The 72,089-nt window shown below is 34.3% G+C and overlaps 2 protein-coding genes across 4 annotated transcripts; one reads left to right on the top strand and one right to left on the bottom strand.

Annotated features, from left to right (window-relative positions):
• Positions 1-41,631: 41,631 nt before the first annotated feature.
• Positions 41,632-71,200, bottom strand: LOC141461655 (uncharacterized). 3 transcript variants are annotated; one of them, XM_074142861.1, is made up of 4 exons: positions 71,140-71,200; positions 57,037-57,129; positions 52,937-53,483; positions 41,632-42,600 (listed from the first exon to the last, which is right to left on the bottom strand). In XM_074142861.1, coding segments are annotated over exons 2-3 (549 nt in total). In that variant the 5' UTR covers positions 57,039-57,129; positions 71,140-71,200; the 3' UTR covers positions 41,632-42,600. The 3 variants fall into 3 exon arrangements, with proteins under 3 accessions (XP_073998962.1, XP_073998963.1, XP_073998961.1); XM_074142862.1 differs by lacking the exon at positions 71,140-71,200 and adding an exon at positions 67,109-67,127; XM_074142860.1 differs by lacking the exon at positions 71,140-71,200 and adding an exon at positions 61,955-62,028.
• Positions 67,549-68,382, top strand: LOC141461964 (uncharacterized). Its single transcript, XM_074143465.1, has one exon. It carries the CDS (start codon positions 67,549-67,551, stop codon positions 68,380-68,382), a length of 834 nt encoding a protein of 277 aa, XP_073999566.1.
• Positions 71,201-72,089: the final 889 nt, after the last annotated feature.

Here is a 72,089-nt window from a genome sequence, read left to right as displayed (position 1 = left end):
ATTATTGAAATAATTATTAAATATTAACCATTAAATAAAATCCTAGGCCTGAAGACTGGGAATCGAACCCAGTACCACAATACATATTAGATACACAGATCTCGCCCTGTAACCACTCGGCTACCGTGGCGCCCCTCAACTTTACATTATGCCTCCGAAATTTGGGCTCCGCTCTATGGCTCGAAATTAGAAATGGTTTCGCTCAGATATTTTAAATTTCTTTATCATAGGGCACGCAGTACACCAAACAATTTGGTTCGTCTAATTGGGTACAATTCATATCCAAATAGAAATCGTTAAACGCATGTTTTTATGGTTGAATAAAAGTTGAAAGTGATGCCGGATTTTACAGAATGCGGACACTGGATAAATGGCCAGGTAATAAAGTGTATTTTAATTGGTTTACCCAGTTAAAAGAAAAACTAGCGGTAATAGGAATGCAAGTATTTATTGGCATAAATAATAATTGTTTAGCAAAGAGGGTACTGGGAAATCTTATATGGGCAGCCATAATCTCAAGATTAAACACTTTCTTAAAGAATATAAGTACCCTAGTTTTTGGGTGAACAATATATTGAAATTCCAAACAGTTTAAAGTAAACGATGGATAATCAGCCAACTTCAAAGTATGCAATGAATATTTAGATGGCATTGTAAGAGTAATTTACATATATATATTTTTGGAAAAGTAAATTGTAAATTACGTAACTTGCAGCAAACCAGAAAACTTTGTAGAGTTTTTGCTTAATTGTCCTATATACAGTGGTTCACATAAAAAGTTATTTAAACAGTGCATATATGTTATAGTACCCCTCAAAAGTACGAGTATTTTCCCGCAATATTTATTGTTCACTTACAATTACTGTTTTTGTATAGTTCATTAAATCGATAGTATACTACGATATAATAATTGCCGACATTTAAATAGAAATTATTATTGTTATTTGAAACAATTTTTAATAACGGTTAAGGTTTGCATTTAGAGGTGCATCTATAGTTTTCATTTTAAGAACATTGACAGTAGATTGAATCGTATTTATTTTTTTTTAATTTTGAGAAACAAAAGAATTAAATAAAAATTCCGTTTCAGTATTTCGATTATCTAACACGTTTTGGTGTTTACTATAATTTGTTTGCTTAAAATGGTTAAAACAAAGGAAATCTCTTTGGAAATACCGTGTCAAATTATAAGGATTTTTCAAAAAACAAAGTAATCGGGAACTTTCAAATGAATTCAGCATTTCAAGAAGAACTGTTGATTATAACGAAAACAAATTTGTAGCCAATGGGTGTGTCTTGAAACAAACCAGGACGGTCCACGAAAGATATCTCTAGAAGTGGAACTAAGGTTTGGAAGTGATAAGCAAAAGAAATAGATTACTAAATAGCTCCTGAAATCAGAGCCATAGTTAATAGAACTCGATCTGAAGATATTATTCTTTAGACCATACTGAGGAGCGCCATCAATCTATATGAACCTTTATGGCAGCGTCGCTACCAGAAAACCATTTTTAACCATAAATGATTACTCTGGGCTAAAGAATATAAATACTGTGAAAAGATAATAAAAATTTCTAATTTTTGGATCACACAGACGCTCAATTGTTAAAAGATCTACCTGGAGAAAGGTACAAAGAAATCCTACAGTAAAATTTGAGAGGGGGCTCAGTGATAGGTTAGAGTTATTTTGGGGAAGTGAGGGTCATTTGTATTAAACCAATAACATAAAAAGGTTAATAATCAACAAAAATTGAATAATAATCAGAATAAATTAATCTTTAAAAAATGTTTTGTTCTCTAAAAATGTGACTGTTTTGGGCATTTTTTGAAAAAAATTAAAATAATAATGAATTACTATTGTACTTCCTTTTACCAAACTTCCATTAAGTAGGAGTCAAACTGGCCAGTGACGGTCTTTCTTGGCCAGATGTCTTTTTATGGAACATCATATTCCCTCAGTAGCATTTGTGTTCACTCACTTTCGGGGTCTTTAAAATTTAGGGAATGGTTTACTTTCAAATGTTGAAATCCTTCGTCTTCTAGACAGTCATATGATTTCCTCCAACACACCGAGTAGGTAGTGAATTCTGAAAATTATTATGCTTATAGTCTTAATGATATCTAAGTTGAGGTACTTTTATCCCTAGTTTCAACGACCATGAAGAAGCATTTATTCGGCCCCCTCTCCACACTTACACACATCTACCATCCACACTTTAGCCTCTACTATATACTTCCTTTTCCCAAACTTGCTCTCATCAATTTGCAAAATCTTACCGACACCACCAAGCATACTACTTTCACCAATAACAATGTCCATGCACACCCACCCCCTCTATGAAAACTCCACCAATCAGACACCGTCGCCATCGCTCCGCGGAGCCATAGTTCCGCATTGGCTGTTTTACAAAACACTTCGATTCCTTAGTAACACATCTATATTACGAACTAGTTTGCTCCTTTTAAACAACGAACACTTCGCGAATTAATTTTATTTGCTTTTTTAGTACATTTTTTGAAAAAAATAATAATAATAATGAATTACTGTTATGATAGTACTTTTATATTATTACTGTAATAACGATAATAACGTTTACTCTAGAGATAATTATTTTTCTCTAATTATTTTCAGTATTGCAAATTTAGTAAATATCAACTCCTTGCCAACAAAAAATGTACTAAAAAGCAAACAAAATTAATTTGCGAAGAAGGGGGAGGTGTGTGCATGGACATTGTTATTGGTGAAAGTAGTATGCTTGGTGGTGTCGGTAAGATTTTGCAAATTGATGAGAGCAAGTTTGGGAAAAGGAAGTATAGTAGAGGCTAAAGTGTGGATGGTAGATGGGTGTAAGTGTGGAGAGGGGGCCGAATAAATGCTTCTTCATGGTCGTTGAAACTAGGGATAAAGGTACCTCAAGTTAAATATCATTAAGACTTTAAGCTTAATTTCCAGAATTCACTAATTACTCGGTGTATTAGAAGTCACATAACTGTCTAGAAGACAAAGGATTTCAACATTTGAAAGTAAACCATTCCCTACATTTTGAAGACCCCGAAAGTGAGTGAACACAAATGCTACTGAGGGAACATGAAGTTCCATAAAAAGACATCTGGCCAAGAAGGACCGGTCACTGGCCAGTTTGACTCCTATTTAATGCAAGTTTGGTAAAAGGTAAAATCACCAGATCGTCCCATCTCCACCTGAGTAGATCCCCCATGTCCTTTGGTGTCCCGGATGAGACTATATTACTATTTAATGGCCATTCTCCCTTGTGTCATCACGCAGTCAATGTCTAATGTGTCGGCCAGTGTTTTAGTTTGCACAAAATAATGAACAGTATCAGTCTAAGGCTATATCTAAAGGCATTAACATGCAATTGTATCAGTATTTAAAGTAATGTAATTGCCTATTTTTGTAGGCAGGCTTTACGTCACGGACGGAGGCGACTAGCAAACATACTTTATTACAAAGTTCTAATATTAAACATTAAACAAAATCCAAGGCCTAGAGAACAGGAATCGAACCCAGTACCACAATAAATCTTAGCTTTACAGGTCTTGCCTCTAGAACAACTTTTTTGTATTATTTAATTGTATTACTTTTCTGTTATTATTTTGTATATATTTTGTGGGGTTCAGTTTAGAGTGTAGTAGGGTGAACATCGTGTCTATGTTTCTGTCGTTTTTTTCCAGGACGGTCCACGAAAGATATCTCTAGAAGTGGAACGAAGGTTTGGAAGTGATAAGCAAAAGAAATAGATTACTAAATAGCTCCTGAAATCAGAGCCATAGTTAATAGAACTCGATCTGAAGATATTATTCTTTAGACCATACTGAGGAGCGCCATCAATCTATATGAACCTTTATGGCAGCGTCGCTACCAGAAAACCATTTTTAACCATAAATGATTACTCTGGGCTAAAGAATATAAATACTGTGAAAAGATGAATAAAAATTTCTAATTTTTGGATCACACAGACGCTCAATTGTTAAAAGATCTACCTGGAGAAAGGTACAAAGAAATCATTACTCCTACAGTAAAATTTGAGAGGGGGCTCAGTGATTGGTTAGGGCTATTTTGGGGAAGTGAGGGCCATTTGTATTAAACCAATAACATAAAAAGGTTAATAATCAACAAAAATTGAATAATAATAAGAATAAATTAATCTTTAAAAAATGTTTGAGTCAAACTGGCCAGTGACGGTCTTTCTTGGCCAGATGTCATTTTATGGAACATCATGTACCCTCAGTAGCATTTGTGTTCACTCACTTTCGGGGTCTTTAAAATGTACGGAATGGTTTACTTTCAAATGTTGAAATCCTTCGTCTTCTAGATAGTCATATAAAACTTCCAACACACCGAGTAGGTAGTGAATTATGAAAATTATTAAGCTTATAGTCTTAATGATATCTAAGTTGAGGTACCTTTATCCCTAGTTTCAACGACCATGAAGAAGCATTTATTCGGCCCCCTCTCCACACTTACACCCATCTACCATCCACACTTTAGCCTCTACTATATACTTCCTTTTCCCAAACTTGCTCTCATCCATTTGCTAAATCTTACCGTCACCACCAAGCATACTACTTTCACCAATAACAATGTCCATGCACACCCACCCCCTCTATGAAAACTCCACCAATCACACACCGTCGCCATCGCTTCGCGGAGCCATAGTTCCGCATTGGCTGTTTTACAAAACACTTCGATTCCTTAGTAACACATCTATATTACGAACTAGTTTGCTCCTTTTAAACAACGAACACTTCGCGAATTAATTTTATTTGCTTTTTTAGTACATTTTTTGAAAAAAATAATAATAATAATGAATTACTGTTATGATAGTACTTTTATATTATTACTGTAATAACGATAATAACGTTTACTCTAGAGATAATTATTTTGCTCTAATTATTTCCAGTATTGCAAATTTAGTAAATAACAACTCCTTGCCAACAAAAAATGTACTAAAAAAGCAAATAAAATTAATTCGCGAAGAGGGGGGTGGGTGTGCATGGACATTGTTATTGGTGAAAGTAGTATGCTTGGTGGTGTCGGTAAGATTTTGCAAATTGATGAGAGCAAGTTTGGGAAAAGGAAGTATAGTAGAAGGTAAAGTGTGGATGGTAGATGGGTGTAAGTGTGGAGAGGGGGCCGAATAAATGCTTCTTCATGGTCGTTGAAACTAGGGATAAAGGTACCTCAACTTAAATATCAATAAGACTTTAAGCTTAATTTCCAGAATTCACTGCTTACTCGGTGTATTAGAAGTCACATGACAGTCTAGAAGACAAAGGATTTTAACATTTGAAAGTAAACCATTCCCTACATTTTAAAGACAACGATAGTGAGTGAACACAAATGTTACTGAGGGAACATGAAGTTCCATAAAAAGACATCTGGCTAAGAAGGACCGGTCACTGGCCAGTTTGACTCCTATTTAATGCAAGTTTGGTAAAAGGTAAAATCACCAGGTCGTCCCATCAACACCTGAGTAGAACCCCCATGTCCTGTGGTGTCCCGGATGAGACGATATTACTATTTAATGGCCATTCTCCCTTGTGTCATCACGCAGTCAATGTCTAATGTGTCGGCCAGTGTTTTAGTTTGCACAAAGTAATGAACAGTGTCAGTCTAAGGCTATGTCTAAAGGCATTAACATGCATTTCTCTCAGTATTTAAAGTAAAGTAATTGCCTATTTTTGTAGGCAGGCTATACGTCACGGACGGAGGCGACTAGCAAACATACTTTATTACAAAGTTCTAATATTAAACATTAAACAAAATCCAAGGCCTAGAGAACAGGAATCGAACCCAGTACCACAATACATCTTAGCTTTACAGTTCTTGCCTCAGGAACAACTTTTTTGTATTATTTAATTGTATTACTTTTCTGTTATTATTTTGTATATATTTTGTGGGGTTCAGTTTAGAGTGTAGTAGGGTGAACATCGTGTCTATGTTTCTGTCGTTTTTTTCACTGGTCGAAGTGAGTGGAAAAAAAATTGGACTAATTATGATTTAAGAAGAACATTATAAGTTTGGAAAATTTCAAGAAAATTTATGCAAAGATTACAGAGATATTTGTAATTATTGAAATAATTATTTTTAATTCTTATAAAACTCCCAATACCAATATTCATTGTGGTGGGGAGAACAGTGCCTTTATGTGTGCTATTGTGATGTATTTGTGTTTGCCGGAGTTTTACTAACAACAGTGGACTAATCACTAGAAGATATAAGAGAAGCTAAGATGGATTTATCAGTAAGAAAAATGTCTGTACAAAACTTAATGGAACTTTTCGGCAACTTATTAGATTCTAAAAATTTAGCCACAAAATCAATTTGGAAATAATTACTAAAAAAAATGAATGCACTAGAAATAGAAAACAGAAATCTAAATTTACACATTCAGAATTCGGGGAAAAAAAAGAACAATTACTGTCAAAGAAAATGGAGCAAGTAGAAAATTTAAATCGAAGAAATAATTTGATATTTAAAGCTATAAAGATCGATGAGGAACTTAGCTTGGAAGAGCAGTTAAATACTGGTTAAATAAAGTATCATATTCTCTGATAAGTCCTGCAAGAACTAATAACTTTTTTAGCTGTTTACAAATATAATAATGATTTAATTGTTGGTGATGTCCGATGTATCTCGTTTATATCTAGCCACAGCTTCCTGGTAGGTTTAAGTCTAATGGGCTGGAAGAATATCAAGTACTCCATCCGAACTCGTTATTTTAGTTGTGTTAGAATGTAGCTGTGGTTAGAATGAAGGGATGCAAGTATATTTGGTATGAGTTTAAGTTGATATGAATGTATTTAAATCGTAGGAATGCATGATTGACAGAAAGTTTGCTAGTGAGTATTTGGCATAAACATAAAGATATAAATTATGAAAAACCAATAAAGGTGCTGTGGCTCGGTTATGTTGGATATTTAGCAATGGATTATCCATATTTATGGAATAATAAAGTGGCTATGGCTTAACAGCTAATGCCAAAAAAAAAAAGTTCCCGCCAGTGTCCCGTGCGTAACTTTAGGTGCCTTTTATATTTTGAAACTTCATTAAACTTGAGTGTTCTCAATTTACAGTTTTTTTTATAATTTAAAACATTAATGTAGCAGAGTGAGGATGGAGAGATGAATGTTTTAAAATTTTGTATGGATGTTGGTTTGATTAGTAGTACATATGTATGTCCGAATTGTGGAAGTGAATTGAAATTAAAGAAGCAAAATGGTGCCTCAGATGAGTATCAATGGAGGTGCCGAGTATATTCATATTATATACATCCTTACGAGATGTGCGTAAGGGTTCATGGTTTGAAAGAAGCAAAATTGATTTGATTCAAGTGTTACTCATAACAGAGTTTTTTTTTTGTTCAAGAGCGATGTGTGTTTTGAACTGAGAATAATTTGCTTGATAGTGTCGCAAAGATTGTGGAAATCGATGAGGGCATGTCTGGGAAGAAGAAGTATAATAGAGGCTGAAGTGTGAATGGTAGATGGGTGTTTGGTGGTGTGGAGAGGGGGTAGACTAAATGCTTCTTCAGGGTCGTTGAAACTAGGGATAAAGAGGTACCTTAACTAGGTATCATTAAGACTTTCATACTGCCGGGTACCACAGTTCACTCGAACTGTTGGAAATCTGGCAGATGAAGGATTTCAACATTAGAAAATCAACCATTCCCTAAAATTCGAATAACCCTAAAACTGGTGTGCTCGCAAATGCTACTGAAGGCACATGGAGTTCCATAAAAAGGCAGCTCCCAAGAAGGACCGTCAATGGCCAGTTTGACTCCTACTTAATGCAAGTTTGGTAAAAGGAAGTACAACAGAGGAAAGCATGTGGATGGTAGATGGGTGTTCGGTGGTGTGGAGAGGGGGTAGACTAAATGCTTCTTCAGGGTCGTTGAAACTAGGGATAAAGAGGTACCTTAACTAGATATCATTAAGACTTTCATACTGCCGGGTACCACAGTTCACTCGAAATGTTGGAAATCTGGAAGATGAAGGATTTCAACATTAGAAAATCAACCATTCCCTAAAATTCGAATAACCCTAAAACTGGTGTGCTCGCAAATGCTACTGAAGGCACATGGAGTTCCATAAAAAGGCAGCTCCCAAGAAGGACCGTCAATGGCCAGTTTCACTCCTACTTAATGCAAGTTTGGTAAAAGGAAGTACAACAGAGGAAAGCATGTGGATGGTAGATGGGTGTTCGGTGGTGTGGAGAGGGGGTAGACTAAATGCTTCTTCAGGGTCGTTGAAACTAGGGATAAAGGTACCTCAACTTAGATATCATTAAGACTTTAAGCTTAATAATTTTCAAAAATCACTACCTACTCGGTGTGCTGGATGTCATATGACTGTCTAGAAGACGAAGGATTTCAACATTAGAAAATCGACCATTCCCTATAATTTGAAAAACCCTAAAACTGGTGTGCTCGTAAATGCTACTGAAGGCACACATGGTGTTCCATAAAAAGGCACCCTGCTACGTTGGACGGTCACTGGCCAGTTTGACTCCTACTTAGCGGAATATATGTAGCACAGGAGTCACTCTTCAAGAGCCAACCTTATGAGAACATTCCCGGAAGGAGTTATTTTTGTTTCTCTACCTCATAATAATTGTAATGGATCATGTATCTCAATCATGTAATAAAATTTAAGGTATCTTATCGAGATAATAGGGGAGTGAGTGATGGGGGCGAAGCCCCTCTATAAGAAATAAAATGCGCGGTACAGTAAACACTTTTTAAAAAACATTCACTAGTTCCCGCCAGAGTTACTTCATTTATTTTCACTTTTGTTCCTGTTGCAAATTCCCGCCACAGTAACAATTTTCGGCTAATGCAAAGAATAGGTACCCGGAGGTGTGGCCTGTTTATTATTGGCGCATGCTCAGTACAGCACACTTACCGTTGACTTTTTGAACTACTTCCGGCCAATGTTCAGTATATTTTTTTAAAATTTCTGTACTTCCCGCTCATGTGTTTGTTTATACTTTTTCGATTTTTTTTAACTATTCATGTTCCGCGCGCATGCGCAGTACACTTACTACACAGTTACTGCTTCCTTTTCAATGTATTATCAGTTCCCGCCTGGGTCTCATGTGTGACTTTAGGTGCCTTTTTTATTTTGAAACTTCATAAAACATGAGCGTTTTGAATTAACAGTATTTCTACTATTTAAAACATGAATGTAGCAGAGTGAGGATGGAGAGATGAATGTTTTAAAATTTTGTATGGATGTTGGTTTGATTAGTAGTACATATGTATGTCCGAATTGTGGAAGTGATAAGAAATTAATAAAAGAAAATGGTGCCTCAGAGAAGTATGAGGTGCCGAGTATATTCGAACCCATCTCATGATGCGGGAAGTTGCGTAAGGGTTCATGGTTTGAAAGAAGCAAAATTGATTTGATTCAAGTGTTACTCATAACAGAGTTTTTTTTTGTTCAAGAGCGATGTGTGTTTTGAATTGAGAATAATTTGCTTGATGGTGTCGGAAAGATGGTGGAAATCGATGAGAGAATGTCTGGGAAGAAGAAGTATAATAGAGGCTAAAGTGTGAATGGTAGATGGGTGTTTGGTGGTGTGGAGAGGGGGTAGACTAAATGCTTCTTCAGGGTCGTTGAAACTAGGGATAAAGAGGTACCTTAACTAGATATCATTAAGACTTTCATACTGCCGGGTACCACAGTTCACTCGAACTGTTGGAAATCTGGCAGATGAAGGATTTCAACATTAGAAAATCAACCATTCCCTAAAATTTGAATAACCCTAAAACTGGTGTGCTCGCAAATGCTACTGAAGGCACATGGAGTTCCATAAAAAAGGCAGCTCCCAAGAAGGACCGTCAATGGCCAGTTTGACTCCTAATTAATGCAAGTTTGGCAAAAGGAAGTACAACAGAGGAAAGCATGTGGATGGTAGATGGGTGTTCGGTGGTGTGGAGAGGGGGTAGACTAAATGCTTCTTCAGGGTCGTTGAAACTAGGGATAAAGAGGTACCTTAACTAGATATCATTAAGACTTTCATACTGCCGGGTACCACAGTTCACTCGAACTGTTGGAAATCTGGCAGATGAAGGATTTCAACATTAGAAAATCAACCATTCCCTAAAATTTGAATAACCCTAAAACTGGTGTGCTCGCAAATGCTACTGAAGGCACATGGAGTTCCATAAAAAAGGCAGCTCCCAAGAAGGACCGTCAATGGCCAGTTTGACTCCTACTTAATGCAAGTTTGGTAAAAGGAAGTACAACAGAGGAAAGCATGTGGATGGTAGATGGGTGTTCGGTGGTGTGGAGAGGGGGTAGACTAAATGCTTCTTCAGGGTCGTTGAAACGAGGGACAAAGGTACCTCAACTTAGATATCATTAAGACTTTATGCTTAATAATTTTCAAAAATCACTACCTACTCGGTGTGTTGGAAGTCATATGACTGTCTAGAAGACGAAGGATTTCAACATTAGAAAATCAACCATTCCCTAAAATTTGAATAACCCTAAAACTGGTGTGCTCGCAAATGCTACTGAAGGCACATGGAGTTCCATAAAAAGGCAGCTCCCAAGAAGGACCGTCAATGACCAGTTTCACTCCTACTTAATGCAAGTTTGGTAAAAGGAAGTACAACAGAGGAAAGCATGTGGATGGTAGATGGGTGTTCGGTGGTGTGGAGAGGGGGTAGACTAAATGCTTCTTCAGGGTCGTTGAAACTAGGGATAAAGGTACCTCAACTTAGATATCATTAAGACTTTAAGCTTAATAATTTTCAAAAATCACTACCTACTCGGTGTGTTGGAAGTCATATGACTGTCTAGAAGACGAAGGATTTCAACATTAGAAAATCAACCATTCCCTAAAATGTGAATAACCCTAAAACTGGTGTGCTCGCAAATGCTACTGAAGGCACATGGAGTTCCATAAAAAAGGCAGCTCCCAAGAAGGACCGTCAATGGCCAGTTTGACTCCTACTTAATGCAAGTTTGGTAAAAGGAAGTACAACAGAGGAAAGCATGTGGATGGTAGATGGGTGTTCGGTGGTGTGGAGAGGGGGTAGACTAAATGCTTCTTCAGGGTCGTTGAAACTAGGGATAAAGAGGTACCTTAACTAGATATCATTAAGACTTTCATACTGCCGGGTACCACAGTTCACTCGAACTGTTGGAAATCTGGCAGATGAAGGATTTCAACATTAGAAAATCAACCATTCCCTAAAATTTGAATAACCCTAAAACTGGTGTGCTCGCAAATGCTACTGAAGGCACATGGAGTTCCATAAAAAAGGCAGCTGCCACGTTGGACAATCACTAGCCAGTTAGACTCCTACTTAGCGGAGAATATGTGGCACAGGAGTCACTCTTTCAGAGGCTACCTTTTGAGAACATTTCTGGAAGGAGCTGTAAAAGGTTATACGAAGAAATAACAATAACAGCCCGATACAAATTATCTCGGTGTCATTTTCTTAAAGCTCAGATAAATTTGACATAAATACTGAAGCAGTTTTAATGAAAGGTTCGATGAATTCTGCAAATGCTAGTTGAATATTAAATAAGGCTAAAAGTAATGTATTGGCAACGGAATTAACTTTACTTTCGAGTGTTATTGGGGATTCAACGTTACATTTACAAAAAAAAAAAAAGTAAAGTAATTGCCTATTTTTTCAGGCGGGCTTTATGTCCAACTACCACAATTAGGTGTCATGGACGGAGGCGACTAGCAAACGTACTTTACTGTAAATTTCTTTTATTAACCATTAAATAAAATCCAAGGCCTACAGACCGGGAATCGAACCCAGTACCACAATACATATTAGCTTCACAGATCTCGCCCACTAACCGCTCAGCTACCGTGGCGCCCCTCAACTTTACATTATGCCTCCGAAATTTGGGCTCCGCTCTATGGCTCGAAATTAGAAATGGTTTCGCTCAGAAATTTAAAATTTCTTTATCACAGGGCACGCAGTACACCAAACCATTTGGTTCGTCTAATTGGGTACAATTCATATCGTAATAGAAATCGTTAAACGTATGTTTTTATGGTTGATTAAAAGTTGAAAGTGATGCCGTATTTTACAGATTGCGCACACTGGGTAAATGGTCGGGTAATAAAGTGTATTTTAATTGGTTTACCCACTTAAAAGAAAAACTAGCGGTAATAGGAATGCAAGTATTTATTGGCATAAATAATAATTGTTTAGCAAAGAGGGTACTGGGAAATCTTATATGGGCAGCCATAATCTCAAGATTAAACACTTTCTTAAAGAATATAAGTACCCTAGGTTTTGAATGAACAACATCTTGAAATTCCAAACAGTTTAAACGATGGATAATCAGCCAACTTAAAAGTATGCAATGAATATTTAGATGGCATTGTAATGGTAATTTACGTATATACTTTTGGAAAAGTAAATTTTAAATTACGTAACTTGCTGCAAACCAGAAAACTTTATAGAGTTTTTGCATAATTGTGCTATATACAGTGGTTCACGTAAAAAGTTTTTTAAACAGTGCATGTATGTTATAGTACCCCTCAAAAGTTCGAGTATTTTAAAGACATTTTAAAGATTTTAAAGACCCCAAAAGTAAGTGCACACAAATACTATTGAGAGACCATGGAGGTCCATAAAAAGACATCTGGGCCGAGAAGTTCGGTCACTGGCCAGTTAGACTCCTACTTAGCGGAGTATATGTGGCAGAGGAGTCATTCTTCCAGTGGCGACCTAATGAGAGAATCTGGAGGGAGTTGTAAAAGTATACAAGCCGGATTAAAGGGATTACACTGTTTAAGGTGTTCTTTGTTTCTCTTATTTATTATAATTGTTATGAATCATTTAGCTCAACTGCTTTAAAAATAAGGGATCTTATCTAGATTATTGGGGGTGCGGAGGGCGAAGCCCCTACAAAGACTAAAATATATTCTGGGGGTGTGTGATAAAAGAAATATTTTTATATTTATATTTGAATATGGCGGCTTATATGGTAACAGCGAATCAGAATCACTTGGAATTAGGCCACACCTCCGGGCACCTATTCTTTACATTTACCTCAGTATAACCACAGTGTGAAAGAGAAATGAAATTGATTAAACAAAACCGTGCGATAGACAAATATGAATGGCTGAGAATAAATTCTCAGTTCGAATTAGGCCACACCTCCGGGCACCTATTCTTTACATTTACCCTAGTAGGACCACAGTGTGAAAGTGAAATGAAATTGATTAAACAAAACCGTGCGATAGACAAATATGAATGGCTGAGAATAAATTCTCAGTTCGAATTAGGCCACACCTCCGGGCACCTATTCTTTACATTTACCCTAGTAGGACCACAGTGTGAAAGTGAAATGAAATTGATTAAACAAAACCGTGCGATAGACAAATATGAATGGCTGAGAATAAATTCTCAGTTCGAATTAGGCCACACCTCCGGGCACCTATTCTTTACATTTACCCTAGTAGGACCACAGTGTGAAAGTGAAATGAAATTGATTAAACAAAACCGTGCGATAGACAAATATGAATGGCTGAGAATAAATTCTCAGTTCGAATTAGGCCACACCTCCGGGCACCTATTCTTTACATTTACCTCAGTATAACCACAGTGTGAAAGAGAAATGAAATTGATTAAACAAAACCGTGCGATAGACAAATATGAATGGCTGAAAATAAATTCTCAGTTCGAATTAGGCCACACCTCCGGGCACCTATTCTTTACATTTACCCTAGTAGGACCACAGTGTGAAAGTGAAATGAAATTGATTAAACAAAACCGTGCGATAGACAAATATGAATGGCTGAGAATAAATTCTCAGTTCGAATTAGGCCACACCTCCGGGCACCTATTCTTTACATTTACCTCAGTATAACCACAGTGTGAAAGAGAAATGAAATTGGTTAACCCATTCGAGGCCGATTGCACACACAGTGTGTGCAATTGATTTCCGAGGCTATAAGACGGCAACAACAGTACTGTGCAATTATCAGTTAGTAAACTAGTCGTCGAAATAAGATTTTTCTTGAACTAATGAAACCTGTAAAGTACAGAAAAACAAAGTTTTGCATTGATTTTACGGTGTACGAAAAAATCTAAAAATTATCTGAAGCCTTTCTTACATGTAAAATACTATGAATACGCATGCAGCACAGGCTTAAACCCTTCACTCCAGAGGAAAAATTTGTAGCCCGTCACCTCTAGTTTCAGAATATGTGACATGCAATGGTAGCAGAATATGTGAGGGTTTGCAGGTGACCCCCATTTTCACATACACAGTTTTAAAGAGTATAAAAAGTTATGAAAGAAACCGGAAACCGCAATTCGATATCTTTAAAATTAAAGGTACTAGGCCATTTCAAAATCTGGTATTTATTAATCATATTTCAATTTTTGAACTTGTTATCAAAGAGAAAGAAGAGCACGCGATAGGTCATTTTTATGTATTTTTTCATCCCCTTTCTAATAAAAATATTACCAAGTCAGTAAAGCTAGTATTTTTCTTAATATCGGGAAATAATTCGTTTTCCGAGTGATTTTTCTAAGAAAAATCAAATGTTAAGAGCTTTAGATGTTCTCAAGCATACACAAAATGGCTAAAAATTAATTTTACATCTGTTACAAACAAGAAGGTTTAATAATTATTTGATAATTTTGGGAGAGTTTTAATTGAAAAATCAATTAATTTCTTTTTTAACTGAGTACATCTCTCTTTAAGAACTTAGCTAGGTGTATAAGGTTACGCTAGTAATTTATCCAAATTCTTAAATGAAATGTCATTTTCACCAACCCCTATTCTGAAGCAACATGTGACGATAAAAAATAAAATGGGAGGACTGATAGAAAAAACACTGTCACTCTACCAGTGCATTCTGTGGGACAACCTTTGACCTACATAAACAAAAACGTCCTATTCTAAAGGATAAGTACATCAAGTAACCGCTAGGGTGCAGTAGTTAAGAAAAATTTTCCTAGGAGCGTGTTGCACAACCGGTATGCAATGATCTTATTTGTGTGAATTCACTTATTGACTTCACGAATTGGGTGATTCCATAGTAAACATGATTTTTTTTTTATTAAAAATGAACTATATAAAGACAAAAATATTTCGCTCCTGGGGACCGTGTTCGAAAAAATGGTCGTCTCGAATGGGTTTTAAACGAAACCGTGCGATAAGTAAGAATGGCTGAGAATAAATTCTGAAATGATGACCGTGTTGAATAAAAAAAACCTTGAAGATACTAAAAAACCAAATTCTTGTTTTAATACTTAAATTGGTCAATTTGGTTAAGAAAAAAAATTATTCAAGATCAATTATAATAATAATTAAATTCAAAAAGACATGCAAAATTAGTTATAAAAAAATCTTAGCTGGTGATCGGTATTTGATGTTGTAGCTGCCATTTTAGATGTATGTAATGGTGGCCAAATTAACGCCGAATTTTTTGGAATGAATATTGTAAAAACGTTCACTTTTAGTTAACACAAATTATTATTTAAAGTAACTAATAGTAAACCGTAAAAAGTATAAATGAATCTACCAAGAATTTAAACAATAAACTTTTCATAAAATAGAAAAAATAAAGCTAGACCAGCACGCGTGTTCTCACTTACTTATCAGCCATAGTACAAATGTACAAATCGGTTCGTGCGGACCCGGTCCATTGAAACGAATCTAATGGAACTAGTTGATTCAAATGCCTATCGTTCCCTAATATATTTTTATCGGTTAATTTTATATTTATTCGAGTAATTACAAATTAGGAATTTCAGTTTCTGTGAATTAAAGAAATATAGTTTTATTATTAAGAAGAAAACAAAATTTTTGGTGAAACATTTTAATAAATTTCCGACAGTTCTGTACGAATGAAATAGGGTAAGAAAACTGGAATCAGTGAACGAGTTGATAGAATCGAATCCAACCCTAGAACTGATTCAAATCCCAAAGAATCCAAAGGCGGACTGGTACTGCCCGTCACTAGTACTGGCAGAGTCAAATTCAGGAAGGAAGTATTAAAACTCACCGTACCGCCAATTTTGTTTACTGCACTCTAACCAATAGCATTATTTCCTTTTTCAAAATTCAAAAAACGAAGTACTCCCACCCTAAGAGTGGGGATGACTGGTGCCTATGAATATGACTAACGTTGTACTTATAATTAAATTTTTTAAGAACTTACTTATTCTATTAAAAAAAAAAAGAAAATAATTTGGACAAAGTATTCCAAGTATTTTTTAATCACGCAATTTTCAGGAAATGACAAAATTATTACCATTTATAACGTCATTATTTTTAATTAAGTAACTCTTTTGTAGAAAAGCAAGATTTTTCAGGGTAATTTAATTCTGCTCGGCAACAGAAGTTTTGTGTAGGTAAACATTTTTATAAAAACGAAGGCATAAATAAAACTATATATTCAAACTCCATTTTTTTGTTTTGGTTAAGCACCGATTCAAGTAAACAAACCTAAGAATTATGTATAATTGCAAAAACTGTTAAGTTTTAGAAGTAAAAAAAGGATTTAGATTTGGAGTAAATCCATTCTTACTTATAGCTGCGGCTATAACTGCGTCTTTATATAAAGCATTTTGAGAGGGGTTACTTAGAGGTTATCACTTAAACAAAAGTTTATATGGCAATGTTTTATAAAGAGAAAAACAAATAAATCTGCTTAAATTTTAGAAGCATAAATTAAACTCAAAAAGTAATGCGTTACACTAAATAACGTAATCCATGGAATTTTAAAAATAATTATTTCAGAAGAGAGAAAAAAGGCAGTTAATTAATATTATTCCAAACCTCAAGTAGAAATTGACCCTAAAAATGTACTATACGTTTTGGCGGTCAAAAAAGGTCTAGAATATTCTATAATGGAGGAGAGAGTATTTGTTTACTTTTTATAAATTGGAAGGTTTTTTTTTTTATTCTAAAAGGTTTTTTATTCTTATTTTTTTATTATAATTTAAAATATTGTTCCTTTTATTAATTATTCATAAAATGTATTTTAGAAAATAAATAAAATAAAACCCGATTCGCTATCTCACTATTCATTGTCTTATTAAGATGTTTGTATTAAGATTAAATAAAGATTCAAGAATAATTTTAGGAATTTGAGTAGAAAAGAACTTTGATAAACTATTGGGTTGTCCTGAAAATAATGCAGGATTATAGTTTTAAAAGAAAAAAAGAAAAATTAATGATTTATAACAATAACAATAAGCAAACCCTGAATGTAGAAAAGACCAAAGCTATTGTTATTGGCTCCAACCCACTCCTTAAATCATTGGCTCCTCTTCCTAATCTTTTCCTTTACAATACCCCAATAAAATATTGTTCCTCTGTAAAGAACCTTGGTATCACTTTTTGACCAAAACCTATCCTGGAAAAACCATGTTTCCCAAATCTCTCGTCATTCCATCCATATCCTTAAGCAGTTTAATAGTTCCCGTCACCTTTTTCCAATTAAGACCCGGCAACTCCTAGTTTCCTCTCTTATATTCCCCCATTTCGACTATGGTTGCCTTAGTGTATGGCCGGTCTTTCTGGTGATATTGAAGCTAAGCTCAAGCGCCTCATGAACTGCTTCATAAGATTTATTTTCAGCATTTCCAGAGACTCTCGCATTTCGCACTGCTACGATGAGTTGTAGTGGCTTTTTCCTGTCTATCGCCGCCAGTATTTTTTGGCTTCTTTCCTTTTTCAAGTCATCCAGTCTCAAAGGCCTTCCTATATTTTTCAACTCCTTAAGTTTAAATCCTCCATCTATTACCGTAATACTAGATCTCACTCATCCGATCTCTATATTCCTTCTCACCGTACCTCATCCTTTGACGAGTACTTCCTAATACGTGCTACCTACCTCTCTCTGGAACTCCTTACCAACATCTGTCCGCCATGCTCCTACGCTATCCATCTTAAATCCCGTCTATTCAGTTATCTCCTTTCTATTCAGCTTCCTCCGAAATTCTAATTGTTTTAATTTATTTCCTTAATTTCTGCTGTTATTTTTATTCTCACTTTTTGTAAATACTTATTTATTTATTTATTTTCTGTATAATCACAGGCCAAGCTATTAAGGCCTCTATTTGTACCTGTATTTATTCTTAGGGGACAATTGTCCCAGAATAATAAATTTCTTTTCTATTTCTATTACTGTTTTTATTAATCAAAATAGTCTCCATTACTTTCTATACATTTCTGCCAACGTGTGGGTAACTTTTCCATACCCTCTGAATAGAATGTGGAATCCTTAGAATTTATAAATTTTAGCAAACGCATTTTCTAATGTTCTTTGGTCAAAAAATTTTTTATTTTGTAAATAGCGGTCCAGGTGTCTAGAAAAAAAATGGTAATCAGTAGGCGAGAGGTCCGGTGAGTAGGGTGGGTGTGGCAGAGTCCCATAGCCGAGCTCCAACAATTCACGGAAAGTCAAAATCGTGAGATATGTGGCCGAGCGTTGTCAAGCAACAGAATGGGCCCCCTTTCGATTGACTAAAGATGGCTTCATTATTGCCAATTTCTGATGCATTACGTCAATTTGGCTACAATACGATTCGGCATTGATGGTTTCTGCCAAGATTCAAGAAGCTGTAATGAATCAGACCAAATGAAGCCCACCAAACAGTAACCATCCATTTTGATGATTTGGGGGCTTTGGTAAATGTCGTGCTGCTTCTCCTTTGTCAAGCCACTATCCAGAGCGTCTGCTATTGTCGTATAGGATCCACTTTTCATCGCAAGTCACAGTTCTGGACAGAAAAAGGATCGCTGTTGTTTCGGGCAAAGAAGTGCAGCACAAATTTCATACAGCTCATCTTTTTTGGCGGTCGTTTAATGGGTGAGGAAACCCAACTTTCAAGCTATTTCACCTTCCCCAATCGCCTTGAGATGGTCATCGACAGTTGATTTGCTGACTTCGAGTTTTCTTGCCAGTTCTCGGAACAGTTTGTTCTGGGATTTTCTTCCACCAAAGCTCGTAGAACAACAGTCATCAAGAACAGACGGCCTTCTTTGTCTTCAAGGCTCAAGCCTCCCTCTCAAAAATCTCTGGAACCACCGTTGAACAGCGCGCTCAATTATACTGCCTTCGCCCCAGACATCGTTGATATTTCTTGGCCCGTTTGGACCCCGTTGCGGCCAAGTTTGAACTCGTAAAACCAAAAATTATGCGAAAATCACGCTTTGACATCTTAGTAAAGACTGAATTATTTCCAAGTAGCAAAATGTTACAGAGGTAAACAAAACATTTTTGTTTGAAAGAGGATTAATAAGTGTTTACATTTATAAAAGTCAAAAGTCCAACAAACATAAACAGTTTACTATTTAGACGGATATTTTAAAGAAAACATAAAATCCTGCATTATTTTCCGGACAACCCATACTTTATCTGCTACTCAAACATGAGGTTCCTTCAAGAAAACCACGAGCTCAAAGGGTTCCTAAAAGTGTAAAAGGTTGAAGACCCCTGGACCAAGTTATTTACAGTGACTCCCATTAATATTGGGACACCTATTACAAAATGATTTAAAAGGAAAATGAAAACAACATACAAAAGTTTGGGATTTTTTTTTTTTAAATAACATTAGCAACATCTGTAGAAATTATATATAAGTATAAATCGATGAAATTCCAAACTGTTGGGTAGCACTTTTTGAAAAAGTGTGAGATAAGGCTCTCAAAAATATTGGGACACCAGAAGTGCTAAAGTTTAAATGTTCAATATTTAAAATCTCCTACTATTTAATATTTGGTTGGTAATAATTTAATAATTGCTTTTTGACTTAAAACAGCCCTCAAACGATCAGGCATGGATGAAACAAGTTTTTGGTTAATTCAGGTGGTGTTTTTTTCCCATTCTTCCAGGAAACATCGTTTTAATTCATTTTTGTTAGATATTACTCGTTTACTTAAAGCACTAGCTAAATATTGCCATAAATGTTCAATGGGATTAAGACCTGGAGACTGCGGAGAGGTTTGGAATACTTTTGGGCAATTATATAACAGTCACTGGCGTATCACCCAAGCCGTAGGTTTGGGGTCGTTCTCTTGGTAGAAAAGACCCTAAAATACCCAATTTTTGGGCATTTTTTTCAAATTATTTTTTAATATATTACTATAAACCATTTTGTCCATCACTCCATCAATAAACATTAATTCTCCAAATTCTGATGCGGACATCTAGCCCCAAACCAGAACTGACCCACCTCCACCCGGTGGTGCAGCTTTAAAACCCTTTAAAGTTGGCTGTAAATTCTTCTTTTCGAGTTCAGCATTCGCTTTCCTCCAGACCATATCCCTTCCATCTGGCTAAAAAATATTAAATTTTGATTCATCGCTAGAGTATATCATTCCAAAAGTCACTATTTACATTGGAATATTTTTCGGCAAATTTCACTCTCTTAGCACGATTTATCTTACTGACAAAAGGATTCTTCCAGGCTACTCTACCATGATAGTCGAGTTTTCTTAGCACTCTCCGAACTGTTTCTGCTCCTTTTTTGCTCTCTGAACATGTCAAAAATTTCACATTGAAGTTTTGGAGCACTAAGTCGGTGATCTTTTTTAATTCTTTTATTATATAACGCTGCTCTCTCTCAGAGAGCAGTTGAGGACGGCCTTTTTGTGGGATTGAAACAATTCTTTTTCTTTTTGGTAACGCTGAATGATGTTCCACGCAGTAGATGTTTTAGGTCCGATCAGTTTTTCTGTCTCTCTAACACTTTTTATTGTCTTTGTGCAAAGAAATTACAATTTTTCTTTGTTCAATCGTTGTATTTGTATTTTTGCAATATTCGGGCAAAACCTTGGACAAACTATAAATTATAATAGTGTCCCAATATTTATGAGAGGTAGAATTTGCACTTATTATTATATATATTTTTTTTAATCTACCAAAACATTTTTATGTACTTATTTAAATAGTTTTTATTTAATTAATAGTAATTATAAAATGAAATGAATTTATAAAAATTTGAATAAATGGGTGCCACTTTTAATTTTCGTCAATTTTGAACTTCTGTATGTACTGTCCCAATATTAATGGGAGTCACTGTATATTCCTCGAAATCATTTATAATCCTAAATTATGATGTTTTTTTAAAATAAATTTTTAATAAGTAACTTAGATTAGGCAGTATAATAACATAAATTAGACAAATAAAGAAATAGAAAATTAATATTTTTTTAAAAAAATCAAGTTTAAAGAGGGCGGAAAAAAACAGCCAAAACGTAAACAATGTTCAATTTTTGACTAAAAAAAAAGAATATTGGAGTCTGTAACTTGCTTTTTCTGTATTTAAAATAGATTAAACTTTTTAATGGCTAATTTCTCTCATTAAATTATTAAGAGGAATAAAAATAGTCTACCATAACAGGGAAAGGAGTAATTGTACAAGCAGTATGGCGCCCCCAAGGAAATAGTGTAAATACTTGCAGTCACTTTCTAGAGCAGTGCTTTCCAACCTATGCGCCGCGGCTACGGTAGAAGTGTGTCGTGGCAAATAATTATAATGGCATTGCATTAAAATTAATTATAAGTTAAAATATTGGATCGGAAACACATTTCATATCCAAGTTGATATCTTCTGGCCTACAATTAATAGAAAAGGAACAGCTTATTGACGTTATAGCTGACAAAATAAAAATAAATGATTTATAACTGTTTTTAATAATCAAAATAGTCTCCATAACTTTCTACACATTTCTGCCAAAGTGTGGGTAACTTTTCCATACACTCTGTATAGAATTTGGAATCCTTAGAATGATTTACAAATTCAGAAAACGCATTTTCTAATGTTCTTTGGTCAAAAAATTTTTTATTTTGTAAATAGCGGTCCAGGTGTCTGAAAAAAAAAAAGTAATCAGTAGGCGAGAGGTCCGGTGAGTAGGGCGGGTGTGGCAGAGTCTCATAGCCAAGTTCCAACAATTTTCGGGAAGTCAAAAACGTGAGATATGTGGCCGAGCGTTATCATGTAAACAGAATGGGGCCCCTTTCGATTGACTAAAGATGGCTTCACTATTGCCAATTTCTGATGCATTATGTCAATTTGGTTACAATACGATTCGGCATTGATGGTTTCGCCTGGATTCAAGTAACTGTGAAGAATGAATCAGACCATATGAAGCCCACCAAACAGTAACCATCACCTTTTTTTGATGATTTGGGGGCTTTGGAAAATGCGATTGAAGTTTCTGGAAATGAATTTAATAGAGTTCTGGATTATGGTTGAAAAAGAATACACATTGATAATAGGGTAGTAAGGCAATCGGAATACTGCTTCGTTTCAGCACTGTGCTTACTTGTGTGAGAAGGCATTCTCAGCAATGAAACTCATCAAGAAACGAAACACAGAGGGTGGTTTACAGGCACTTGAAAACGACTCACGAGTGTGCTTATCAACTGAGGTTAACGCTCAAATTGAAACACTTTCACAGTCCTTGCAAAGCCAGCCGGTCGCATTAACACACTGTTGGTCACTAGTAACTAGTAACTGTTAACTAAATTAGTAAAATATGTCACAGCTTTCGTTCTTCTTTATTGACTGTTTAGTTTTTGTAACTTTAATCTCATTTAGAGGTGCTTTTAATCACTTTCTTTTAGTTACGGATTTACAATTTTACAAGAATTACAGGCACTTCTTGACATCAATAATGGGCATTAAAATAAAGAATTTCTTTGCCATAAGATTCATTGCTACTGTATACATGTAGTTAATTGTATTGACAGAGAACGGAATTGACGGGTGAATGATTGGGTTTGTTATTAAAGTTACAGCCTGCCACGAAAACTTGTATTTTTGTAGGATTGTAATAGTGTTGTTATTACAGCACTAGTTGAGCATAATACGTCATTTTAAAATGAAATGGGAGCATTTCAGTTCCAGTGTGCCGTTTACTGTTTGGTATTTGACTAATGTGTCAAGACCAGAAAAAGGTTGGGAAGCACTGGTCTAGAGAATTACACCAAATTTAAAAACCTGTTCTATACAGGGTGTTCATTTTAAGACGGCTCAAATGCATTTCATGCTTAAACGGTTGTTCTGAGCGAAAAATAGTAGAGGAAAAATTTGTTGCCTGTCACCTCTAGTTTCAGAATATGTGACTTGATTTTAGATTCCTGCCCGCATACGCGGCTGACGCGCGACCAAAAGTGAGGGTTTGCTCGCAAGCCAGGTTAGCCAGAAGGTTGTTAACTGCTCACTGTATCTGAGGAGGCACCTTTGAAGGCACAGCACATGCTTCACAAGTCGAATAAAGTGCATTATTTGATAAATTAAGGAATAAGTTTGATCCTTTACATGAAAGATATTGATCACTTAAATATGTGGCAGGAGGTTTCCAATTTTTTTGGTAATTAAACGCAACTCTCCCAAAATTACCTAATAATTATTAAACCTTCTTGTTTGTAACAGATGTAAAATTAATTTTTAGCCATTTTGTGTATGCTTGAGAACATCTAAAGCTCTTAACATTTGATTTTTCTTAGAAAAATCACTCGGAAAACGACTTATTTCCCGATATTAAGAAAAATACTAGCTTTACTGCCTTGGCAATATTTTTAGTAGAAAGGGGATGAAAAAATACATAAAAATGACCTATCGCGTGCTCTCCTTTCTCTTTGATAACAAGTTAAAAAATTGAACTATGATTAAAAATAGCAGATTTTGAAATGGCCTAGAACCTTTAATTTTGAAGATATCGTATTGCGGTTTCCGGTTTCTTTCAGAACTGTTTATACTCTTTAAAAGTGTGTATATGAAAATGGGGGTCAACCGCAAACCCTCACTTTTGGTCGCGCGTCAGCCGCGTATGCGGGCAGGAATCTAAAATCAAGTCATATATTCTGAAACTAGAGGTGATGGGCAACAAATGTTACCTCTACTATTTTTCGCTCAGATTAACCGTTTAAGCATAATATGCATTTGAGCCGTCTTAAAATGAACACTCTGTATAACAGTGACTCAGTTCTTGAAAGCCAAAGTATGGGACTGAATGGCACACTTCAAATGCAACAAAAAAATGTCGGTAGGAATTTTGTTTTTTGGAAAACCCATCGTTCTGAAGGGGTATTCCAATTTTACCCATCTTCTTGCGTTCAATTTCAAGCCGAAATATTTAGATATAAATAATATAAAATGAGAGAACACTGTCCATGGCGACAATGTGTTCCGCGTGGCAATCAGATGGACCTGCACGTTCTCTCCTAGTAACAATTTTACCTGAAACTTGTTCCTCTGGAATATGGTAGCAATAATGTTGAGGTAGGAGGCAGCCGGTGAATAGAATTAGAAGCTCGCCCAGCTGTCCAAGTAATCGCCATGCCGTCTAATACTAGTCCGCAACTCCATAGATACTCCAGAATCTCTAATTTCTTTTATTTACCAATCCCAAAATCGCAATTGTCTGGAAACAAAAGAGATAAATAGATTTCGTGCCAATAGAAGTGATGGATTCAGGGTGCATAATTATCACCGCAATTCTAAACAAAAGTTTGAAAAGTCCGTGCAAAAATAAAAACTACTTAATTTTTTGGGGTAAACCTTTTTTATTTTTCAACATAGTCTCCTTTTAGGCTTATACACTTCGTCCAACGCTGCTCTAGTTTGTTGATCCCTTCCGAATAATAGGATTTGTCCAAGTCTGAAAAATAGCCATTCGTTTCTGCAATCACCTCCTCGTTTGAATAAAATCTTTTTCCCACCAGCAATTTCTATATATTGGGGAACAAATAGTAGTCCGAGGGAGCCAAGTCTGGAGAATAGGGGGGATGTGAAACGAGTTGGAACCCTATTTCCATTAATTTTGCGACCACAACTGCTGAGGTGTGAGCTGGTGCGTTGTCGTGATGGAAAAGAACTTTTTTGTGGGCCAATCGTGGGCGTTTTTCTTGCAGCTCGGTTTTCAAACGGTCCAATAACGATGAATAATATGCACCTGTAATAGTTTTACCCTTTTCCAGATAGTCAATGAGGATTATTCCTTGCGAATCCCAAAAGACAGTCGCCATAATCTTTCCGACCGAAGGAACGGTCTTCGCCTTTTTTTGGCGCAGATTCCCCCTTGGTAACCCATTGGTTATTGTTCTTTGGTCTCAGGAGTGTAGTGATGTATCCATGTTTCATCCACAGTGACGAAACGACGCTTAAAGTCCTTCCGGAACAGCTGCAAACCGTCCTTGCAACACTTCACACGATTTCGTTTTTGGTCAAGCGTGAGCAATCGCGGCACCCATCTTGCCGATAGCTTTGTCATGTCCAAATGTTGATGCAAAATATTATGTACCCGTTCATTCGAGATGCCCACAGCACTAGCAATCTCACGCACCTTCACTCTTCTGTCATCTATCACCATATCATGGATTTTATCAATGATTTCTGGAGTAGTAACCTCAACAGGGCGTCCAGAACGTTCAGCGTCACTTGTGCCCATATGGCCACTCCGAAAATTTTGAAACCACTTATAAACTGTTCTAATCGAAGGTGCAGAGTCACTATAATGTTTATCAAGCTTCTCTTTAGTCTCCTCAGGCGTTTTGCCTTTCATGAAGTAGTGTTTAATCAACACACGAAATTCTTTTTCGTCCATTTTTTGAAAATCACTCGACTTCCTCGATTCAAACGAATGCCAAACACAAAGAAATAGACCGATCTGGCTGAAACTTGGTGTGTGTTCTTCCAAGAGATGCTACTAACTAAACATAACCTCGATACGCGCCAGTAGTGCTATCTCTCTGACTTTGCACGGACTTTTCAAACGACCCTCGTATTGTTATTACTTATGAAGTGTTATTATTGAATATTGTTATTTGCGTATAAAAAGAGAAATATTCTCACCTCTTTCAAGCAATTGGCTTTCGCTTTCAAGATTTTTTACTGAACTGCTGCAATTAGTTTATCCTCAACAGCTTGCTTTAATATCTGTTCAAAATGTTCTTAATATGGCACATATCTCATTTCCTATTAACACTAAAACAAGGCATTTTATGTCAGTTAAAGAGCTAAACTTCGCCTTTAATTCAGTGAAGAATTCATTAAAATTTGAACAATACGAAAAGATTTCCTTATGTAAGGAGGCTATTTGATTTCTAAAAAAATACAAATCTTTATAATAAAATTTAGGTTAAGAATTAGGTTAGTTTATAGTTTAGTTCTTTTAAAGGGGAAAGGAATATCGAGTACTTCCGCTTGTGTGAATGAGTAGTTCGTCAGCGTTTAATAGCGTGAGTGTATTTATTGGCGTGAAAGTATTTATTTGCGCGATTGCTTTGGCTGTGAATGTATTTATAGGCGTGAATGTATTTATTAGCGTGAATGTGTTTATTGGCGTGAATGTATTTATTAGCGTGAATGTATTTATTAGTGTGTATGTATTTATCGGCGTGAATGTATTTATTAGCGTGAATGTATTTATTTGCGCGATTGCTTTGGCTGTGAATGTATTTATCGGCGTGAATGTATTTATTAGCGTGAAAGTATTTATTTGCGTGATTGCTTTGGCTGTGAATGTATTTATCGGCGTGAATGTATTTATTAGCGTGAATGAGTTTATCAGTATACGTGCACTTATTGCGAGAATAGGTGGTATGAAAGTTAGGTTTAGGTTTTGAATTTGGGGTTGAAAGAAATTTATAAAAGTATTTCAACCCCCCTTAGGTTTAAATCCATTTAGGATTAGGTCACTTTTAGAGTGCGCAGGAACATTTGTTAAAAGTACTGCACACTTGAGTTAGATTCTACGAAATAGCCTCCTTAGGATAGACTACATACATGAACTAGATTAACTCGTTATTTCATATGTTATATATAATGTATTTGTATATACATATGTATTATTATATAAGTTGTTAGTCGGTTACACACATGCTTATTAATAGTTAAAGCAAAACCTAAAGTACTTTTAACTCCTTGAATTTTTGGAAAAAGCTTGTGAAAGAAAGCCAAATCGCATTCCCTCTCGGCTAGACCGATGATGTAAGAGGGGAGTGCTGTCTGCTTCCGTTAGCCTAGGCTCCACCTTGCCTTGCTAAGCAAGATATGTGTGTGGCAGACCCTGATAGGACAATAGGGTACCATCCCAGCTCTAGTGGCCTTTGAACGAGAAAAGAAAATTTGTAGTAGGCGCTATTGGCCACAGACGTCGATGCGCCGAAAAAAAAAAATACGGAAAGAGATATAAACTTTTTAAAAATGAACGAATTTTCAAACATCCAAAATTTAACCTTCCATATCTCATTAATTATTATCACTAGAATATTGCAATTTATACCAGTTATAAATGAGAAAATTATTTTCACATCTTTAACTGAGTTTAAGGCAAGCGAATTCGCTTACTAACTGTTATACTATAGTACAATACAATAAATAACGACTGTCGTTTTACTTGCTGACTAAATGCGAATGAACACTCACGACTAATGGGTTTAGACTGAATCAATTGCAGTCACTCTCTAGAGAATACTCAACATTCAAAAACCTCTTCTATTTGCACAGGACTTAGTTCTTGAACGCCAAACTATGCACACTTCAAGTGAAACAAAAAATGTCGGTAAGATTTATTTTTTTTTTAGCAAAACACTTCTTTCTGAAGAGGTATTTCAATTTTTACCATCTTACCGCATAAGATCTCTAATTATTTCGGATCAGCTTAGGCCAGTGGTCAGCAAAGTGCGGCTCCAGAGCCGCATGTGGCTCTTTGGCTCCTTAAGTGCGGCTCTGGCACAAATATCCACGGAAGGCGCAATAATATTTTCATTTAAAAAAAAACTTGGTAAGAAAAAAATTACATCTTATTTTGATAAATTAAAATTCTTCTATAAATCGAGAACATGTATAATTTTTTGTTTAAGTTAAAAGATAGATAGGTAATTAAAATTTTATATTGTTGTAAAAATACGTAACGAACATCGAGTTTAATTTTATTAGTTTTCGTAAACGTAAACACAAACCATGTACAAGCTACCGGCTGAAATGTTATAGCAGGTTTCAGGAATTTAAAAACAGCAGAGCAACTTTAGCATTTGTCAAAAATCCTCTTAATGCTACGATAACCGAGTTGAAACTTTCTCCTTTTGAAATTGACATTGGTAGCTTTGAAATACAATTGCTGGATTTAAAAAACAAGGAGATATGGCGCTCTAAATTCGAACGTCTTTGTGTTGAATTGGAAATATTGGTGAAGAAAAAATGTGATCTTAGTTCACAACACAAGTGGTCTGCTTTGAATGACCTGGAGAAGGAAAACATGATCATTTTCAACGTTTGGAATAGTATTCCTGACTCTTACGATCAGCTGAAAAAGCTCGCGTTTGCTGCTCTTTCCCTTTTCGGTTCTACATATATATGCGAACAATCTTTTTCAAGCATGAACATTATCAAGAGTAAACTGAGAAGTCGTCTTATTGATGAGAACTTGGAATCATGCCTAAAATTAAAAACGACAACATACAAACCTGACTTACTCAAACTCAAGGAGATGCAAGCACATTGTTCGCATTAATAAATATTTATTAAGTATGAAATTTAGTTTTATTTAGTGTACTACTTATTTAGTGTAATAAAAGTTTACTAAACCAGCAGATTTGGCTCCCAATTTTTTTTTAAATCGTTGTAATGTTCATATTTGGCTCTTGGGCTAATAAGTTTGCCGACCACTGGCTTAGGCTAATACAAATCTAACATTCAAAAGAGCATTAGATTTAAAAGGGCAGAAAAACTTATAACAATATTTTCTTACATAAAATGTTAACCAACATCAGTCCAAGATGTGAAAAATAACTTTGTGATAGGAAATCAAATGAACCCTTGATTTAAAAAGAATGATGGCTGAGTTCTATTTCTTGAGGAGAATGAAGAAATTAAGTGCCCTAAGCTTCCTTGGCTGCCATTTCTTTACAAGGGCCAGCTCGCAGACTGGCGTCCTCCAGTTTCTTTTGCGGTTCCAACTGTGTCGCACTACCATTCTTCGGAACAGGGAAGTCATTTCCAGAATACTTTTGATGTTGATTTCCACACAAGGTCAGGCTTGTTTTCTTATGTTTAAAAAAAAGAAGACAATTATAATGAATATTTGAATGTAAATAATATTGTTTTGACTTCAAATACTGATTCATCGCCGTTGTTAATTTAATGTTTAAGCGAATTAAATTAGTTTTAGTCGTGATTACGGCCAGCCAACATCTTAGTTGCAAGTTACCGAGTTCGGGAGTGTTAAAATCCTCGGGAGTGACTGCTCATGATTTTTTCAAACCTTCATTAAGATGAACAACCAGTTCGTTTTAAATTAAAAAAAAAAACATTCTCCGGTACTTTTTTTAAATTCCGTTACAGTCATGCGTTACAAAGTGTTTGTTGCGATATACGGAATTTAGAGGAAAGTCAAGTTGATAATACTGCCTCTGTTTACTGACCAGACGTCCATCTCCACTCCTCCTAACTCCCTGGACGATGCAGCAGGCCACATCGATGGATATTTAACTGCAAGATATTGTTACATATCCTTAGTCTGGAGTAGAGCGCCCTTGCCTAAAAACCAAACTGTTTTAGTGATAACTGGTTTCAGGACTTGATAAAATGATTTAACCTACTGTTTATTACTTTGCAGGATATCTGACAGGTGTGAAACGATTACAAATTTCGTATCATTGATTCAATGAACAGATGTTACAGATAATCCTATTTATCGAAAGGGCAAGCACAGGGCCCTTTCAAATCAACTAGGCTGAACGCCTGTTAAGAAGAATTAGCCCCTACTGTTCCATAAATTCGGTTAAATGCTTGCCCAGGGCCGGATTTTCCTATAGGCTAACTACGCTTCAGCCTAGGGCCTCAGGATCAAGAGGGGCCTACATTCAAATTGTTAGCAAAATTAAAATTACACTATTCTAAAAACATAACATATTATATTATATTGACATTTAACTTATTGATATACAGGGTGAACCAGTATACCTTCCATTATAAAAACAGTACTTGTTTAAAATATTTCCTAACATTTTCTCAAATATTTTAGAGTGATCAGAAGTAAATTTTTAAAGTGCAATTTGTAACCTTCGACTTCCTAATTTTAAGACAATCTACTTTAAAAATTGACTGCTGGTCCATCTCAAAGAGTTTTCAATGAATTAAACAACTTGATAATTAACACTGTTGAGGTGCTCGTGAACACGTTTTCTTGCAAAAACAAACGTAATTTCTCGTACGAAGATAAAAGGAATCCTGGTAAATGATATACCGTTTGAAAGCCCATTAGACAAGGAAACTTTTATAAAAAGTGCCAGCACCTAGGTCTGATAATGATCACGTAAGGGCCTAATGAGTTTTCTTCAAAAATTTCGATTACTCTTATTTTTCCCAGTATCCAGGAGGAAGATTCAGGCTGTTTGGAGAATAACTTATGCTTCAAAATGGTGTCAATTTTTAGAAAATTTATCTCTGTCTTTCTATCCGCGAATTTGGACTAAAACTTTCTGAGTAATAACATTTTTATTGCAAAAAAAAGTAATGATTTTAGAAAAAAACTTAAAAGTGACGTCACTCAAGAACAGAGGAAAATATGAAGTTGGGCAATACGTCATTGAAGTCCACTTCAGATGTACTACACACAGTAGGCCTATGGACATTACTTACTGGTTCACCCTGTACATCACTGTAGTGATGTATTTTATTATCTCTCATGTAATTTGCAAAAAATGGGAGGTGAAAGGGCCTCCATAAGTGGAATAGCCTAGGGCCTATTTTCATCTAAATCCGGCCCTGTGCTTGCCCTTTCGATAAATAGGATTATCTAACGAGGGCCAATTGCTTACAGCAGATCAAACCTCAAACATAACGAATTGGCTTCGAACGAATTGGAATATATCGGTTTAGTGACAGTAAATTATTAATTTAAGGATTCAAAATTGGCGAGGAATCTGTCAAATAAAAAACAACAACTTGTCTATTTGCCAACGTTTCGACAAATAACTTTTTGTAATATCCAGGCCATGAAGAAGACAATGTATTTGTCAAAACGTTGGCAAAAAGACGAGTTGTTGTTTTTATTTGGACCGATTCCTCGCCAATTTTGAATCCTTAACTCAAACATAAAATCAGGTAGATTGTTAAGTGAGCCCAACAAAGACAATTACAACATAAACATGGGGGATAACAAATCGTTTAACTCAGAAAACATAATATCAGTTGAACAGTCATAATTACCTGATCTCTAGAACACAATACCAATCATTTAACCAATCATTTGTTTGGGTAACAGTATTTTTGTTTTAGCAAATAAATAAATGTAAATTTGTCTACCTAGTTTTAACATTTTTTCTTGAGAATCCAAAATGTTTGAACTGTTAAAAGCCTTTGTTAATTGGCACTGAAGATTGAGAATTTGATTTTCAGCAAGGAAATCTAATGCTTTTCTCGAATGGTGCAATCGGATTGATTGTAGACTCAGTTCACCTGGAAGATATTAAACATTTAATACGGTGCGATAGTAAAAAGTTAGTAAAAACACAAGTGTAATATATATCCTAAAAAAAGAGATACAAAGAATAATACGAGGGTCGTTTGAAAAGTCCGTGCAAAAATAAAAACTACTTAATTTTTTGGGGTAAACCTTTTTTATTTTTCAACGTAGTCTCCTTTTAGGCTTATACACTTCGTCCAACGCTGCTCTAGTTTGTTAATCCCTTCCGAATAATAGGATTTGTCCAAGTCTGAAAAATAGCCATTCGTTTCTGCAATCACCTCCTCGTTTGAATAAAATCTTTTTCCCGCCAGCCATTTCTTCATATTGGGGAACAAATAGTAGTCCGAGGGAGCCAAGTCTGGAGAATAGGGGGGATGTGAAACGAGTTGGAACCCTATTTCCATTAATTTTGCGACCACAACTGCTGAGGTGTGAGCTGGTGCGTTGTCGTGATGGAAAAGGACTTTTTTGTGGGCCAATTGTGGGCGTTTTTCTTGCAGCTCGGTTTTCAAACGGTCCAATAACGATGAATAATATGCACCTGTAATAGTTTTACCCTTTTCCAGATAGTCGATGAGGATTATTCCTTGCGAATCCCAAAAGACAGTCGCCATAATCTTTCCGGCCGAAGGAACGGTCTTCGCCCATATGGCCACTCCGAAAATTTTGAAACCACTTATCAACTGTTCTAATCGAAGGTGCAGAGTCACCATAATGTTTATCAAGCTTCTCTTTAGTCTCCTGAGGCGTTTTGTCTTTCATAAAGTAGTGTTTAATCAACACACGAAATTCTTTTTCGTCCATTTTTTGAAAATCACTCGACTTCCTCGATTCAAACGAATGCCAAACACAAAGAAATAGACCGATCTGGCTGAAACTTGGTGTGTGTTCTTCCAAGAGATGCTACTAACTAAACATAACCTCGATACGCGCCAGTAGTGCTATCTCTCTGACTTTGCACGGACTTTTCAAACGACCCTCGTACACACACAAAAAAATTATCTCTGTCTGATTTAAGTTATAATAATATTAATGTACAAATCTCTTTGTACAGACCACGGTCTTAAGCAAATAAATAATAATAATAATATCTCCTGAAAGGGAAGGGATTAGCTGTGAGGTTAGCATACTGGACTCCCACGCGGAGGTCCCGGGTTCGAATCCAGCTGCTGACCCTTAGATTTTCTCTTCCTAGGAGCTTCTTACAGCTCACTGTCCGGTGATGGACAGTGTTATCTGTAACGAGAGAACACTGTCCGGAGGCTGGCCATGCACTGAAAAAAGCTCCGGGCGCCAATAACCTTAGATGTTGACGCGCCTTTAAAAAAAAACAAAAAAAAATATCTCCTGAAAAAGAATTTTTCGAAGAAAATTTTAATTAATTATTTTCATTAGATTTAAACAGTAAAATTGTGCCACAAGAGTTTGTTTATTAAAAACTGAGGCAAAAACCTGTTTAGTCATTGTTTATTCGATTCTAGCAATGGTTTTAATAGAGCTTAAGGTAAATACGAGATGATAGAACCAGGTACGAATCTCTAAACATACTTCTACAGTATATTCATGACGTTCTCAATTGAACCTCCTTAAGTACGGGCGTCTCAACTATAACTAGGTCGGCAAAATGGTGGAAAAAGTCAGTCGCTAACCTTTCTCCTTCTCACTCTAGAGCAGGGGTCGCCAAACTTTTTTGATCATGGATCTCTATAAAATGTTTCGAAATCTCCATCGAACCCCATAAAAGTAATTTTCAGTTAATTGAAATAAAACTATCAATTAGGTACTGTGTTTGTACATTTATTTTATGATTTTAAAGTAATTTTACATTGTGTAACAATAGTTTTATGAAAAATATCTTAATGTTGAAATTTAAATACCTTAATGCTTATTAAATAATAAGTAATTATAAATAAGTAACTAGTAACTACAGTATTGCTTCTTAATTAATGAGATGGGTGTGCCTGGTGTTTCTTTGCAAGGTTCGCTATATTGGGTTCGAAATTGTTTTTGCTTCCACCCCAATCGACCCCTACTTTTGTTAAATAGACCCCTGAGGGTCTACATAGGACCTCTACTCTAGAAGAACTCTCTAGGTTTATTCAGTGCACTGTGGCGATTGAGTCGCCATGCTCCCTAGTGTCCTGTCACTGCTTTATTAGTTAATTGTATTGCTAATCGACAATTGGCAAGCCGGATTTGTTGGTCTTGAAGCCCTAGGGTCTCTTATGAGATGAGGGGTGGGTGGGGAACAACGGGCATTTTGGATTGCCTGCGTTCCAGCCCCTTTTTGATGGAACCGCCCTTTTAATACAGTCAATCAATCTTTTCCTTGTTCTGCGATTCCTTTCTTTGATCGTAGACGTGGCGATCCTGTACAGGGTGAATGGTGGCCCTAAAAACATCTAATACAAAGTATTGTAACAAAGTTGACCTGAGCAGTGAAGAAAGGGCTAGATTGTTCTAGGAGTTTAGTGACCGTAGCCTGTAACGGTCCACCACTGTTACATTGTGTAAAAGCAAGCTAAGGGAGCGGCCCCAGTTGGGGTGGGGGCAGTATGTGTTTTCCCCAGCCAGTGAGTCGCAGGTGGGAGTGAGACAGTCGGAGTTGGAATGGGAGAGTCGCAGTTGGGGTGGCAGCTAGTGAGTTGCAGTGAGTCGCAGTTTTGGGTCAGACAGTTTGAGAGAGTCAGTGTTGCGGAGTGCTTCAGAGTTAGCCAGTTGGGCAGTTAGTCAGTTAGTAAGTAGAGCTTTGTTAGTGCAGCTGAGAAGACTAGTGCAATTCAGTGCAGTGCGGACCAGTAGTCAGTCGTGGAACAGTTTTGTATTTACGTAGTGAGTAAGTAACAGTAAACTGTTGTGACTGTTGTAAATGGTGACTGTAATGAATAGCGTTAGTTGCTAGTAAATGTTAATGTTAGTAATGTTAATGTGTTAATAAATCAGTTTGGTTACAAGTTTAGCGAGTTTTATTCTTTACGAACCCACTTTTATTTAATAACTAGTGGCAGTCGCTAGTTGTAGTTAAAGTTGTTCAAAAAGGAAAAACTTTACAGTATTAAGTTTCACGCACGAACTCCTACTCTTTATATTGTATTTTTTTTTAGTGAGAAGAACTGCTATGTCTTAAAGTTATTTGACTTTTTGCAGCATAAAAACCTCACCTTCATACTTTGCACAGCAGCCAATTCCTCCTAAGTCTACAGACTGAAGATGGTGCCAGGGTATACCCTTTTTGAGATGCACTGGTGTAGGCTAAAAAGGTAACCTCTAGCTGAGCCTCTAACAGCCAATCTCACTTACACTTCAGTGACTTCATTCTAAAGTACAAACATTTTGTGACTTCAGAAAAACCACAATAGATGCAATGAAATAAGCCGTACAGAAAATATACACATAAAATGAAACGAAAAGTACAATAATTTGGAAACACAATTATTGTGTGAATAATTTACACTTTAAAAACCAGCGTATGTAATCAAGTACTGAAGAATATTAAAAAATATTAAACCTAATAGACATAAATTTAGTGTTCAATTTCAAGTCGAAATATTTAGATATAAATAATCTTAAATGAGAGAACACTGATCAGATGGACCTGCACGTTCTATCTTAACAACAATTTTACCTGAAACTTGTTCCTCTTGAATATGGTAGGAATAATGTTAAGGTAGAGCTGCAGGTAAATAGAATTAGAAGCTCGCCCAGCAGTTCAACTAATCGCCATGCTAATACTAGTTCTCAACTTCATAGATACTCCAGAATCTCTAATTTCTTTTATTTACCAATCCCAAAATCGCAATTGTCTGGAAACAAAAGAGATAAATAGATTTCGTGCCAATAGAAGTGATGGATTCAGGGTGCATAATTATCACCGCAAATTCTAAACAAAAGAAACAACCATTGTATTGTTATTACTTATTAAGTGTTATTATTGAATATTGTTATTTGCGTATAAAAAGAGAAATATTCTCACCTCTTTCAAGCAATTTGCTTTCGCTTTCAAGATTTTTTACTGAACTACTGCAATTAGTTTATCCTCGACAGCTAGCTTTAATATCTGTTCAAAAAATGTCCTTGAGAATACACATCTTCATGGCGTGCGTATGTGGCAGCCATTCCTACACAAGTTCTATTTGTGCAGGTACGAATTAAAACTCACGAAAAGTGTTGGTTACTTGTTCCATGAATAACTTCACTATGAATTCTTATTTTGATCAAATATATTTAAATTATTTTCGGTATAGAAACGAAGAAATTTTAGTATAATGCAGAAATTTGGGTAGAAATGTAGAAATGTAAATGTAGCGAAATGGTATAACAGAGTTGCCAATAACAACGCATAAATTTCCCTTTAAATAAATAAAAAAGAAAAATTAATCATGGAATCGTTTTAAAATAGTTTATATTTAAACAGAACTTACTAATAAAATAGGCGATATGGTTTCAATTTTGCAATATTATCCATTTATTGAGCTATACATACACAAATACAATAAGTGAATACACAAAGAAATAAATTATTGTAGCTCAAAAATCAGCCAACAGGGCTGATGCCTCTTCATAAAGAAGGTATATCTCTTTGTATACTGACAAATTATTTTTACAAAAATAAACAAACTTTCGAAACAAAAGTAAACCAAAGTACAAAAAAACTATGAGGAGAAATTTGACATTTTTTTTTTTCACTATTAACATATTATTTTATCTACTTTTATTATTATAATAATAACAATTATTATTATTGTTGTAGTTTTTCAATCAGTTAGCTAAGTAAAAAGATAATTATTTTATTATTAAATTTTATTCAATTGAAGAGCTTGGTGCAAAAAGGAGTTATCTACATTTTTTTCAGAAAATGTGTATAGTGGCGCCCCCTAATGTACGTTCAATTCTACATCTTTTGGTGCCTTAAACGAGTCTTTATGCAGACTCGTTTATTATTACTTATTCTCTTACCTAGGTTAGATTTGGAGCAAAAATGAGTTTTCTACTGCAGATAACTTTCTTTTGCTCCAAACAGAAAAGATGACGCAATCAATCAAAAAATTTTTTTTTAGGTTTATTTAATGTTTATATTAGGTAGATATTATTATTTTTCTTTTTGACAGGCATAATAATATAACTAACATTCGCTTCGACAAGACACAAAATGCCACTTAAAAGCTCAAAAACAAGAAATCTGTTGACTAAAGTACTTAATATGTACTCAAGTTTTACTGAAAATTATGATTTTGGTGCAAAAAAAGGAGTTAGCTACAAAATAACTTTTGCTTATAGAGTGTTCACCTGGCAGCGTAATACGCCCAATTACATGGCAAGCTTGGAGACCCGGTATAGATCACATTGAATATGAAGTCATTAAGAGAATGTTAAACTGGTGGTTCCCAGGGTTGTTCAGATGGATGACAAAAGATTGCCAAAGATATGTATGAAGAGGTTAATTTCTCTTAGATCGCAACCCAAGTAACAATTTCAAATACAATTGGTACACCCAGTTGGAATATAATTTGACTCGTTTTGGTGTTCAACATTTTCTTGAACCTGGTAGTCACTCCTGTCTGACTAAAGAAATTTCTAATGTTTTGGAAAAAGTCAGAAACCACAATCTCTCGGTTGACAGATCTTCTGCTTTAAACTCTAATTTTCATCCATTATACAGGGTGTTCAGCATAAGGCTACGGTAACTTCGGTAGGCGATTCTGGGCATCATTTGCAACAAAAAATTCCATATAAACTATGGCTCGATTCGGCTCCGTTTTATAGATATTTTTAATTTTATGTTTTTTCAAGGTACTACTACTTTTTAGCATACAGTTGTCTATATTTCTTAAACTATTATAGCTGCAGCAATTTCAATTAGCTCATTAGAAAGAAGGTTAAATTTCCTTTTAAATAAGCTAATTTATATTTCAAAATAATAATATTAAGTATTTCAAATTGTGGCCCAAACATAAGAAAGAGCAAGTTTCTTTTTTTTTCAAAAAAATTTGACTTCATTTTTCTCAAAAACATTTTATATGAAAAAACCGTGCACTATTCAGGAAAAACATTTACATACGATCACCTTTCGTAAGGTATAAAATGCATAGGGGTTATTTTAAAAGTTGATGCAGAAATCTGTGATTAATTGCAAAAAAGTAGGCCCCAAAACAGCGTCGGCATTACGAAAGGAATTCACCTACCATAAGAATATAACTGATCAGAATCGTCAAATCCAGTACGATTTTTTGCAAACGTGTAATTTAATAATTTATTTATTTAAGAATTTTTAATATTAATAATTAATTTTTTTTTAATTACTCAACAAACTTTTGGAACTAGGCGGTTGTGGAGAGCTAATAAATAGTTTATTTTGTAGTTCAAAAAATCTGTGTTTTATTCAAATTATTTAACATATTTGTGATTAACTAAAGAATAGCACACAGTCCTAAACTCGTTAATCGAAAATCCTTTCTTTTGGAATTGGTACCTAACACTCATTTAACATCATACACCAATTTCTTCTTTTTATTTTATTTTACTATTTGTAATGTAAATTATATATTTTTTAATATAGTTCTTAAATAAATTCATTATTAATATTAAAAATTCTTAAATAAATTAATTATTAAATTACACGTTTGCAAAAAATCGTACTGGATTTGACGATTCTGATCAGTTATATTCTTATGGTAGGTGAATTCCTTTCATAAAAACGCCAAAAGGTACAAATCAGCAGTTCCCAACATTTCATTAATACTTCATTGATATAATTTAAGTAATTTTACTGCATTAACTTTTCCTTCACATTTTTTAGAATTTATTAGATGTTACAGACCCTTATGCTGGCCATTTTCGTCTACAAAATATTTACTCAAGTAGCACACCATTTAACTTAGATTGACTGTAATATCTATTTATCTATAATAATCAAACTATTAATCACAGGTGAAAAAGAAAACGTTATAAAAAAGATAAAAAAAATAAGAGGCTAAAAAATTCATAAACTTTTTTTACATCAATGATTTTATGCATTTATTTTTATTTTTAAATAAAAATCATTGGTTTAAGTTCATTCTTCGATTAAAGTAATTGTTATTTTATGTTGTAGTCAAACGTTTGTAATAATAAGTAATAAATAATCTGGCTTTATCGCAAATAATATAGTTTTCTTCAATTACATTCTCAATCTAGGTGTTCTTCCCACAATGTTATATATATGTAATATAAAATAAAGAAAATAAAGATATGCATATTTTTAGGACAGCTAATTATTCCAGTATTTTACCATAAGTAAAATTAGGGGGACTAAATTAAATTACAATTGAGAAATGAGTAAATATTGTTGAATAATCTACTTGTTATTAAATGTATGTTATTTGTGCTCACGAATATTTCGGTAAGACGAATTTAAGACTGAAATATTGTTTTGAATCCTCCGTGATTGAAATTTAAAAAGTGGCCGACTCTAACTTTGTTTTTTTCTACTTTAACATGCATGTATATGTGACTACTCAGAATAATTCATCACTCATTTTATCATAATTATAATAAAAAAATATTATGAATGAACTGGCCAGCATAAGGGTCTGTGACATCTAATAAATTCTAAAAAATGTGAAGGAAAAGTTAATGCAGTAAAATTACTTAAATTATATCAATGAAGTATTAATGAAATGTTGGGAACTGCTGATTTGTGTACCTTTTGGCGTTTAATCAACCCTTATACTTAACTTTTAAAACTGTAAGTTTTTGTTAAGGAGATTTTTGTACCTTTTGGATAGATTTTCCTTTTTGTCTATTTGCAAAGTTACGTCTGCTTTACAGATTTTTTAAAATTTGGAATAAGCTATTCTATCATTATAACCTGATAAGGTGTTAAATCGGAACCGTAACTACCACTGGAGAGATCTTTTTAAAGAATGATTATAGTTGCGGTCCCCAAACCATCCTCAATAACCATTTTTTTGAGAAAGCGTTTTGAATAAATAGGAAGGTATTTGTACGTAAATAGCAAAATTAAACTGCGATTTCAGTACTTCCTTTTAAGAGGAGCAAGAAAAATAAACTGCGATTACAGTACTTCTCCCTAAAAGGCAAAGATTTTGAATCGAACGACAATTCATTGATGTAAATCGGTTCACTCATTGATAATTTTAACGATTGCAGTACTTCCTCTTAGTAGGTGTAAGAGCATGATGGCACTTCACAGCCACGTAGAGGAGCTTTAACCACTTATTTGAGCTAAATTTTATCAAAATCGGACTAAGCTTTGTAGAAATATTGGTAATAATAGTTTTAGAAAGGGCCTTATTTGGGTGGGGCGAACTCCCCTCCTTATGAGGCATAGCGTCGAGACTTTTAAAGTACAAATCTGTACAAAATTTCGATTCGAATGACACTTCATTCATGAAAATCGGTTCACGTGTCGATAATTTGAAACGATTGCTATACTTCCCCTTAACAAGTGTAAGAGCAGATCGTCGCTTTATTGTTAGGTAGGGGAGCCCTAACCCTATCATCCTACCAAATTTTATCAAAATCGGGCCAAGATTTACAGAGTAATTAGTAATAATAATTTTGGAGGGGGCCTTACATAAAGGGGGCTAACTCCTCTCCCATTCGATGTACAGGGCCGAGACCCCCAAAAGGCACATCTACATAAAATTCCGAATCGAATGACACCTCATTCATGAAAATCGGTTCACGCGTTTAGGCGCTACGTTGTTTACAAAAAAGGTAACAAGAACAACAACAAGAAGAAGAAGAAGAACAAGAACAAGAACATTTTTTGAAAAAGCCGTTTTTGCTCATTTTCGGCAACTTTTTTCTCGAAACCTATTAGATCTGGGTGGTTGCAAAAAAATTACAGTTATAAAGGAGGATTTGCCCTATATTATAAAGAAAATTTGGGAATTTTATCTTTTATAGAAAAATAGAAAAAAATTGTCAAAGTTGGGTGTTTTTCAACGTTACACTTTTTTGTGCAGTTTTTGATGGTCAACCCTTATACAACTGTCCTACCGGACAGTTTTAATACCGACGCTGTTTTGGGGCCTACTTTTTTGCAATTAATCACAGATTTCTGCATCATCTTTTAAAATAACACCTATGCATTTTATACCTTACGAAAGGTGATCGTATGTAGATGTTTTTCCTGAATAGTGCACGGTTTTTTCATATAAAATGTTTTTGAGAAAAATGAAGTCAAATTTTTTTGAAAAAATTAGAAACTTGCTCTTTCTTATGTTTGGGCCACAATTTGAAATACTTAATATTATTATTTTGAAATATAAATTAGCTTATTTAAAAGGAAATTTAACCTTCTTTCTAATGAGCTAATTGAAATTGCTGCAGCTATAATAGTTTAAGAAATATAGACAACTGTATGCTAAAAAGTAGTAGTACCTTGAAAAAACATAAAATTAAAAATATCTATAAAACGGAGCCGAATCGAGCCATAGTTTATATGGAATTTTTTGTTGCAAATGATGCCCAGAATCGCCTCCCGAAGTTACCGTAGTCCTATGCTGAACACCCTGTATAGGAAAGTCAGTAGCTTGGGTAAAAGAGAATGGTACTTAGAATGTAGAGGTAGTATTTTAAAGCAAAGGATTGTAAGTCAACTGAGGCTAGGGCATCCTGATAATTGTCTTGTGATCTGTAAACGCAGTCTTTTCAGGATTCAATGTGGACAATCACTGTATCTGCTGCAATTTAGGTGCCCCAGACACTTGTATATCACTTTCTGTTGGTATGCCCATCATTTAGGATCTGCCAGGAACGAATATTTAGCAGAATTTATTAAAGTTGAGCACGATAACGAGGAAAATTTACTTAATTTTTTAGTTATAGACAGTCTCACTAAATTTAATAACTTGTATTACTTTGTAGTCTCTGCATTAAACATTAGAAAATTTATTAATATTTAAAATTAAAGAGCATTTTGTTATTTTTCTTTATAAATTTTAGTTCTTTTAGTTGTCTTTTAATTTGTCTTTAGTTTTTTATCTTTTATGTAAGAAATAATTTCATTTTTAGTTTTCAGTTATTTTATGTTATGTAATAATTTTGAACCAACACTCCATTTGTATAGGGTAGTACCCTGATTATACTTATACTTATTATCTTTCAGTGACCGTAAACTATTAATATTTAGGATTGAACTAGCGAACGAGGATTCGGTCAAAATAAAAAACAACAATAACTCCGTTTTTACGCTAACGTTTCGTTCAATTTATTGTCTTCCTCAGAGCCTGGATATTACAAATGAATAACCCAACAATTAAGACTATTGAAACACAGGAATGGAAAATACATAACATCTTATTAATAAAACTTATACAGGATTCGTATCTGAAGTTTACCATCTTTAATCTTCACGTCCATTTCAAGCTGGCTAAACACTCTACAATACTTCAATTTCTGATTGTCTCCTTCAAAAGTTGCCATTATAATATACACCCGAACAATAGAACCCTTCCTTCTTGGCAAAGACTTTGTTCCATTATTCTGCCTAATCTGTTCATTTCCAAGAGGCCAATTACAAAGCATCATTTTCTCACTTACAAAGCAAGGCAAACAAGCTTTTTACTTTCTGAAAGCAATTAAGTTCTTATACTATTATAATAAAATGAATCTGTTTTTTTAATTTTACCTTTATTGTTTTATAATTTCTCTTTAACAAATCTTGGAGACTGGAAAAAACCAACATATTGATATTTAAGTTAAAACAAATGGCCAACTTATAAATAAGACCTTCATCAATATATTGGTGGAAAAAAACCAGTCTCGTCTTTTTAAAATTTTAATTAATTGTGTCTTCTCTTCGATCTTCTTCGATTTTGTAGGCACTGCAGCCAACTTCTGGTGGTCTTTTCTAGCCCCAGCCAGCAGAACCAGGGTGTAGCAGAAGCTGAAAAATGCCATAGAACAAATGAATATGGCGTGTTACTTGTTAAATAGAAAAGATATGACTAGCATTATCTTAACTACCATAAAATATATAATAACAACAAACAAAATACATATTCAAAAGAAAAAGATGCAATATTATATTAAACAAAAAAGTAATTAAATATAAAATATCTCATAGTAGGATATTCATGATTTCCATTTTGATTCTCCCGTCTTCACTTGCTAATTCTTCTTTTTCTTCCTCAATAATTCCTGCGACAGACAAAATAACAAAATCAGCGAACAAACCCATAATAAGAGATAAAAATTAATTATAGGGTAAAGTAGGGTGAGATGGCCACCATTTTATTTGGAGGGTGCTTGCAAATTTTTGGTAAGGGCTAGGCTTACTTTATTATTATTTTTGGAAACCTCATACGCTCACCAACATAAGATAAGGAAAAAATTTCAGAAAAAATGCTAAGGGAAACATTTTTTTATTCTTACAAAGAAAAAATAGCAGTTGGCCATCTATCCCCACTGGGTTGGGTGAGTTGGCCAGTGTAACTTGGGAGAGATGGCCACATATTGTAAATGAAATTGCACTAGTAAAACGTGAAAATAACGGAAAACAATAAATGGTTACTTAATATTTACTTTATTTAATATTTTCAATAATAAATATATATTTTTCTATTTATTTTATTAATTTTTTTCGGCATTTCGGTAATGACTGACTATAAAGAGATGGGACAGATACAATTGACTAATTACAATGTTAAACTTTGACAAAAGAGTAAATCCAGTAGATACTGGGAACTTCCTTTTAATACAAAAACGTTAAACACAAAACATCGGAAGAACCAAAAACCCTTACGAACCCTTATATACGAGCAGATACAGAATTAGTAGTCAACATAGTTGCCCAAAAATGGAACACTATAAAACAATACACACAGATACCGCTACAAAAAATTGGGGTTTTTCCGATGTTTTGTGTTTAACGTTTTTGTTAATTGTTAATTTTGTTAACTGATTTTCTATATTACTCATTCTCTAAAGTGTTTGTATTTTTGTATTTGTAATATCCAGGCCCTGAAGAAGGCAATATATTTGTCGAAACGTTGGCGAAAAAGACGAGTTCTTGTTTTTATTTGACCGATTCCTCGCCAATTCTAAATCCTTAATTTAGTAATTTACGGTCACGAAAAGTAAAAATAATTGGCCATCTATCCCTACTGTTTGATGGCCATCTGTCTCGAATGCTAGAGAGAGATGGCTATCATGATAAACATAACTCAACGCATACTTTTTGACAGTTTTAGAAGTTAGGATTCATTAATGTATACTGTACTTTCCTAATATGTAAAAAACAACACTAAAATTTCGACAAATGCATTCGCTGCAGCACGCAATATGCAACTAACATAAAATTTTTTGTTGAGACGATTAATGTTTTTATTCTCTGAGTTAATTAATAACGCTTTGACGCAGACCAAAATAAGCTCACTGTAGTCAGACATGAAGGTTCATCACTTGAGAGGTCACGCAGCGCCGTCGGACGACATTTAGGTCAAATTTCGTCTGTTGGCCATCTCTACCGATTGGCCATCTCACCCGTCTTTACCCTATGTCCACAATCTGTGGTAATAATGACTTAAACTGTCGGCAAACTCTGTAAAATACTGTCTCGGCAATATTTTATTTCTAAATCTTAAATTTAAGTTCATTCTCTGTTTGCAGTTAAATTAAACTGCTCACAAGTAGCTGTTATAAGAGAGTAATACGAATCTCTAAAAAATAAATAATAATAAACTGCTGGACAAAAGTATTGCATACAATTTCAAAATGTTATAATTTGAAGTTAAAATGCATTTTTGTATTACTTTTTTTTATGGATTCATGTTGTTGAACTCTAATCCAAAGGAAAAAAAGAACAACTACAAAAAATTCAAGAAAATCAAGCCGCCCCAAAAAATTCTGTAAAATTCAAAAATTAAAATGGTTCTCATTTATTTCAACAATATTTAGGGATACCTCCTCTTGTTCTGATAACTGCAGCAAGCCACCTTGGCATTGAAACGATTAGATTTTGGATAATCTCTCGAGAAATCTCATTCCATTCTTCAATTAATTGCTGTATTGGGTTGACCCCGAACAGCCAAACTGTGCGGACGTACTTTTATTGCTCTGTACACTTTAGTTTATTTTAGTGGTTTGTTATCCGTTTTTTGTCGTAAATTTTTGCTAATAGTTAGTTATCAGTGGTTACTGTTTATAGGTATTTAATTTGTTTCATTTTCTTAAACGGATTGTGTGAATTCAGGTAAAAAAGAATATAATTAAATAACTGTTGCAATCTTTTTTTTCTTCGGTGAGTGTTTCTTTTGTTTATTGTTATTTGGACTATCGAACTATGCCAATTGATAAAGAAGCGGCAGGCGCTAGTAGCGGGGCTCTACAGTCACGCCCAACTAGGGGAAATGGTGACGTAGATATTAACAGTTTGATTATTTCTAAACTGGATTTGTTGTCTAATGACATTGCTGCCTGCAGAAAGGAACAGACTTCTATGTTAGCGGAAGTGAAAGGACTGAAAACTGAATTTAGTAAGCTAATTTCAAAACTCGAGAAAGAACTTAAAGTATGTAAAAAGAAAATATCAGCACTAATTACAGAAAATACCAAGTTGAGGGAACGAATTATGAGTTTGAGTAGGGAAACTGCATTTTGTACACAGATCCCATTTCAAAGTAGCGTAAAAATTGACAATTTGCCAGTCACTGAAAATGAGGATCTCTTCAATATTGTTAAGGGGATTTCTGATGTGATTGGTTTAGAATTGAACGCTAACATGGTTGATTATATTTATCGTCGTCAATTTGGTCGGAATAACTCTCCTTCAATTATAATTAAATTTTTACACACGTCAGTGAAAAATAAGTTTATTATAAATTCCAAAAAAAATAAAGAAAAACTTTTTCCTGGTGATTCCAATAGGCATATTTACGTCAACGAATTACTTTCTTCATTTAATTACAAATTATTTCAATCGGCTAGAAATTTGAAGAAGCAGGGACTGTTGGATTCTGTTTGGCATAGAAATGGTTTGGTATTGATAAAAAAGGATGTAAACGATCAGCCTAGAGTGATAATATGTGGAGAGGATTTGTTGTTTCTGAATCCAGCCACCGGAAATACGACAGATGATGATGACCAGGAAGTTTATGATACCGATACCTCTTCTGTGTCTTTGGGGTCTAAAAGGAAAAGGAAGGAAAACAAACCTATTCAGCCGGCTATAGCTAATTTTTTAGTCAGAAAGACCAAATAAATACTTCTCATGCCTCTTCTAAGTGTGTTTCTGTACCTAAAATAAAGTGTTTGTTTTGGAATGTGTCTGGTTTTAACAGTAAGGTGGACATTGATTTTTTTATTTGATTATGCCATTGTTGGCTTGAGTGAAACGTTTTTGGTAGATGATAATAATTTGAAATTGGCTAAATTTTCCAAGTTTACTTACTATTTTTCTCCCGCAGTAAAAACCTACACTCATGGTAGGGCGAGTGGTGGTCTTGTTTTATTAGTAAACAACTTGTTTTTTGATTCTATTTTATTAGAGTTATCTCAATATTGGATAATTGCTAAAATGACAAGTAAGTCTAAATTTGTATTTATTATTTGTCTGGTGTATTTCAAGCCAACCTCGGAGGATGAAGTTTTTGAATTATTCTCTTCAACTATAAATAGTATAAAAAATAGATTTAGCCAAGTTCCTTTTATCATAGGCGGTGATTTTAATAGCAGAGTGGCTGATCTCAATCAATGTAGTTTTGAATTAGTACAAGATACTAATATTTATTGTTACAGAAATAATCTTGATTTAGTGTGTAATAAAAGAGGTAAATCACTAGTTGATATACTGGAAGAATTGGGTTTTTTACTTTTGAATGGCCGGACGAAGAGTGATGTTGTTGGTAACTATACGAGTACGTACTTATCTAAAAATGGTTGTAGTACGGTCGATTTAATTTGGTGTGATATGTATCATCTGGATGTTATTGATGACCTAAAAGTTGCTAATTTTGTAACCCTCTCTGACCATTTTCCATTGGAACTATGTATATATAATTATGATTTTAATTTATCAGTATCTAGATCTGTTTCTACTCCAAGTAATTTCTCAATGATAAGATTCAATAAGTCACTTGCTGAGGATTTTAGTGCATTACTGATGTATTCCAATAAAATTGTTGTTAATTTTCAAAATGATTCTCTTGATTCTCTTTATCATAATTTTGTTGAAGCTATTTTAGATGTTTCGTCTAATTTGGGGATGGTTAAGAATTCTTCGTCTGGTAATAGAAGCAGAAATACAAAAGTATGGTATGATATAGAATGTAGAGATCAGAGGAAAAAATTGAAACTGTGCTTAAAAATCTGTAAAAAATCTAATTTCTCTGAAAATGACAGAGGTGTTTTCCTAGATGAGAAAAGAAAGTATAAGAATTTAATTAGGAGAAAGCGCTCAGAATATAATAATTCTATTTTGTTAAAATTTTCCAATGTAAAGAATACTTCTGAATTTTGGAATGTAGTTAGTAGTTTAAGATGTAAACATTATTTTCCTTCGTGTATTACTGTTGAAGGGTGGGAACAGTTTTTTAATTCTAATTTTCCTGAGCGTGTGGTAAATAACAGTATGTTCTTTGGTGTTTCGCATCCAATTTTGGATCAGCCATTTTCGGAAGTTGAAGTTCTTAATGCTATTCACAGGAAAAGTAATGGAAAGTCCCCTGGAGTTGATGGCTTAACTTATGAATGTTTTAAGAATCTGCCTGTGAACTGGCTGTTGTACCTTGTTACCTTGTATAATAAGGTTTTTGACTGTGAGTCCGTTCCAGGGGATTGGTCCAAGGTGGTATTTACAATGCTGTTTAAGAAGGGTGACCGTGCGGTTCCCAACAATTATAGAAGCATTGCTCTTGCCAATTGTATTCTAAAAATTTTTACACAATTGCTTCTTGATAGATTGTCAGTTTGGGCATCTTCAGCTAATATTATACCAGAATGCCAGTCAGGTTTTCGCAATGGTCGTGGTTGCTTAGACAATCTATTTATTTTAAATAGTATCATTCAGCTGAGATTAAGACAGAGTCGAAGACCTTTTTATGCATTGTTTGTTGATTTTAGTAGGGCATTTGACAGTGTTAGCCATCAGCTATTGTGGGTGAAATTGTTTAATATTGGCGTTAGCAGTAGAATATTAAGAATACTAATTGGTATTTATGATAATGCAAAAATGAAGGTAAAATGTGATGGGCAATTCTCTTCGGAAATCAACATTACTGAGGGTGTTCTCCAGGGAGAGTCTCTTTCCCCTTTTTTATTTAATTTGTTTATCTCGGGCATTGAGCATTTTTTTAGATCGCACAATGTTTCTGGTATCCCCATAACTAGGTCATGCGACATTTTAATTTTGCTTTATGCTGATGATTTGATATTGTTTGCGGACTCTTACACGGATATGACCAACAAGCTGAATCTATTATCATCCTATTGTAACAGTAATAAATTGACCGTTAATATTTCCAAAACAAAGATCATGAAATTTCACAAAGGCAAAGGCAAACAGGATAGAAGTTTCTTTTATGAGGGGTCCAAAATAGACTTGGTGACAAGTTTTTCCTATTTGGGAGTTTCATTTAACCGTACAGGCCTATTTTCTTCGCATCTGAATTCCATCTCTTCTAAGGCTGGCTTAGCTCAAGGTACGGTTATTGAAGTGTTAAGAAGGGCTAAATCCTCATCTTGGGATTCTGTGATTACGCTGAATAATACTTTGGTCCAGTCAACAATCCTTTATTCTGTACAAGTATGGGGTATACGGTATGCTAATGACTTGGAGCGAATTCACTTGCAGTTTTTTAAACGTTTGTTTCACCTTAATAGGTCTGTCCCTTTTTTTCTACTTCGTTTGGAATTTGGTCTTGTCCATATTAAGTTAAAAATTCTTAAATTTACTCTTAAATGGTTAGTAAAGGTGATTGAAATGGAGGATCATAGACTTCCCAAAATATGTCTGTTAAAATTAAGAGATTTATATTTCGAAAACAAGTTAAATAATAAAGCCATAAATGACAAATACAATTGGTTTGCCCAACTAGCTAATATGGTTGATGAAATTGGAATGGTTGCTATTTTAAACCTGGAAACATCCAAGGAATTAGTAAATAATATTTCTTCTGTTTTGAATAATTATCAGTGTTATCTAAGAAGCACGGACTTAAATCAATTGTTTACATATAACTACAATCTATATTACTTAGACTTTTTTGAAACTGATTGCAATGTTCAAAGTTATTTAACTTCTGATTTAAAATTTTTATTTAAACGCTTTATTGCACAGTTTAGATTATCTGGGAAATACATATCTAAATTTACCGATCAGAGCACCTCATTAATTTTAAAGCATTTTGAAGAATGTGTGTATTGTAAGAATAACGAACTAATGGACTGTTTTCATTTTTACGTTAAATGTCCCCTTTTTGCCTCACAAAGAACACATTTTGTGCCCGAGTTGGTAAATGTAAATTTTTATTTGTTACCACAATGAAATCACTCTTAAACAGTAAGCCTGGCAATTTATTTTTATTTACAATTCATTCATTAAAATTTAGAAATTTTCTATTTAATTGATAACCACAGTATTAATGAACTTTATCTAATCTAAATAAAAATTATTTAAAAATATATAATTTATAGTTTTTTAAGATATAATTATTATTTCTTTTTACTTTATTTTCTATTGTTAACAGGGTAGTTAATTTAATTTTTGGTTATGAGAATTGTTTTTAGTTTTTTCTAATTTTGTTCCATAATTTTGAACTTTCGTAGGTATGTTTGGAAATGTAAATATGGGTCAATCCCACTGTTATATACATAATTGTATCGAAACAGTGTTTAATAAATAAATAAATAAAATAAATTAATTGCTGTATTAGCTCACTGAGAGCGCTAGGGATAATCAGATGAAGTCCGAGACGTCTTCCAATTGTGTCCGAAAGATGCTCGATTGGATTTAGATCTGGTCTTCTCGGTGGAAAAACCAAACGATTCCACCTTCTGAAGAGAGCGGGTCTTAGCGGAAAGACGGTTCGATTGATATTGATTAGGGGGCCACACTGGGATAACTGGCAATGAAATTGCAGACTCCAAGGCTAAGGAGGCAATTTACACCTGGAGAATCTAAAGCTCGAGAAACTGTTACCCTCAGATATAAATTACTTCTTTAAACGTACCTATTACAGAGCATGGTCTATGGATTACGAAAAATCAAAACATGCCAAAGGTAAATTTTACTCCCACTTTGCAGCCGACAATACCTAAAAAACCGTGGTACTTTCTGCTTCGCAGAAGGTAGAAAGTTCTTTACTACTCTCATACGACTGTGCTTCGACCATAACTTCTCGCCCTACCATCTCAACCGTATAGGAATTTCAGTCCCTCCAATTTGCTCTTGCCCTTCTGATAATATTATAGACGCCAACCACCTGATCCTAGCAGTGGGTATAGGCGCCAAACTCGAGCAGTGTGACATCTGGCATTGAACTGCATTAATAAAAAAAATCATCACCAGACTCTTTCATAGATTGGCACCACGTATAGTTAAAGAGCCTCTTCATGGTATCCTCCGAGCATTTAGCGTCCCATTTTCCATCATGTGTAAGTCTGTACGACCGTCAAAACTTATGCCTCTTCAAAACCATAACACCGCCTCCACCAAAAGCCACTTTTGGAGAAATGTTAGCCTCTGCATTTGTGGAGGCCTTTTCGCCTCCAAACTCTCATCCTTCCATCTGGAGAATGTAGGGTGAATCTCGACTCATTTGTGAATAAAACACGTCTCCAATCCTCTATTGTCCAATTGACATGTTCTCTTGAATAATGCAGCCTGGCAACTCCTAAGTGCTCTGGTGAGTAGAGGGTATCCTGGAAGCCAAGTTTGCTTCATTTAGCCTTCCTCTAACTGTCCTACTTGAACATTACGGACATCAGCGATCAAGTGACGTAATTGATTGCTAGTGACGGACCTGTTCCTTAACACATTCAGATGTATAAATCTCTCATCTGTCCGAGTAGTAGTCCTGGCACGGCCCGTGGCAGGTCTTCGGGAGTATCTCCCAGTCTTCCTGTAGCACATTAAAATTTTTGAAACAGTGTATTGGTTCATTCTGAGTCTCTGAGCAATAATTGACTCCTGAATCCCATCTTTGCGCATTGTTCCCACACAAACCGTTATTTCTTCAGAATAATTTCCTTGACGAGACATGATGGAGGAATTATTTCTATACGGAAATTCTTCCTTTAAAATTTGGTATTTTCTAAGTTGCTGAGAAGTAGGAGCTGCAGTGTGCATGACATAAACAGGACTAGACATGAACTTGGTGAATTCCATCACTTGTACCAACAACTTTGGGAGCATTCTGGCAAGTTTCATTCGTATTTTCGAATGTCTATTTCAACATTAGATTACATACTAACCGGAGTTGAAGGCATGTTAATCAAGGAAAGGGCGAATTTCAATGTTAACCCCATTAATCCTGTCCCATTCCTTATCCAACACAAACGGTGGTGGTGTAGAAGATCCTTTTGGTCCCACAGAGGTTTCTCTAAAAAAAACTACACCAATAAATGCCGCAATATTCATTTTAACCTTAGGAAATTCAACGCGATGAGAGCGAAGAAATCAAACATGTCAAGACGCGTTGCTCTACTCTCTCTTGGTAGCTCTAACTTCCGCCTTGCTCTCCACGTGGTCCCATATGATAACTTGTGTTTGTTTTCGCCGCTCCACTATGTTTACAGCCTTACATTAATGTTATAAGCATACAGTATCGAGATAAGAGGCACGCATTTTTGCAACAACTGGATTTAACCCATTAGAACCATCATTCTACTCATCAAAAATCTCTTTTTTTATCCGTTTCTTATTCAAACACGGTCAAAGAGTGTTATTATGAACAGAAGTAGTGGTGAGTATTGAAGCAGTGGAGCTAGATATGTATTTTCAACAAGATGGTTGTCCGGCACATAATGCGAGAGTTGTTCGACGTTACCTGGACAGAAATTTCCGTGAAAAGAGCATAGGAACTCATTGTCCGATCCAATGGCCACCTCGATCCCCGGACTTGACCCCAATGGACTATTTTTTGTGGGAATATCTAAAAAATAAAGTGTACACTAATCTTAATCCCGTGGCTTCAATCGATGATCTGAAACGTCGAATAACTCTAGCCTGCCTAGATCTTGACTTCGCCACCATAAGTGCTGCTACAAGCAAAGCGTGCGAGTCCAGAGTTTTGGCTTGCCTATCCGTTGATGGTGCCCAGTTTGAACAGATTCTTTAAAAAAAATAACGTAATTTTGACAATAAACTGAAATTTATTTTTCATATTTTAAATCACCATAACTTTTGAAAAACCTAACCGATTTCAAAAATATTTTTTGTGTTTTTTTTAGGAGCTCAAAAACTATAAAAATATGCAAAAAAATTATAACGTTCCATTTGAAAAAACAAAGTTGGATACTGTATCTCGAGATACAGGAGTTTAAAAAAATTGGTCAATCCCTGAAAATAAACTAGACTAAAAATGATTAAATACGTGTTTTTTATTTTTTCGAAATTTCCCGCCGTTTAAAAAAAAAGTGGGTGGAGCATATAACTCTGGTCACCCTGTATATGATTGGTAATTTTCTCCATATTTTGTGGTAGATCTGTTACATAATTGACAGAGTTTCCCTTCGTTTCCATTGTTTGTAAAGTCAGAATTGAGGAATGTTATATTTTGTAAGGTGGAAGTAAAATTTTTGTTGCAGCTTTGGAAGTGTATTGTGAAGATCGTAGTGGACAAGGTGTAAGTATTGTTAGTCCATATTACCATTTGGAGTTTTTACGTATTTTTAAATCTAGTATTTACAAAAGTCTATTTGCTTGCAAAAAGTGTTGGATATTATATTTTCTCTTATGGAAGGAGAGGAGGCACATTTCAACATCACAGTTAGAATGTGCCCTACCGACCTGCAAGTTTGTGACTTTTTTTGGGTTTAATCGCAGAGAAGGGGAAAGTGGGTCCGAACCTACATTAAGAAGCGCAACAAAGCGAATATTTTGTTCAAACTTCCTAAACCCATCACTTTTCGGGTACAACGTCCCGAACTGAGTCATTCTTGATTTTTGAACTAGATTTCAATGGTTTAAAAGAGAAAGTAATGTAGTAGTGAGAGAAATAACTGATAGAAGGTAGATTCAGAGTAAAGTAATATCATTTCTTTCTATTTTATATTGTGTTCAAAGCTACCCCACCAGAGGGGCAGATATTAACATTTGACTCAACATTTTTAGATTAAAAAAATGTAGATATGTATGTAAAGTACCAACTGTTTATTGATATAGATCTGTTAAGAAGACTTGAAAGTTGTAGAAAACAAAATAAAAAGGTTCAATAATACGATTCTGTGCACTCTGTAACAGAAAATGTAAATTCTGTTCAAATGTGTCCCCTCTACTCTACATTAATCTAGTTTGGAAAAATTTACAAAAACTTACTTAATGACCGTTTATTTGCCAATCTAGGTTATGTGCTAGCTCTTCAGGAACTGGTGGGTCATTGGCTTCTGCTTGCTCTGGTTGTATTGGATCTGGCAGTATAGCTTCCTGGTCTTCCGGTATTGGTGGTGGAGGTGGAGGTGGAGGTAGGATGATATTTGGCTCGTTTATCGGCCCATTATGGATATGATTTACTAGCGGCACATTACCACCATAGCCCTGCATTGGATATATGTTTGGGTTGAAGTGTGGTCTAGCGGGCGGACGTATGTATGGTCTATATGGTCTTCCACGTATAGGTGGCAGTGGCACCCCGTTGCGAAAGATTACAATAGGCACAACATGATGCCTATTCATCAATCTAACACCAAATCTCTGGCGAGGAATACGGGGACGAAAATGTGGTGGACGCTGGTAGGGATGATAGTATTGCATTAGACCTAGGGGATGTCGCTGACCTCGGAGAGGCCAGTTTCCAGGTGGCCGCGTCGTGTTGCTTGAAGGTGGCGGCATTCGCTGCCCGTTTCCACTTGATCCTCCGTTACTCCTAAAATGATTAAACAATTTTAGATATAATAAATTTAAAGGAGCTGAATATCAAAAAAAAATTTAGAGTTTTTCAATAAAATGATGTGCAGAGGTTTGCTATCATATTTTTTGCGCTGCTGCCAATCCTGAGTGAAGTACCTAGACAGTCTATAGCCTGGACCAGAGATTTATTGCCTTGTATCTTCTAAATCAGCGTTTCCCAACCTTTTTTAGCTCGCGTACCACTTGTTACGTCATGCTGTTCGTAAAAATGATTGTATTTCGTGAAATGTTTCATTTCGAGTGTGTTATTTTATTATTATTATCATCCGTCGATCATTTGAAACGATTGTCATAATTCCTCCTATTAAGGGTAAGAGCAGAACATCGCTTTAATCCTTAAGCCCTAACCCTTTCATCCTGCCAAATTTTATCAAAATCGGGTTAAGATTTATAGTTATTAGTAATAATATAATTTTGGAGGGGGCCTCACATATATGGGGCTAACTCCTCCCCCATTTGATGTACAGCGTCGAGACCCCCAAAAGGCATATCTACATAAAATTCTGAATCGTATGACTCCTCATTCATGAAGATCGGTTGGTGCGTTTAGGCGGTATGATGTTTACAAAAAAGGTAACAACAATAACAACAACAAGAACAGGAACAAGAACATTTTATGAAAATGCCATTTTTGCTCATTTTCGGCAACTGTTTTCTCAAAATTTACTTGATCTGAGCTGTTACAAAAAAATTACAGTCATAAAGAAGGATCTGCCCTATATTTTAAAGAAAATTTGAGAATTTTATCTTTTATAGAAAAAGAGAAAAAAAAATGTCAAATTTGGGTGTTTTTCAACTTTACGCTTTTTCGTGCATTTTTTGACGATCAACCCTTATACAACTGTCCGTACCAACTGTTTTAATTATTACTACTATTATCTTTATTTTTTTTAGAGATCAAAGGCAGAGAAGAAAGGCCTAGATTGTTCTAGGGGTTAAGCGACCAAAGTCGGTATCAGGCCACCACTGTGTAGACAAAAGGGGCGGTCTCTACCTGAACTAGAAAGGAAAGGGCTAGATTGTTCTAGAGGTTGAACGACCAAAGTCAGTAACAGGCCGCCACTGCATAAACAAAAGGGCGGTATCTACCTGTGGCGGAGAAGAAAGGCCTAGATTGTTCTAGAGGTTGAACGACCAAAGTCAGTAACAGGAGGAAACAATTGTATCTGTTACAAATCAGTTCAAGTTCATGTTCACCTTATATCCTTTGAATGGGATTCTAAAACTTTCATAGACTGGGCAGCTGATAAACAATTAATGTTTCCGGCTCGTTCTTATTACACATTAAACAATAATCTTTGGGGTTTGATTGTATAAATTACATTATTGATTTCAAATTTAATAACATAAGGGCCACCCCAATCTTATTTCAGAAAGAATTCTTATAACTTGAAAAGAAATGAATTTATCTAAATATCGTTGACCAACATTTTGTAATAAATTTTGAGAATTCCAAAATATATTATACATAATGTTATTTACTTTATTTAAATCAGTTAAGTGCAAGTGTTCCCTGTTTTATTATAGAAATATTAGGTTTGTGATATATGCATTCTAATGAGCAATTCTAATTCTAGAAGGAGTTTGAAATCCAATTATCATTTGTGTTTTCGGGTTTGGGAAAATACTCCATGAAAGACAATTTTAACCCTGTTAAATGTGGTATTATATTTTCTCGTATATCTTGAGACAGACTAACCTTATTACTGTACATTCTATGATATTTTTAAGATTTTATTATGTCCGCCATTGATTATTTTTTGTGTACCATCAACCAGCAACTTGCGTACCACAGGTTGGGGATACGCTGTCCTATTTTGAGAGGTGCAGGGTAGCAACCATTTTTTGATCAATCAATGGCTATGGAGCAACATGGGAGAGTTTTCATTGGCCAACTCCAAGATCAAATTCAGTCAATCAAATCAATTTTTCTATTTCCTAGCATAAATTACTAAGGAAATCTATACAGATTACAACGTAACCCTAAGAAGTACAAAGGAAACGATTTCTTTTTTTTTGGAAATGGCGTTTATACTTTCAATTATGCATTTGTAAAGATAAATTACGAATAAATATTTTGTTTTATTTATTTTCTTTATACAGAGTTTATGCGGAGGAGTGGTCGAAACTTCGGGAGGTGATTCGGCAGCTCAAATGCAACAAAAAATATTCTCTTCTCTTTTGCCCAATTCTCAATAGTGTCCAAGATATTTGCATTTTTAACTTTTCCGTCGATATTCGCGTTTTTCACCATAAAAACGGCTGACTTTTCTATCCTTTATCCTACAACAAATCTGCTTATTCCAAATGAAAGAGCATTAAATTTCCTATAAATCTGCTCAATACCGAGCCTCAAAACGTTTCTTATAACAATGAAATTTTTACTTTATTATTTACTTATTTATTAACATATTTTAACGTCATAATGGAGTTTTTTTTCCATCAAAGTTTAATCAATAATAATTCAAAACTAATCAAATTTTTGGAGAAGGAACAAAAAGAAAATAATTAATTTTTTTTGAATTATTATTAATTAATTAACTTTGATCAAAAAAACCTCCATTATACCATTAAAATATGTTGCACAAACAATTGTAGACAACTACTGCGTTTTATTGCTACTTTATTTTTTACTTCCGTTTTATTAAATAATTATTGTTAAAAACTAAAATGGTTACTTTTCTTTTTGTTCCTTCTCCAAAAATTGACATTTGAGTAAATTAGTAGTGAAAAGTCGGTTACGCAAAATCCCAGTTCTCTGCATTTACACCCCTCTGTTCGGGGTAGGGTTTCATTAAAAACCAAAAAAATCCATATGATCTTGAAGCTCAATAAATGCAGAACTTTTCCTGCAATTGGGTGACTCTTTGGTTCATTAATCATTGAAAAAATGCAGTTGAAAATTTTAACAAAAATCATCGAAAACGAATTTTTTAGACATTAAAGTCATTGTTATAAGAAATGTTTTAAAGCTCTGTATTGAGCAGATTTCTAGGAAATTTAATGCTCTTTCGTTTGGAATAAGCAGATTTGTTGTAGGATAAAGGATAGAAAAGTTATGGCCGTTTTTATGGTGAAAAACGCGAATATCGACGGAAAAGTTAAAAATGCAAATATCTTGGACACTATTGAGAATCGGGCCAAAGTGAAGAGAATATTTTTGGTAGCATTTGAGCTGCTGAATCACCTCCCGAAGGTTTCGATCACACCCTGTAGAGTGAAGGAAGATGGAGAATTCTATTTGATTGTCCGTTAAATTTTAGTATTCAATTAAAGTCAAGATCTTTGTCTTATACAAGTATGTAGTATAAAAAGGCGGTGTTACTTCTTATTTAATTATTTTCTAATTTATCTAAGTTAATTATAGAGGAACAGCTGGATTCGAACCCATGATCTGCGCATTGAATTGGAGCACTTAGCTGATCCCTTACCATTCCTTATCATAATGTATCTCCTCTTACAATAAATATTCTAGTACATTTAAATTTGTGATGAGTAGCAATGCTTACATGATCGACAAAATTAAAGGCTTTTAGATAATTGGATAAGATTTGCTGCAATTCACTCTCTTCTTTACTTCGTTTTGTTTTTCACTAAACACACTGAAAACAGAAATAAATTTGAATTAAAAGAAGTAGACTTTTTTAAATATAATAAGCAACAGTCTCTTTAAAACAAGCTAGCAATGTCTAATGTCAGGAAAAGAAGAATTCACAAATTATTCTATATTATTTTTAACACTAAACCTACCGACATTTATACATAACTATTCCTACCGTAACCGGTCAAATGACCGGACTTTAAAATCACTTAAATTTCTTATTATAGGCTGAGGATAATAATTATTTACCAATGAAAAAGCATAGTTTCTTTTATTTTAAAATAAATCTCGTAGATTTTACTCTTTATTAACCATTTTTTATAATTATAGGCTTTTTTTCCCATACGTAATTTCCCGCATACGTATTTTTTATATTTTAGGCAGTATTTCTTATCCCTATTGCCTTTGCAGTACCTTATTTGGCTATTTTCCGACCACTTGTTCGTATACTAATATTTGTCATGGTTTTGCAATGGTAACACAAAGTTTTGCCTTGAAATTTCACTTCCGGTAGTTTTTTTAAACAAAATCCAACCATTTATCCCGGGGCTAAGTCTAGGATATTGAAAACTATTTGTTGAGGCCATCTCCGAGATTTTCCACGGTTATATTTCCTCCACGAGCTGTGTACATTGCTGCTAATTTCAGAGCGACCATCTTCCCAAGAGGAACTATAGGTTCTCTGCTTTCACGTTTTCCCAAATATGAAGAGATTACATCGAACCCTAGCTAAAATTTGATACCAAATTTGTCCGGTTTATTTGGGCATGTACTGAGTAAATCTGCATCTTGAGTTAGTTGGGAACAAATGTCCTTGGAAGAGATATAAGCTCTTGGTTAGAACAGTTTTGACTGTTCTCTACGAATTTGTTCCAAAATTTAGAAATCAAAGCAAATTTAGCGGTTTGTAAGCGATGATTTCTTTGATCCACTCGAATAAACCTCAAAATTTCCGTCTATACAATTCTGCTCACAGTGTTTGAGAAGAATGCTCGTCTCTATTTTTTGTTCCATAGAAAAGGGCAATATCGTACATTTTGTGCCTCATATGCACCACATGCAAACAATAATCCGATAAACGCATTATCAAATTGAGTTTTCGAGAGAATTCTGTTACAAAAATAAATAAATAAAATAAAATATTAAAATAAGTAAATAAAATGAAAATATTCAGCCGGTCAAATGACCGGTCGCGGTAGTTAAGACGGACTGCATATTTTTCTCAAAAATCAAATATTAGGAAAAGAAGTGAATATTAAAAAAACAATTGTATACATATTTTAGGAAAAGTCGTGAAGTTTAATGGCGGTATGATAACGCTGTAATTAGAATTTTTAAGCCAAATTTAAAAAACGGTCAATTGACCGGTCGTGGTAGGTTTAGTGTTAAAGAAGCCATTTAATTAACATTCTTTTTCATTTAGAAACGCCTTTTAAGTTTCAAGATCACATTTTAATTTCTAAAGAATAAAAAATGTGTGCATCAAAATAAGCTTTCTTAAAAAAAACAAAGTTACAAATATTTGTAGCCTTTTACTCGTACTCATATATTTTCATAATATACAGGGTGTTCATTTTAAGACGCCTCAAATGCATCTCATGCTTAAACGGTTGATCTGAGCAAAAAATGGTATAGGAAAAATTTGTTGCCCGTCACCTCTAGTTTCCAAATATATGACTTGATTTTAGATTCCTGCCCGCATACGCGGCTTACGCGTGACCAAAAGTGAGGGTTTGCAGTTGACTCCCATTTTCATATACACAGTTTTAAAAGGTGCCTCCTCTGGCCTGCAAGCCAGGTTAGCCAGGAGGTTATCAACTGCTTTCTGTATCTGAGGAAGGCCTTTGAAGGCACAGTACATGCTTCACAAGTTAAATAAAGTGCATTATTTGATAAATTAAGGAATAAGTTTGATCCTTTACATGAAAGATATTGAACACTTAAATATGTGGCAGGAGGTTTCCAATGTTTTTGGTAATTAAACGCAACTCTCCCAAAATTACCAAATAATTATTAAACCTTCTTGTTTGTAACAGATGTAAAATTAATTTTTAGCCATTTTGTGTAAGCTTGAGAACATCTAAAGATGATTTGATTTGATTCTAAGAAAAATCACACGGAAAACGACTTATTTCCTGATATTAAGAAAAATACTAGCTTTACTGCCTTGGCAATATTTTTAGTAGAAAGGGGATGAAAAAATACATAAAAATGACCTATCGCGTGCTCTTCTTTCTCTTTGATAACAAGTTACAAAAATTGAAATATGATTAATAAATACCAGATTTTGAAATGGCCTAGCACCTTTAGTTTTGAAGATATCGAATTGCGATTTCCGGTTTCTTTCATAACTTTTTATACTCTTTAAAACTGTATATATGAAAATGGGGGTCAACTGCGAACTCTCACTTTTGGTCGCGCGTCAGCCGCGTATAATCAAGTCACTGAAGCTATTCTGAAACTAGAGGTGACGGGCAACTAAATTTTTTCTCTACCATTTTTCGCTCAGATCGACCGTTTAAGCATGAAATGCATTTGAGCCGTCTTAAAATGAAACCCTGTATTTAGTAGTATAATATAAAGGTAGCAACCGTTACGGTTACATGAAAATGGCCGAAAATTGATAGTATCGTCCTTGGTATACATGCACAAAATACGCATACAAGGTGAGTAAATACTTAAGTTTATTCACAATCAATACTCAAACTCAGTATTGCAAACACAACCTTCCTCATTTACAAACAATTACATTTTATGGATTTTATAACAGAAATTCAACGGCAATTACTAACATGAGTTAATTTTTATATCAATTATAAGTCCAATAAAAGCTGATCCGAGTAAATATGTTATAGTATCATATTGATATCTACTTTTTATTTTTCATTCTAAATTCTAGAACATAAAACTGGGTCACATTACGATTATAAAGTAGTTATTGGACTGCTGTTTCCTGAAAAACTAGGGGGAGAATTTAGTCTTCTAAAGAAAATATCTTTATGACGTAGGCTCTCAATTTACTTCATACAGTGACTCCCATTAATATTGGGACACCTGTTACAAAATGATTTAAAAGGAAAATGAAAACAACATACAAAAGTTTGGAATTTTTTTTAAAAAAAATTACATTAGCAACATCTGTGGAAATTATGTATAAGTATAAATCGATGAAATTCCAAACTGTTAGGTAGCACTTTTTGAAAAAGTGTAAAATAAAATTCTCAAAAATATTGGGACACCAGAAGTGCTAGAGTTTAAATGTTCAATATTTAAAATCTCCTACTATTTAATATTTGGTTGGTAATAATTTAATAATTGCTTTTTGACTTACAATAGCCCTCAAACGATCAGGCATAGGTGAAACAAGTTTTTGGTTAATTCAGGTGGTTTTTTTCCCATTCTTCCAGGAAACATCGTTTTAATTCATTTTTGTTAGATATTACTCGTTTACTTAATGCACTAGCTAAATATTGCCATAAATGTTCAATGGGATTAAGATCTGGTGACTGCGGAGAGGTTTGGAATACTTTTGGGCAAACAGTCACTTACGTATCACCCAAGCCGTAGGTTTGGGGTCGTTATCTTGGTAGAATTTAGAAGACCATAAAATACCAAATGTTTGGGCACTTTTTTCAAATTATATTTTAATATATTACTATAAACCATTTTGTGCATCATTCCATCAATAAACACTAATTCTCCAAATCCTGATGCGGACATCCAGCCCCAAACCAGAACTGACCCACCTCCACCCGGAGGTGCAGCTTTAAAACCCTTTAAAGTTGGCTGTAAATTCTTCTTTTCGAGTTCAGCATTCGCTTTCCTCCAGACCATAACCCTTCCATCTGACTGGAAAACATTAAATTTTGATTCATCGCTAGAGTATATCATTCCAAAAGTCACTATTTACATTGAAATATTTTTCGGCAAATTTCACTCTCTTAGCACGATTTATCTTACTGACAAAAGGATTCTTCCAGGCTACTCTACCATGATAGTCGAGTTTTCTTAGCACTCTCCGAACTGTTTCTGCTCCTTTTTTGCTCTCTGAACATGTCAAAAATTTCACATAGAAGTTTTGGAGCACTAAGTCGGTGATCTTTTTTAATTCTTTTAATATATAACGCTTCTCTCTCTCAGAGAGCAGTTGAGGACGGCCTTTTTGCGGGGTTGAAACAATTCTTTTTTCTTTTTGGTAACGCTGAATGATGTTCCACGCAGTAGATGTTTTAGGTCCGATCAGTTTTTCTGTCCCTCTAACACTTTTTATTGTCTTTGTGCAAAGAAATTATAATATTTCTTTGTTCAATCGTTGTATTTGTATTTTTGCGCGACATGTTACACCTGGCTTGATTTATATAAACTAATTTAATTATTAATTTCATATTGAATATATGCTTAAGGTATATATTTACAAATTGTATAAATATTCGGGCAAAACCTTGGACAAACTATAAATTATAATAGTGTCCCAATACTTATGAGAGGTAGAATTTGCTCTTATTCTTATATACATTTTTTTTAATCTACCAAAACATTTTTATGTACTTATTTAAATAGTTTTTATTTAATTAATAGTAATTATAAAATGAAATGAATTTATAAAAATTTGAATAAATGGGTGCCCCTTTTAATTTTCGTCAATTTTTAACTTCTGTATGTACTGTCCCAATATTAATGGGAGTCACTGTAGATGATTTTTAACAATTTTATGCAACACTTGTAGAAGCAAAACAAAACAATTATTTGTTATAACAAATATGAAGTAAAATCAAATTTGTTTTAAAGTATAATTACTTTAATCTTTGAGAATTAGTTATACTTACGATCACTTTTAAACAAAACTGGTACACTTCAAAACACAATCAAAAAAATATACTGAGAGGTTACGAGGTAGGTTAGTTTACACAATAATGTCAGCGAGCTAACCATATAATTAAAAAAAGGAGTGAATATAAACAAAAAACTAAAAAAAAATACTATGTAGCTAACAAAAATTTAAAATTTCTTTTTCTTTTGCTCTAGAATTTAATTTACAAGAATTTCTTAATTGTAAATTATTTACAGAACAGAGAATTTAGTTACCATGTTGTCCGCTAGGTTCAGATTAATGTGAACGAGGGTGAATTAAAATATTATCTACTCGGTTAATGGTAGAGAATTAGCAGCTAGCTGAAAATAATATAATAATATTTTTTAGTTAAAATTAATTTTAACTAAAAAATTAAACGAATTGAAGACTACTAAAATTTTGGTTGTATAAATACCAAGCTGGTTGTGCTTGGTTGGTTGTAATCTGGCTTTCGTCCTTCTTATTCCACTCATTCTGCACTCTTGAAAATTACCCATGACTTGCAGACGGCTATTGCCGACCAAAAACTTACCATCCTTATACTCCTAGACTTCTCCAAAGCCTTTGATACCGTTGACCATCATATCCTGCTATCTAAACTACAATCCCTCTCTTTTTCCAATAGCACCCTCCGTTGGTTCCAATCCTTCCTGTCTAATCGTTCCCAATTCGTTGTCACTCCCGATAGTAATCCTTCTTCACTTCTTCCTTTGTCACGCGGTGTACCTCAAGGTTCTTCCCTATCTCCCACCCTCTTCTCAATTTACATCAATGACCTTCCTCTTTCCATCTCTCATTCCCAGTATCACCTCTATGCTGATGATTTTCAGATTTACATATCCTTTTCACCGTCGGATTTGTTTGAAGCTGTATTTAAACTTCAAGAAGACCTCAATAATATCTCAGCATGGGCCACGAACAATAAGCTTACCCTGAATGTAGAAAAGACCAAAGCTATAGTTATTGGCTCCAACCCACTCCTTAAATCATTGGCTCCTCTTCCTAATCTTTTCCTTTACAATAACCCAATAAAATATTGTTCCTCTGTGAAAAACCTTGGTATCACTTTCGATCAAAACCTATCCTGGAAAAACCATGTTTCCCAAATCTCTCGTCATTCCATCCATATCCTTAAGCAGTTTAATAGTTCCCGTCACCTTTTTCCAATTAAGACCCGGCAACTCCTAGTTTCCTCTCTTATATTCCCCCATTTCGACTATGGTTGTTTAGTGTATGGCGGTCTTTCTGGTGATATTGAAGCTAAGCTTAAGCGCCTCATGAACTGCTTCATAAGATTTATTTTCAGCATTTCCAGAGACTCTCGCATTTCGCACTGCTACGATGAGTTGAAGTGGCTTTTTCCTGTCTATCGCCGCCAATATTTTTTGGCTTCTTTCCTTTTTCAAGTCATTCAGTCTCAAAGGCCTTCCTATATTTTTCAACTCCTTAAGTTTAAATCCTCCATCCATTCCCGTAACACTAGATCTCGCTCATCTGATCTCTATATTCCCTCTCACCGTACCTCATCCTTTGACAAGTCCTTCCTAATACGTGCTACCTCTCTCTGGAACTCCTTGCCTTCATCTGTCCGCCATGCTCCTACCCTGTCTATCTTTAAATCCCGTCTATTCAGTTATCTCCTTTCTATTCAGCTTCCTCCGAAATTCTAATTGTTTTAATTTATTTCCTTAATTTCTGCTGTTTTATTATTTTATTTTTACTTTCATTTTCACTTATTATATTTTCACTTTTGTAAATATTTATTTATTTATTTAATTTCTCTATAATCACAGGCCAAACTGTTAAGGCCTCTATTTGTTCCTGTAGGGGACAATTGTCCCAGAATAATAAATTTCTTTTCTATTTCTATTTCTATTCTATTTCTATAAATACCAAGCTGGTTGTGCTAATAAAATAAATTTCGTTAAGAATTATAAATCTGAAAATTTAGTAAAACGTAACAACTCAGGAATTGCATTAGTGATCGAATTCTTCTACCAGTTGCTCTCAATAACAAAATACTAGATTTGTAATAATTTTAAATAGAATCAGATTTTTACTTGTTATTATTTGGTGTGTGGGTTTCTTTTAAAAATATTTCATTCTAATCAGCCACAAGCCACAGGAGAATCGTGTAAAATCCTCTACTTCGTTAATATTACTTGAGGGCACAAGCTGCGATGGTATTTTTTTTGTAAGGAATACAGTTTATTGGGCCACTTCTTAACTTTATAATCCATCACATTAACTTTCTAGATCAGTGCTTCCCAAACTTTTTCTGCTCTTGGCACATTAGTCAAGATACCAAACAGTAAACAGCACAATTGAACTGAAATGCTCTCATTTCATTTTAAAATGACGTATTATGTTATTCTAATAACAACACTATTACAATCCTACAAAAATACAAGTTTTCGTGGCAGGCTGTAACATTAATAACAAACCCAATCATTCACCCGTCAATTCCGTTCTCTGTCAATACAATTAACTACAAGTAGCAATGAATCTTATATGACAAATATAGAGATGTATTTTAGACAGAATGAAGCAATTGGGCTCAGTATTGTCCAACATTCTGATATTATACTTCTACTGTATGCTGATGATCTTATTCTGTTGGTGGACTCTCAAGTTGGTCTTAGGAAAAAAATTAATATATTAAATAACTTTTGTGTTTTAAACTCACTCAATGTCAATCCTTTGAAATCTAAGGTTTTAATTTTTCGTAAAGGTCGAGCTAGAAATCGAAAGGAGCATTTTGCCTATGGTGAGGAGGAGCTTCAGTTGGTAGATAAATTTAATTATCTAGGAATAGAGTTTAGTAAATCTTCCTTATTTGCTGAAGCCACAAGTTGCTCAGTTGGTAAAATGAATATGGCTGTTGGAACTGTCTACAGTATTCTTTGCAGCACTAAATGTGAAACCTGGGATTCAACAGTAAAATTGTTTAATGCTATTGCCCGTAGTATTTTATTATATGGTGCAGCAGTCTGGAGTTTGAGATATGTCAATATTTTGGAAAGAGCTCAGATTGATTTTTATAAAAGAACTCTACATTTACAGAAATGTACTCCGGATTACATAGTGAGAATTGAAGCGGGTATAACACCTATCTTAGTTCACATTACCAAACTTATAATTGGTTGGCTGTGTAAAATTTTGTCCATGGGCTCTGAGAGGTTTCCTAGGATTTGTTATAATAGATTGTTTTCCTTGGATTCAAAACCAGGAAATATTTATAAGTACAACTGGGTGTCCCAAATCAAAAAGATATTTTTGGATTTAAACTGTGAGCACCTTTGGAATGAGCAGTCTGCTGATAACTTTCGAAAAAGAAAGAAGGAAGTTCTAAATCTACTACAGAAAGAATTGCGTGAAGCAGATTATAATAAGTTGGCTGCCTCACAGTTTAGCAGAATTTATAGTTCACTTCCGTTAAAGGGCGGCACTGCCCAGGAATACTTAAACATAAGCATTCCATTTTCTATCACTAAATTAATTGCACAGCTTCGAACTTGCAATAATTACTGTATAAAGCTGACTATAAAGAATATAACATATGTTATCAATTCTACAAAAAATTGTTATATTTGTAATATGGGAGTGAATGAAGACGTAATTCACGTATTTATAGAATGTCCCGCATACCATTCTGTTAGAGAAAACTACCTTTCTCATTATGGTTCACCTATAACCTATGACAATTTGTTTCACCAATTATTGTCATCTGCGGTGAAAGAAGATCTAATTAAGGTGTTTAATTACGTTAAAAAAGTACTACAGCTAAGGCAGTCCTTAATCCAATAATCTGTTTGCATTCTTTATCTTTTTAAATTTAGTTAAAAATAATTTTTGTTTTAGTTTATCTATTTTTCTCTTTCTATTTGTGACATTGAAGATTTATGGACCATTACAATATTTATTTTATTGTTTCATTTTATAATTTTAAGAGAAATCTTTTGTGCACAATACTATTAAATTTTGATAATTTTTCTTTTATTACTATTATTATTATTATTAAGTAATTGTTATTGATAAGCAGATTATATGTTGTTTAATTTCATTTAATAATTTTGTGAATATAGATGTGCAACTCAACTCCTTGTATGGGTTATGTAACCTAAGCAAATAAATAAACAGTATATGACAAAGAAATTCTTTACTTTAATGCCTATTATTGATGTCAAGAAGTGCCTGTAATTCATGTAAAATTGTAAATCCCTAACTAAAAGAAAGTGATTAAAAGCACCTCTAAATGAGATTAAAGTTACCAAAAACTAAACAGCCAATAAAGAAGATCGAAAGCTGTGACATATTTTACTAATTCTCTGTCTTGAATCCTCTTGAAGCAAGTTAACTCCAGTCTTCCAATGGTCAAGCTAGATAATGACTAAACTGCATTGCTTTAATTTTTATATTTGACTAGCCTATTTTTGGGTTTGTTTTATTTCATTATAGGAATATGAGGTTATACTTTTTTAACTTATAATTAATTTATATCTGCAGAAGTAAATATTTAAAGTGCAATTTGTAACCTTTGACTTCCTTATTTTAAGACAATCTACATTAAAAATTGACTACTGGTCCATCTAAAAGAGTTTTCAATGAATTAAACAACTTGATAAACTAACACTGTTGAGTGCTCGTGAACACGTTTTCTTGTAAAAACAAACGTAATTTCTCGTACGAAGATAAAAGGAATGCTGGAAAATGATATACCGCGTTAGAAAGCCCACATTAGACAAGGGAACTTTTACTAAAAAGTGCCAGCACCTAGGTCTGATAATGATCACATAAGGGCCTAATGAGTTTTCTTCAAAAATTACGATTACTTTTATTTTTCCAGTATTCGGAGGAAGATTGAGGCTGTTTGCAGAATAACTTATGCTTCAAAATGGTGTCATTTTTTAGAAAATTTATCTGCCTTTCTAACCGTGTCTCCAGAATCGAATTCGGACTAAAACTTTCTGAGTAATAACATTTTTATTGGAAAAAAGTAATGATTTTAGAAAAAAAAATTAAAAGTGACGTCACTCAAGAACAGAGGAAAATATGAAGTTGGCCAATACGTCATTGAACTCCACACTTTAGATGCACTACACACAGTAGGCCTATTGACAATACTTACTGGTTCACCCTGTGTATGACACTACAGTGCCATAGATGAAATTGTATTTAGATTCGGCTCTGTTAAAGTACCTTTATCTCGTGATAATCACCAAGTAAGAACTGAAAAGAGGATATACAGTGGCAATTCACTATTAATGTATAATCGTTTAAAAAAGCTGTGCCTTTATGCTGACAATAACAATGAAATCTATAATGTTGGCAATTTTATATCATCAATAAATAAAATAAAATAATGGTGATAGCGCAATTCAACACAACTAGATAAAATATTAGCCCAAATTTCCTCCATGTATCAAACCTAAACTAAATTTTAACTGTAATTGTTTTTATTCTTTGCCATTCAGTGAAGTGAAGTTGATATTAAAAGCTCGTTGTGAACTGTTTTATTTAGTATTCCCGGGTTCTAGATGGATTTTTACAGACGGCTCGAAAAATACGATGGGTGTAGGTTGCGCTATATATGACCAAATGGACAAAAAATCTTTTCAGTTTCGCCTTAAAGAATTTACGTCCATCTACAGTGCGGAACTTATAGCAGTCAAAGAAGCCATCAAATACGCAAGGTCTTGCTCATCTATGGAAAAAGATATACTGATATTTACCGACAATATGGCTGTGGTAACAAAGCTTCGTCACCCTGCTAAGAGTCATTCTACCATCATATTAGAAATCCAAAAGATGATCCTTTCGGATGATCTCCTTAGTAAAATAAGGGTCATTTGGGTTAAGGGTCATGCCAGTATTGGCGGTAATGAAGTGGTGGATGCCTTGGCGAAAGAAGCTATCACTTCGGGGATAGCCTACTCAGAGCCATATTTGGCAGCGGATATAAAAAATCTAGTCCGGCGAAGTAATTATACGCTATGGCAAGACGAATACAACAGCAGCAAAACGGTTAAAGCGAAATTTTACTCCGCTATACAGCCCTCTATTCCAGTCAAACCCTGGTATAGCACGGTAGGTGCAAGTAGAACATTCTACACAGCTATAGTCCGTTTAAGATTAAACCATAACCGAACTCCAAGCCATCTATTCCGCATAGGGGTTCTCCCTGATAAGCAGTGTACATGTGGGGAGGAAGCAGAAGCTGATTCCAACCACTTAATTTTGGCATGCCCCCAAAGAAGTAAAGGCAGGGACAATCTTTGGGAAGCCATAGTGGAAAATAAGTTGGAACTGCCGACTAATTTGCAGCAGATATTGGCAGGGGCTAATATTGTAACTCTTGAGGCAATAGTGAATCATATTAAGCATAATCACATTCTAATATAATTTAATTATTAGGATAATATTCTTTCAAATATAATATAATTAAATAATATAATTTATTAAATTATTGAAGAAATAAATACATCTCCACACTGAATCAATGGCTAATCTGCATGCCCAGAAGGCCAAAAAAAAAAAAAAAAAAACTGTTTTATTTAAATTAGAGTTAGGGTGAAGGGACCAGTAATTGACTGGGCACCAGTAATTGACATACCAGAAATAAACTGGTATTATAAGGGATATGAGCCGTTTTTAGTGCTGATTCTTTCAATTTCGTTATTGAGAAGCCTTTAGGCAGCAGTTCCAGAAAAATATTAATTATTGGAAGGTTCCTTGGTATCAGTGGAAGGTTATTTGTGTTAAAAGTTCAAAATCAAGGAAAAAACAAGCCGTTGCTAAGGAGGATTGATAAGAAAATAATTTTCCTTTTTTCTTATTTTTCGTTTATTTGTTCATATATTCGTGTGGTTATCAATGTTCTGTTATAATTAGTATTACTTGTAGATTTAATTTATGTAGTTTTTTTTTTTAATTATAAGAAGCATTGAGGATTAAAATGGGGCTGTCAATCACTGGTCCTTGAAACGGCAATCTGCCCAGTAATTGACATGTATGTCAATTACTAGTCCTACAGCTTTTTTGTTTGAGACCAGTGATTGACTTCCAGGGAAAATGATAAGATAGGTTGATAAATTTTATTATAATTAAAAATTCAATACTTTGTAAAATAAAATCATTGATAAAAATCGGCAACATAAAATAAATAGTAAAACTTCCAACAAAATATGTTTAAATTAATGAATTAGCAAATGTACGCCTTATTTCAAGAGGGCATGCAGAATGATTATTCTGTACAGAACAACAATGTATGAACAACAAACTGGAATAGTCGAGATCGCCGAACAGTTTCACGAGGCCAACGTGACTGATAAAAACGACGCCCACTTATCGGAGTTTGAAAATCTCTCATTCGCCCTCAGTTTTGGGTCCTTGCCACATGCCAAAGAAGAAAGGGAGGAAATGGCTGAACCATAGAATTCCATCAAATAAAACGGCCAGGGGAAAAATGAAGCTCCCTCAAGAGAAGTACCAGGTGCGAAATTAAACATAAGTGGAGAAGTTGGTGACTTAGTGATGTTACACATTTCTTACTTTTTAATCTAGTTTTTTTTTTCATTGATGTTTCATTTATTTATTACTGTTGTAAGTGCGAATGCTTACAACCTGAGGCGGGACGCAATGAACGTGCACAGTGTATTTATACATGAGCCCAAGAGGTAACTCAGTAATAATAAACAACCAAATACTGTTTAGATGCAGAAAATAAGAATGAATTACATTCAGATAGTTTGGTTTCGAAGCAAATGACACTGGCAGCACAGATTGTGGAAAATATTAGCGAAGCGCTCCAAAAGAAGGGAAGCGTAGGAGAAATTTGGTTCACTAGAAAGCACCAACAACTCGAACCCAAGGACGCGTAGATGCCATCAGTAGCAACGTTATAGGCGGAATGGATAAAACAAGGATGTGACCACATAGTCTAATCGGAAGTAGAGAGTTTGGTAAAGTGAGAACCAAAAAAAAAATTTCCAAAAAGAGGTTTAGGTAACAAAATATTTAGCGGAAACTTGAAAGGATAAGAGAGCGGAAGAGTTGAGAGAAAGAGATAAAAGCGAGCCGACAGACATTGTGTACGATCTAACAAGTATGTTAGCTAATATCTCCTTGGTACTATTGAAAGTAAGGGCTGTTATTCAAATTACCTGTCTTGGCTTGGGGACTTAATTAAAACTGTCCAGTAGGACAGTTGTGTAAGGGTTGGTCGTCAAAAACTGTATAAAATAGCGTAATGTTGAAAAATATTAGATTATTTAGGTTTGCCTATTTAAAAACTGATTGTAATTAATTATGAATAAGACCGATTTTTGTTATAAACCCAATTGAAAAAGTGATTTAGGTGATTTAAGTGATTTATTTAGATTTAAAAGTGATTTTGAATGCATACCTTATGTCGTTTCATGAATATATTTGTATGTCAATTACTGGTCCCACCCCATGTCAAACACTGGTTCCACCGAAAATTCGGTGTCAATTACTGGGTCATTGACATACTTCCAAAAAAAATCATTTTTGGTTGACATAAAGATCGAATTTACTGCTTTTAAAATATTAATAAAATAAAATACATCCTACTGGAGCGGTACAATTTTACAACCTACACCTGGAGCCAAAATAACGGAAGTTATTCTACCTTAAACTCGAATTTTTTCTTAAGCAGTCAATTACTGGTCCCTTCACCCTATGTCAGTTTTGTTCATTATGTAATTTTAATCAAATAGAAAATTGTAACCAACTTTTATTACAGTCTGTCAAAATTTTAAAACATTATCGCAAAAAATATTTTAATAAATGTACTCTCAATGAAAGTGAGCTTTTGCAGTTATTTAGATGGTATAGATTGCCAAGCACTGTGTAAATATTTAAAAGATGCACTCTCCTATAGATCTATCTATAATTTTTAAATGCTACATTTATTGTTTATTTGTATTTCATTTTTTTGCAACTCTACTGACGGATTTGATCCATGGCAAGAAATGTTTTCAGTGTTTTTACGTCTTTTATGGAATGTACTCTTTTTCCTTAATAAAACATTATTATTATTATTAGTCCAAACTGTAGGCTACAAAATAAACAAATACTGTTCACTAAATTTAAATCTCTATACCTAATAAAAATTTTAGATGCATTAGTAATACTCACCAAAATAAACCACATTCAACTTTAAGAGAAAGATACTAACTACGATGAGAGGTTACTTTTTCAGGTTATTTTACACAATAACATTTGAAATCGGGACTTTTGACAACGCTAAAAATAATTAAAAAAAACAAACCCAAATGGACAACCAATTGTTAATAAAGAAAATAAACGTTTGTCTAAATGTAAATTTTGATTATTCTTCTTGAAGAATAAGTTGTAAAGATGTATTTTGTCCTGATTTTCTGGGGTTACTACTTACATGAAAAACTGAGAAAAATTTTCTGATCTTCTAGAAAACTATCAATATGTCTGTACAATCTCCAAAAAATTAGGATAACTGTAGTATTTCTTTTCTTCTAACTCTTTCGCTGAACTTTCAGGTAGTTATCGAAATGAACATCCGATTTAAACACTTCTTCAGTTCTTTAGTTTTGTCAAGGATTTGTTTTAGCTTGAAGTACCATTGAACTACGTTTGCAAATGAATAATACCCAGTGATATTTAGAATAAACTGATTTATTATCATTCTAAAGTTAATATACGATCGAGTCAATATGATTCTTAAGATTAATTCTGAACGCTCAAAGCCAAAAAACATTGGTAAAGGGGTACCCTTCAGGATGAAATCTTAAGCCCGTTACTTTTTAATTTATTCATTTAGGATATGGAAAACGTTTTTTTTAAGGAAGAATAGGGCTTTTGGTTTGCAGATAAACTCGTGTCTTGACATCCTCAAGCTGACGATCTTGTCGTTTTTGGAGATAGCCACTCTGATTTATGGAATACATTGAAACTGTTGGAACTGTATTGTCTAGACAATTGTCTAGAGGTAAATCTCGAAAAAACTAATATTGTTAAGTTTTATATGGGAAGACCCAAAAAAGAAAGGCACTTTTTATATAATGGCCGTCCTCTAGATGTTAAACCAGAATACAATTATTTGGGAGTAA

This window comes from Rhodnius prolixus, unplaced genomic scaffold (assembly GCF_049639745.1).
Source record: "Rhodnius prolixus isolate KJV_2025 unplaced genomic scaffold, Rpr scaffold_12, whole genome shotgun sequence".
In the NCBI taxonomy this organism is placed as follows: Eukaryota; Metazoa; Arthropoda; class Insecta; order Hemiptera; family Reduviidae; genus Rhodnius; species Rhodnius prolixus.
The sequence above is the reverse complement of the archived record's forward strand: the minus strand, read 5'-3'. Positions and strand labels throughout refer to the sequence as shown.

What these genes read in the sequence shown, in the direction of transcription:
- LOC141461964 (XM_074143465.1), top strand. Translation starts at nt 67,549, where the DNA reads ATGGGTGTAGGTTGCGCTATATATGACCAAATGGACAAAAAATCTTTT.